Raw genomic sequence first — 72,089 nt, forward strand, 5'->3', positions numbered from 1 at the left:
AAAAGAGCCCGTGCCCTCCGCGATTTAGTGCAGGGCAAGGGAGCGCATCAGAGCATGAGATGCTCCGATGCTAGTCTCAGGGGGGCTGCCTGGGTGAAAATAAGGGTACAACCCCTTTAAGGGTTTTACATTATTTAGGAAAGACAAGGTCAATAGAAAAGGAGGTGGCATGTGCCTGTATGTGAGGAGCGATCTGAAGACAAGTGAGAAAGAGGCAATTGTAGGTGCGGACGGTGAGGATGTGGAAACCTTATGGGGGGAAGTTCAAAGGGATATAAACACAGAAAAAATAATGCAAAATACAAAATACAAATGTGATAGCACTCTGCAACCAGCACTCTGCCCTGCCTCTATGCTGGATGAGGCATTGGTGTACATTTTGGCCAAAGCGTAATAAGCCACTCACCGCCTCAAGGTCGCCTCTACAGAAAAAATAATACTTGGTGTAATTTATAGACCCCCTAACATCACAGAGGAGATATAAATGCAACTATATAACCAAATAGAGCGGGCTGCACTAGCTACAGGGCCGGCATCAGCACCCGGCTTACCCGGGCAAGTGCAGGGGCCTGCTGCTCCTGGGGGACCACTGCCACTTGCATACCTCCAATAGAGGCAGACCACAGAGTTTCTATGGGGCCCCTGGGGGAAGGAGGTCCGGCCGTGGATGCCCCCTAATTACACACATAAGCTCCTGTCACTTCCCAAGTCCTGCCTTGGGCTCAGTCCTTGCCTTTCAGCTCCCTGCCCTCCCCCTCCTCCTTACCCAGCACATCATTGTCTGGCTGCAGTGTCTCAGGTCCAGTCCAGCGCTCACTCTGTGTGTGTTGTCTCTCTGCTGGGCTGGCCAATCAGCATTTGCAGTGCTAGCAGAGCCTGCTGCCGATTGGCTGGCCTAGCCTGCACTAGCAGAGAAATGTCAGTGAGCAGTGCCGCGCAGGAGTCCCTCTGCCAGCAAGTAATGACTGAGGCTAGGCACTGCAGCCCCCAGTCTAAGGTACAGCCCAGCAGCTTACTGTGTAAGTAAAGTCAGCCCTGTTTACTACAGGTTAAAAATAAAAGTTCATGGAGGATGGGGTTGAGGCAGTGAATAAGGAGGGGGAGCACCATTCATGGGGAAGGGGGGTATGGCACACTATATAATAGGGAGAAACAGGCACAGATCTTGAGGAGGGGGGGGGGGGGGGGGGGGGGGGTTGGCGCACTATATAATGCCCAACAGCAGACACATATCATTGGGGAGCTAATGGCACACTATACATTATACAAATCAGGCACAATTTTAGGGGGGGTGTGATGTATGTCAGAAGAAAGAGTTTAGTCTCCAGAAGCGTCAAAATTTCTTTACTGTTAGAACGGTGAATCTGTGGAATAGACGTCCTCAGGACGTGGTCACAGCAGGGACAGTGGACAGTTTTAAAAAGGGTTTAGATGAATTCTTAAAATTAAATGACATTAATGCTTATGAAAAACGTGTAGAAATCTGAGTCTCACTTCCTTCTGGGATTCGCGTCCCCACCTATCCCTTGGTTGAACTTGATGGACTCATGTCTTATCTACTATCTATCTATCTATCTATCTATCTATCTATCTATCTATCTATCTATCTATTATCTATCTATCTAACTATTATCTATCTATTTCATATCTAGCTAATAAATCCACCACGGTGCGTGTGACGTGGTCTCCGTCATTGCGCCTCCGATCACGTTGGCAAGTGTTGTGAGCCGCGCCGCTCGCATCTGGGAGGATGGGGCAGAGTGTCGGGCTTCGCGCTTGCGCATTGCGCATACAGGGACGCGGAGTACATGCGGCCACACTGAACCACCAATGGTAAGCCGGTTTCGTTTTTGAAATATATTAGATTTAATACAGCTGCACCTTAATCAGCTGAGGATGCATTTCTAACCCTTTAGATACTATGCACTTGCACATCTATGCACTTTGTTTTATTTTTTATTATCCTGTGTTAGTCTTGGATACCATGTGATTAATTGTCTATTTGATGTATCTATCATGTGTCCAATTATTCACTTAGTATGTATCATGTGATTCACTCACACTTTGGAATTATGGGTATATATACTCACTTGTGACACTATTACTTTGCTTGACAAAGGCCTCATTGAGTGGGCCGAAACGTTGCCTGGGAAATAAATTGGTCATCACCTGCCTCGTTCTTTGAATTTATTATACAGTGAAAGAGATGCCTGCCTTCCCTGAGGATTTGCACCCTATTCACACCGTCTAACTGTGCTGCTGCTTTATCTGTGTTTGTGGTTATCTATCTCCTATCTATCTATCTATCTATCTATCTATCTATCTATCTATCTATTATCTATCTATCTATCTATCTATCTATCTATCTATCTATCTATCTCATAACTATCTATCTATCTATTATCTACTGTATCTGTCTTTCTATGTTATCTATCTATCTATCTATATTACTTTTGCATTTTCACAATTTTTTTTCCGGCTTCTGCGGTTTCCTCAAATACTTCAAAATATTAGGACATTAGATAGTGTTACCCATCGTGTACAAGGCATGATGTGAACAGTAGTCCTCTCTGTACAGTGCCGTGGAATACCTTGGAGCTGCAATGAGAAATGACTAACAGAATGATTCTTATTACAAAGGTGATAGATAATATTAGTGTAATAACAAATTCAAAAAGTTCCAAAAATGGCAAAAACCAAGGAAAATAATACAATGAAGCTGGGCCTGGAAAACAAAGTCAGATCTCCGAAAGCTGCACAGTTTAACTTGTCACAAACTTCCTGCAAGAATTCCCCTTCCTTCCCTGCTGGGAGCCATAACTATTCCCAGATAAACACATTTAGTGAGTCCAAAATTCCTGACCTGATAAACTCACCTATAAAGTTGACACAAGGAGCAGGAGATTAGAGAGCTAATACACAGTGAGATATATACAGTGAGATAAGGAGACCACAAGTCCTAAATCACTCCGGCTTGTGCTGTAAACTTTTTGGAATCCTACCGCCAGAGCCGACAACAGTGCGGCCGATAGATAATTCCTGTTTAGCTGATAGAGAGATTACTTACCATAAAGGCCAGAGATTTCTGCTCACGTGTGGGTGGGCCTGAAGTGGAGGACTAAAGCATAACTGAAGGATGTGACCTGGATTAACCCGACCTGTAGATAGACCTTTACTAAACAAGTTCTAAGGTTGCCCCTCACCACCTCCTAGGTGATACCATATCTGCACTATGGAGACTGAAGCTGGGAATTATTCCTTACACAATACATGTCATTGATTAACCTTGTGGTAAAGGACGGATTCTCTATGGAAATAAACCGCGGTTTCAGAACTTTAAAAAAAAAATTTGGTCGCAAAATATGGGACTTTTCCCCCGCTTACACCACTTTTCTAAAGTGGGGACAGAAGGGAGCATGGTGTCTGGCATGGACGGGGAAGTAGGCGGACGGGCTGGAAGGCCTGGGTCATTTATCCTTTTCCACCCTAGTTTTCAGTGTGGAAAATGGCTTAAATCTACACCAGCAAGAGGGTCGCTGTAGAGTTAAATCTGCCGGAGGAAGCTGCAAACTTATGTAGAGGCCTGCGCCACCACATAACTTTGGCGCTTCCTCCAGCAGCGCAGAGGGACTTAAGACCGGCATGGAGCACTATGGCAGGAAGCGGCAACGTCCCTGCAGCCACATGGTCGCTGGTGCCTGGGTGACTGCACGAGCTGCTGGGTCTTAGGCTACTTTTTACACGTTGTTATTTCCGGTATTGAGATCCGCCAGAGGATCTCAATACCGGAATTAAACGGATGCGTTTTGATTTTGCACATCAGGATGCTTCCGTTCTGCTAGGATGCAGTTGTGTGAAATCAAAACAGATCCGTCACTAAATACATTGAACGTCAATGGGTGACGGATCCGTTATTTTAAGCTCCATAAAAAACGTATCAGTCACCATTGACTTACATTGTTTCCAGTGCCGGATAATTTTTTTCCATTTTTATGACCAGACACAAAACAGCAGCTTTACAGCGGTTTTGTGTCCAGTCACAAAACGGAATGCTGCCGGAACGGAAGACATCCTGATGCATCCTGAACGGATCTCTTTCCATTCAGAATGCATGAGGATTAAACGGAAACATTTTTTTTTGCCGGATCTCAATGCCAGAAAATAAGAACGCAAGTGTGAAAGTAGCCCTAGCCTCTCTAAGGGCTGTATTCTTTCCATACCTGGGCCTAATAACCCATGGGTCCCAGTTACAGGAAAAATCAGCAATAAAAAAATATAGTTGTATATATTAAAGGGGTTGTCTGGGTTCAGAGCTGAACCCGGACATACCCATAATTTCACCCAGGCAGCACCCCTGATGTTAGCATTGGAGCAGTTCATGCTCCGATGCTCTCCCTTGCCCTGAGCTGGATCGCGCAGGGCAGGGGCTATTTTATTTACAATAACACACTGCTGGGTGGAGGCTTTGGTGACATCACCGTCTCTGATGGGCAGGCTTTAGCGCTGCCCTAGCCGTTTTACAGGCTAGGGCAGTGGTGGGCAACCTTTTTTTTCAACTGAGCCAAATCTCGCCAAAACCACGATTGAAATTTATTTTGAGAGCCACATTTTTAAAACCGAAAATACATAGGATGGTACACTGTTTTTAGTTTCAATAAGTTTTTATTGAGAATATTGTGCATGCAAGTATCCACATAGGTCGGGTACTGTGGGACTCTTTGCACCGGCCCTGTCACGTGGACGTGACCAGAGCCTGTGCAAGGATTTTTTGGCAACACAAGCGAAGCTACATCTCGGTGACCCCCTTCTCCCACCGCCCCGCCCGCAGCTCACCTGGTCCTGGTTCTGTCTGCAGCAGCTGGCTTCTCCTCTGTGTGGTCCTGATATCTTCGATCTGGTTTGAGGACTGTACTTTTCGCCCTATAAGATGCACATAGGTTTTAGAGGAGTATAATCAGAAACAATATTTTCCATTATACCTCAGGTCAGACCACCAATCAGACCCCCAATGTTAATCATACCTCAGATCAGCCCCTATATCAGCAGTCAGCACCCCATCCATCATGCCCATGTCAGCCCCCATCCATCATGCCCCCATGTCAGCCGTCATGCCCCTATGTCAGCCGTCAGCCCCCCATGTCAGCACCCCATCTATCATGCCCATGTCAGCCGTCAGCACCCCATCCATCATGCCCATGTCAGCCGTCAGCACCCCATCCATCATGCCCATGTCAGCCGTCAGCACCCCATCCATCATGCCCATGTCAGCCGTCAGCACCCCATCATGCCCATGTCAGCCCCCATCCATCATTACCCCCCATGTCAGCCATCAGCCCCCCATGTCAGCCATCATGCCCCCCATGTCAGCCGTCAGCACCCCATCCATCATGCCCATGTCAGCTGTCAGCCCCCATCCATCATGCCCCCCATGTCAGCCGTCATGCCCCTATGTCAGCCGTCAGCACCCCATGTCAGCCGTCAGCCATCAGCCCCCCATGTCAGCACTCCATCCATCATGTCCATGTCAGCCGTCAGCCCCCATCCATCATGCCCCCCATGTCAGCCATCATGACCTTATGTCAGCCGTCAGCACCCAATGTCAGCACCCCATCCATCATGCCCATGTCAGCCGTCAGCACCCCATCTATCATGCCCATGTCAGCCATCAGCACCCCATCATGCCCATGTCAGCCCCCATCCATCATTACCCCCCATGTCAGCCATCAGCCCCCCATGTCAGCCATCATGCCCCCCATGTCAGCCGTCAGCACCCCATCCATCATGCCCATGTCAGCTGTCAGCCCCCATCCATCATGCCCCCCATGTCAGCCGTCATGCCCCTATGTCAGCCGTCAGCACCCCATGTCAGCCGTCAGCCATCAGCCCCCCATGTCAGCACTCCATCCATCATGTCCATGTCAGCCGTCAGCCCCCATCCATCATGCCCCCCATGTCAGCCATCATGACCTTATGTCAGCCGTCAGCCCCCCATGTCAGCACCCCATCCATCATGCCCATGTCAGCCGTCAGCACCCCATCCATCATGCCCATGTCAGCCGTCAGCACCCATCCATCATTACTCCCATGTCAGCCATCATGCCCCCCATGACAGCCGTCAGCCCCCATCCATTATGCTCCCTAATGGGGGACAATGTTGGAGTCTGCACCATCGGGGGGGTGACATGATGAGGGACAATGTTGAAGTCGGTACCTGATATATCACTGGGGTCTGGCTGGAGTGGGGTCGGTCTGGTCCTGGCTCCAATCTCAGCTGGCTCTGCCTTAAGGTGTCTTCTCCAGAGTCCAGACTAGAGTCCAGCAGGGTCGGCCAAGTTCCAACAAGTCGTGCCTCAGTGTTACTCTGTGACTGTGTTCTTCTGCTGCCAGCCTGGAGGGGCAGCTTTTACAGGTCATAGCAGACAGAGCAGCTCCGCCTCCTCGCCTCCCTCCGCCGCGGCCCCACTGACAGTCAGTGACGCCTCCTTTGGCCTGAGCGCCGCACGGCACACATGTAGGCAGGACAGCCGCAGGCTGCCGCCCCCGAGAGGAGGGAGGGGAGCGGGCGCCGGGCACACAGAACAGTGCTCCAGACTAAAAAAAAATTCCAAGTAGCCATTGGCTCCTGAACTGAAAAATTTAGGAGCCAAATCAAATTTTTAGTTGCCAAATCGAAACTGAATCAAAATTTTGGTATCGTGACAACGCTACGCCGATCAGATCGGCGTAGGGTTGTTTTGAAACCAAAATTTTGATTCGCTTTCGTCACCATAAAAAAGTATTGTGATACTCAATACCGTGCAAAAAAAAAAAAACAACAAAAAAAGCTGTGTGCATTTCGCATTTTATGAAACATTCGGCCCATAATAGAACAGTCCTATGCTATTTTTTGGGGTGACAAGGTGACTAAAAAGGCTATGTAATATGTTTATTTATTTATTGTTTATATATTTTATATGTAAAATTGGGAAAGGGGGATTTAAACTTAATATTTTAAAGTACTTTCACATTAGCGTTTTTCATTTCCGGCACTGAGTTCCGTCACAGGGGCTCTATACCGGAAAATAACTGATCAGTTTTATCCCCATGCATTCTGAATGGAGAGTAATCCGTTCAGGATGCATCAGGATGTCTTCAGTTCAGTCATTTTGACTGATCAGGCAAAAGATAAAACCGTAGCATGCTACGGTTTTATCTCCGGCGAAAAAAAATGAAGATTTGCCTGAATGCCGGCTCCGGCATTTTTCCCCATAGGAATGTATTAGTGCTGGATCCGGCATTCAAAATACCGGAATGCACCCGCACTAAATCCGGACCCATTCACTTCTATGGGGCTGTGCACATGAGCGGTGATTTTCACACATCACTTGTGCGTTGCGTGAAAATCGCAGCATGCTCTGTTGTGCGTTTTTCGCGCAACGCAGGCCCCATAGAAGTTAATGGGGCTGTGTGAAAATCGCAAGCAAGTGCGATTTTCACGCATGGTTCCTAGGATGAAAGTCTATTCACTGTATTATTTTCCCTTATAACATGGTTATAAGGGAAAATAATAGCATTCTGAATACAGAATGCATAGTAGAAGGTCAATATAATAAACATTGGTGGCGCAGTGCGCCCCCCCATCACCCCAATATAATAAACATTGGTGGTGCAGTGCGCCCCCCTCAATATAATAAACATTGGTGGCGCAGTGCGCCCCCCCCATCACCCCAATATAATAAACATTGGTGGCGCAGTGCGCCCCCCCTCAATATAATAAACATTGGTGGCGCAGTGCGCCCCCCCATCACCCCAATATAATAAACATTGGTGGCGCAGTGCGCCCCCCCTCAATATAATAAACATTGGTGGCGCAGTGCGCCCCCCCCATCACCCCAGTATAATAAACATTGGTGGCGCAGTGCGCCCCCCCCATCACCCCAATATAATAACCATTGGTGGCGCAGTGCGCCCCCCCAACACCCCAGTATAATAAACATTGGTGGCGCAGTGCGCCCCCCCCATCACCCCAATATAATAAACATTGGTGGCGCAGTGCGCCCCCCCTCAATATAATAAACATTGGTGGCGCAGTGGGCAGTGCCAATGAGGGTTAAAAAATAAAAAAATAATTAACTCACCTCCTCCAATTGATCGTCTCCTGTTCTTACTTCTTTCTAGTTTCTTCAGGACGCAGGACCTGTGGTGACATCACTGTGCTCATCACATGATCCATCACCATGGTAATGGGCCATGTGATGAGCTCAGTGACGTCACCACAGGTCCTGAAGAAACTAGAAAGAAGTAAGAACAGGAGACCGGCAGCTACCTGATCAACTGGAGGAGGTGAGTTAATTTTCTTTTATTATTTTTAACCCTCATTGGCACTTCCCACTGTGCCACCAACGTTTATTATACTGGGGGGGGGGCGCACTGTGCCACCAACGTTTATTATACGGGGGGGGGGGCGCACTGTGCCACCAACGTTTATTATACTGGGGGGGGGGGTGGCGCACTGTGCCACCAACGTTTATTATACTGGGGGGGGGGGCACTGTGCCACCAACGTTTATTATACTGGGGGGGGGGGGGCACTGTGCCACCAACGTTTCTTATACAAATACAGGAGGCGGCAGTTAACCCCTCAGGTACCGCACCTGAAGGGTTAACTCAACTGCAGCGGATCGCAGCTCCCTGTCACAGAGGTCGGGTGCCGGCTATTTGATTCCGGCACCCGCCTCCTGTATTTGTATTAACAGGTCAGTTTTCTTCATTGGTGGCGCAGTGGCCACAGCCCCTCCCCTCCTCCTCCTGCCTCTTCTTATTGGCAGCGGCGGGGACAGCAGCAGCACAGGGGGGAGGGAGAGACTCCTCCTGCGCTGCTGAGAACGATCATCTCCTGTGCCCGCCGCTGTATTGAGCAGAGCTGCGGCGGCGGGTCTAGTCGCTAATGGCATCTGGAGCCCTGCAGAAGAGCCGCATTAAAGTGTGTAAAGAGCCGCATGTGGCTCGCGAGCCGCGGCTTGCCGACCACTGGGCTAGGGCAACACTAAAGCCCGCCCATCATGCCGGTGACGTCACCGTGCTCACTGCTGGGCGGAAGCCTCCGCCTGGCAGCCCCATGGAGACCTGGTTTGTCACCATAACTCCAGAAAATGCCTTTGCCCTGCGCGATTTAGTCCAGGGCAAAGGAGAGCATCGGAGCTTGAACTGGGTGAAAATGGTCAGGGGTGCTGCCTGGGTGAAAATGGAGGTATGTGCGGGTTCAGCTGTGAACCCGGACAACCCCTTTAACAAATGTCCCCCAAACGTCTTGTCTGAATTTAAAAAAGGGGGGGAATCAAAGTGTATAATAAAAAATAAAAAAGACAAAATGAAAAGATAAATAAACCCCCCGATGACCATAACCCATACATCCCGTATATCAAAACGACCATTATGGAAAGGGGGCATCATTGAAAAAAAATTAACAAGTTAAATTGCATGTTGTGGCTTTTAAAGACGCAATTTGAAAATGAGTTTGGTCAGGAAGGGGGATAAATGGTCCAGTTAAAGGGGTTATCCCACAAATTTCAAACAATTTTTGCTCACATAGCTGGAGGGCTTGCAGGCAACTGCATCTCCCAGAATGCATTGCACCTTCCTCCCCTGCCTAGAAAATAGTCCCTCACATACAGCCCCAGAGATACATTTGACGTGTAACGCCCCCACAATTCCCTTCTCCACTATCCAGAGAGAGATATAGATATGGTTCAGGTGTTCAGTCCCGAAAATGTGTCCATCACATGAAGCATTTTTTTTTCCCAGGTTGAACGCGCTCATGTAAAACGGGCCTTAAAGGGGCTGTCCCATCTTCAAATTTCCATGGCAAATTGGGGCTAAGGTGGCTGGGCTCACGGAAACTGCAAAGCGGGATGCTTCCAAAACTCCCATTGCACAGCGGGGTCGGAGCTTGGTCCCATCTTGCCATGAAAATGGTGAGGTGGGACAACCACTATAAAGCCTCCAGGCCACTTGGGGGGAGGGAGGTATACAACAGAAGGCAACAGGTTTCCCACTGTCTAGGGGAGCGTGCGACTGCGATAGAAAAGCTAGCCTGTTGCGAGCTGTAGTTTGTGTTTGTTTTGCAAGTGAATGACCAGGCATGAGGAGCGTGGGCCACAAATGCACCAACATTTACAAAATGATTATTTACTCGGCATGCATTGTTAACGGGTGTCCCCATTAACACAAAGGATGACGCCACCATTAACAATGCTAAATACAGAAGCACGCTGGAATTAGTTTGTGGAACAGTATGCTTACACCGTTGTCACCACATGACTCACAAGGACCCAAAGATCTCCCCATTCATTGCTTCAGTTGCTCTACTAGATTTATTTCAAGCTGGCATCTTCAGTGAGCGTCCTTTCTCTGGAAGCATGTCTTTTCTGCTGCAGCTCTCTCCATCTCACAGCCATGGACATATCATTTTTCGGGAGGGGGGGGGAGTTCTCTTGCAGCTCTCTTCCTTAGTTCAGTGGAGTTCTTTCTCACGGGGGCATTTCATTTCTGCTGTAGCTCTCTCCCTATCACAGTTCATGGGGTGTGTCCTTTCTGCTGTAGCTCTCTCCCTATCACAGTTCATGGGGTGTGTCCTTTCTGCTGCAGCTCTCTCCCTGTAACCGTCACAGGACTCACAGCTTCTAAGCTTCTAACAGCAGATACAGCTGGTGGCAATTAAAGGATGGAACTGGGCATGTGCGACTACCTTAGCAAGGTGGACAGGAAACTAAAGAAATGAGCAAACAGCAGGTGGCGCTATACAGATGCATTTTATTGAATAACTCAGGACTCCCTGTAAACAATTATAAGTAGAAGAGACAATCCAAGCCTTTATTTGGTAATTTAGATGGATCTGACTACCCTGTGAGGTCACAATACTGAGATGGTCTTATATGGCAGGGGGGCTGTTAGTACTCATCTGTCTCTAAAGCCTGGATACGACCACTACCTATACGACCTCTGTAGTTATGCCTATGGCAAAATACATTTAACTACAATTCTTCATAAGGAAACATTTAAGTCCCGCCACCTGGGAACAACCACATACCGCCTCTTCCCTTTTTCAAAATTGTCTTGGCAAAAACAGGACTCTACTAAGACATATCTATGTCCTAATATCACTTATTTAGTGATTTGGTCCACATAAGTTCTCCACCTGAAGCTGAAACAAGAATGGGACTAAGGCTGCAGCTAACGATTATTCTAGTAATCAAGTATTCTACAGAATAATCCAACGATTAATCAAGTACACTAATGAGAAAAAACTAATTCAAATTAAGTTTTCTATAAAAACTCATCATCCCCCCATGCCATCATCAGACCCCCCCCTGCCATCAGTCCCCTCCCCATGCCACCACTACTCAGCACCATCAGCCCCCCTCCATGCCATCAGTTCCTCCCCCTGTGCCATCAGTTCCTCCCCCAGTGCCACCAGCTCCACCTGGTGCCATGAACTCCCCCAGTGCCATCAGCTCCCAGTGCCATCAGTTCCTCCTCTAGTGCCATCAGTTCTTTCCCCAGTGTCATCAGTTACTCCCCCAGTGCCACCAGCTCCCCCCAGTGCTATGAACTCCCCCATGCCATCAGCTCCACCCAGTGCCATCAGCTCCCCATTTCATCTGCTCTCCCAGTGCCATCAGCTCCCCCCAGTTCCATCAGTTTCCCCCAGTGCCATCAGTTCCCCCCCAGTGCCATCAGTTCCCCCCAGTGCCATCAGTTCCTCCTCCAGTGCCATCAGTTCCTCCCCTAGTGCCCCCAGCTCCCTCCAGTGTCATCAGTTACTCCTCCAGTGCCACCAGCTCCCCCCAGTGCCACCAGCTTCCCAATGCCATCAGCTCCACCCAGTGCCATCAGCTCCCCCATTTCATCCGCTCTCCCAGTGCCATCAGCTCCCCCCAGTTCCATCAGTTTCCCCCAGTTCCATCAGTTTCCCCCGGTGCCATCAGTTCCCCCCCAGTGCCATCAGTTCCTCCTCAAGTGCCATCAGTTCCTCCCCTAGTGCCCCCAGCTCCCTCCAGTGCCATCAGCTCCCCACTCCTCGATGCCATCAGTGCCCAGCCACAGCACCAGTCAAATCAAATACTTACCTTTCCTGCTAGCGGAGCCACCAACACTCCGGAGATCTTCCAGCCTCTTCTTCGCACATTGCACTGGGACCTGACGTCACACAGAATCAGGTCATAGTGCGTGCTTACGTGCACTACATCCTGACAATGTGTGTACGTCAGGAGGACAGTGCAGCGTGGTGCTGGCTGTCGGGAGACCCTGGAGCGGTGAGTAATAGCAAGCGCTTCACTCATGCTCCCTGGTCACATGGTACAAATAACTCCTCAATGCAAAAAATTACCATCAAGGATTCTTTTGTGTTGAGTTACTCGATTGATTCGAGTAATCGTTTCAGCCCTAACTGGGACGTGTTTTCATCAGAATCTCTCAGTAGTGCAGCCTCAGGCTTCGGACCTGTAATTTCAAATGATCAAATCTCCGCATTGGAGTGAGATATTATAGAACAGTTTTCACATTTTTTTATGTAGACTGATGGACCTGTCTCCTTTAGAGAAGATTTTTCACCAAACACGTAGGGTACATCACGTTATCCTTTTACAGGGAGCGAGCTCCACCTCTTTGAATCGGAATCTGTCTATTCTGACCGCATTATCGAAGAGACATACAACCTGAGGGTCAGGGCCTCAAGCTGTGTCAGAGAATCTGTCTTTTGTGTCCTAATTGACTAAATTGCAAGACTTTACACCCGGACACGGCTTTTTAGAGGCCTCACAAGCTGAACGATACCTGGAGGCCTTTGGGGTTTGGAGCAAAATCTATAAAGGACTCCAACTCATCATTTATAGCACTGATCTCATATGGGACAGAGGGACCTTTTATTTTCCGTCATGCTCCAGGGTCTAGGTGCAACTATAATCTCTGCACCCCTTATGAAAACCATCTATAAGAGTGACAAAAAAGAGTTCTATGTGAATCCACAGATAACATCTCAATGCCGCTCTATCTGTAAGAGTCTCAGAGGGTTATCAGTGATCAGGTCACATTATCTGCCATTGTTTCGAATGACTACTAAGATTGATTGACTTCCATTGCCTGTGGCTTAGTGTGTGTCCTCTCCCTGGGGAGACTGGCCGAAATATCAGTTAGGCACAAAATAACCAACATAATCTGTCATAACACAACAGCCCCATGGAACAAGAGGTTTTGACCTATAAAACCCCCCTTCGAGCGGAACGGATGAAACTTCAATTGCTGTGATGTTCTGCGGAACAGGCAAGGCCGTTCCCCAAGTGACAAAGTTCTGCAACCGTCATTGGAAGTCATTGTATGTCTATAGAAGAGGGGGGGGGGTTGCTCGGCAGATGGAGGTCTGCATGTGGATAAACAGGTAGGTGACATCACGCGATGTGAGGAGACTTTCAAAATCGGACATTAGTTTGTATATTCTTTGTTGAATAATGTCCATTGCCTGATCAGCTAGACATCTGCTCACCAGCCATTGTGCTGTGCAACACTAGGGTTCACGGAGCATGACGTAACAATGGATGATAGGGCCATCTACAGGACGCCTGTGGAAATGCAATGGTTTTCAATTTTCTTTTTTTATTGTTCTAGTCTAACTTTTGGCCACCAAAAAGTGAGAAGTTACAATGCAGGACCTGGATGTCTGTCTAGAAATTTCTTTGCACTAGCCTTGCTTTACATTATCTCTATTGTCAAAAATTTTTCATTTTCATGCAAAATAGAATCAAAATATGTTTTTAATGTACTTGGAAAATGAATTTCTTGCATTTGTGGCTTATTCAGTTTAATGTGTGAGACAGCGAAAATCTGTCATGAGATGGCATCACCCTTTTTAATCGTGGCAACACCACGTCAGTTTTGTTGACTACACCACCATAAGCGGCGTCACCAGTTATTGAGTTACTGGGTGGGCATTTTACTGCAATCAACTGTTTGCCTGGTTCTCGCTGGTAACTGTAGCCATATAAAACTGAGGAAGAGGTGGAAAAAATATGTGCAGGGGGCCTCCTTCAGGACCGGTGCAAGGATATTTGCCAACACAAGCGAAGCTACATTTTGCCCCTTCCCTCGCAGCTCACCTGGCCCTGGTCCCGGTCTGCAGCAGCTGGCTTTCTCCTCTGTGTGGTCCTGGTTCAGACAATTGCTGGTTTGAGGACCGTATTTCTCGCCCTATAAGACGCACCTAGGTTTTAGAGGAGGATAATAAGAAAAAAATATTTTCCATTACATCTCAGGTCAGACCAGCAATCAGCTCACAGCCCCAATCAGACCCCCAATGTTAATCATACCTCAGATCAGATCCCCAATGCCTCAGATCAGCCCCCCATGTCAGCCATCAGCCCCCATGTCAGCCATCATGTTCCCCATGTCAGCCATCATGTCCCCCATGTCAGCCATCATGCCCCCCATTGTCAGCCACCATGCCCCCATTGTCAGCCATCATGCCCCCATTGTCAGCCATCATGCCCCCATTGTCAGCCATCATGCCCCCATTGTCAGCCATCATGCCCCCATTGTCAGCCACCATGCCCCATTGTCAGCCACCATGCCCCATTGTCAGCCACCATGCCCCATTGTCAGCCACCATGCCCCCATTGTCAGCCACCATGCCCCCATCAGCGCAAATAAAATAAAATAAAAATAACTTACTTCTCCTACTCCTGGACGCCGCCGCTCCTCACCACCAGCGCTCTCGCTTCTTCCTGGTTCTTGGCTGTCAGCTGTGAAGGCTGCGCACAGTGAGGTCACATGGTGCGCAGTCCTTTACAGCAGACAGCCGAGCGAAGGACCAGGAAGCGGTCCTCCGGTACTAATGAAGCTCTTAGGGCAGTCTCTGTGCCCTAAGGCAGCCGCTTGGTCTGCCTTATTATAGGGCCGGTCCTGGCCTCCTTCATGATTGTAATGTAAAAATGCTCTCCTAACGGGGGCCTGTTTTTATAGAAACAAATGTCTGTGATATTTGAGTCCACATAATACTGCCATATACAGCCCAAATGAAAGCACCCAGGGGCAGACTGGTCATAGACCCTACAGGGAAATTTCCCAGTGGGCCGATGTCCAGGGGGCTGCCTGGGCTCTCCTCACAGCTGCTGGCCAGGTACATGATCTGATGCTCTCAGTATACATTAAGTTGAATACTATGGTGAGGACAGCAGTATTGTGCTGCACGGTGGTATTTGGTTCTGCTGGGGTGGTATTTTGTGCTGCACTACAGTATTGCCTACTTCTGTTGAACCTGCCTACTTGTGTTAGCCCTGCCTACTTATGGTGCCCTGCTTTCTTTCAATTTGGATCCTCCTACAGAATGGGGCCACTTTTAGATTTTTTTTCCACGGCCACTTTAAATTCCCAGTCCGCCCCTGGAAGCACCATATAGTTCCTAAACAATGTGCAGCATCCAAATAAAACTCTCTTAAAGAGCCCTCATAATAATGCAATTAGATGCTGTACATACATTACTAAATAATACTGGGCGCTTGTCGCTTGCTCCTGTGTTCATGTCTTCGTAATAACTGAGGGCTCTCTGCAATTTTCCGGTTTGCAACTCCTACAAACTGCCCCTGCAACTTAGAGTTGTCCCTAGGCAGGGTGCTGAATAATCTTTAAGAGACCAGTCTTGCATGGGGACTTAATGGAAGTACCCCATGGTGTGGAGACTTATTGGAAATGCTCCATGGAAAACAAATATGCAAAGAGGTATCTCCCAAGAAAGAGAACTGTGCTGTCCCAGCATTTATTTCTTTCATTTAAGATAAATCGCTGTATTTGTGTTATCATATCATTACCATGTTATGTAATGCTGCCACCCTGTGGTCATTCTTGTTATAGGTTCTTGAATGTATTATGTAAATCCCATTTCCCTTTGCTCTGTCTACTCCTCCCTTTTGGTGACATCACATCCAGTTCTCTGTGGTCCTGTGTCTTTCTTTTCTGCAGCAGACTCAGAGCTGGTGAGAGCATTTTGTTTTGACCTCTAATGTCCTCTATATGTCTTTTCTCAAGGTAAACTCAATAAATTACCAAAGCATTTCCATTGTATCATCATATGGAAGCCATTCCGTATGTCATCCGTAATTTGCGGATCCATTGACTTGAATGGGGCTGCGGACCGATCTGTGCGGACAGTAGTAGTACAAGCTTCATATTTTTGCGGACTAGAAATGCGGAAACATGGATGCGGACAACATACTGAATGTTGTCCACACATTTTATTCACCCATAGGAATGAATAGATCCGCATCTATTCCGCAAAATGAAGAACGGATGCGGATCGGAAGCGGATAAAATTATACGGTCGTGTGAATGTACCCTTAATCGCATGTACCAACGCCACTTCTAAATCAGCAACAGGGTGAACCCACAGAGCACCAGATATCGTCACCCACCGATAACAAGGTAATTTCTAGTGTCGAGCCAGCTTATCCTCCAGAGACTAAACCACAGCTTAATCCTTATGCCACATAATTCTATCCTGATCAATCTCAGCCTTATATGCCAGAGCCTCTACATGCCCCGGAGACACCACAATGCAATCCAGCAACAAGGAATAGGAGATCAGACATGTCGGACTTTGCCAGATACATGATGCGCGGGAGTTGAAAACATTAGTCTTTCAAAGTATGATGACCATGCTGAAGACTACAACGCCTGGAAATCGACCTTGAAGCAGTAATCAGCGATCTTAACCTTACTGCCAAGGAAGAACTTGACTTGCTTGTCAACTGGTTAGGCCCAGAATCTGCAGAACGTGTAAAGACATTAATAGAAGTTCATGCAGCCCACTCAGATCTCGCTGCAGCATGGACATGAATATCTAGATAGTGAGATTCCTCCTATGGACATGAATGCTGACGTCCTACTCTTGCTCGAGAGAGACATTCTGAGAGTCCACAAGGTGCGGCAACAATGTAATGGTCCTGACAACGCCTCATATGCACAAAGACTCAACTTAGGCTGGGTGATTGTAGGCAATGTACGTATAAATATGAGCCATAAACCATCTCAAGTGAACTCCTTCAAAACTTTTGTGCTCAAAAATGGTCTCACAACGTACTTTGAGCCATGTGTTCATCATTACGAGATAAAGGAAAAGCTTTTTAACCTCCTTAAGGCACCACACATCATCCCTACCCTTTATGACAACTTAGGAAGATCAGTGTTTTGTACAACACCAGAGGACAACAGATTTACCTTGTCCATAGATAACAAAGAGTTTATTAAAATAATGGACAATTGATTCTTCAAAGATGCAGCTAACCACTGGGTCGCACCTTTACCTTTCTGTGCTGTAAGAGCAGATTCATCTCTTTGCAACGTACGTTAAAAAACAAACCCGAAATGAAAAATCATTTTGTGGCCTTCATGGAAAAGATATTTCACAACGACCATGCAGAGACGGCTCCACCTTTGCAAGAGCATGAAGAATGCTGGTACCTTTCCTCCTTTGGAGTATATCACACACAGAAACCAAATCAGATAAGAGTTTTATTCGACTCAAGTACCAAATGGCATATCTCTGAACGAAGTCCTGCCTCACCAGTCCAAACCTGACCAATAATCTGGTAGGAGTACTTCTGAGATTCAGAAAGGAGCCAGTTGCCATTACTGCAGACATTGAACAAATGTTCCACTGCTTATCATACGGAAAGACCACAGAAATTATCTCAGGTTTCTTTGGCACAGAGACAATGACACCAGCAAGGAAATGGTTGAATACCGCATGAAGGTGCACGTGTTCGGTAACAGTCCACCTACTGTTGCTACATATAGCCTACTTAGGGCTGCCTCTGATGGTGAGTCAGAGTTTGGGGAGGATGCCCAAAACTTTGTTGAAAGAGACTTCTACATGGATGACGCACTCAAATCCCTGCCCACAGCGGAGGAAGCCATAATTCTGTTCAAAAGGACACAAGGTATGCTTTCAAAATCTTGTCTGAGGTTACATAAAATCGTCTCGAACTGTGCTGAATGAAATGAATGAACGCCTTCCAGCCCAGTGATCATGCCACAGAATTCAGAGACTTGAATCTAGGGATAGACAATCCACCAGTACAGTAAAGTCTGGGTTTGAGGTGGGACTTATTAAATGACTCCCTTGGGTTTCAAGTTAGCTGTGCAGATAAACCATTTACTAAACGGGGAGTTCTCTAAGCGGTGAACAGCCTATATGATCCCCTGGGATTTGTAGCACCTTTGACTCCTCTACAAGGCAAATTCTTTTTAAGACAGCTTTCAGAGTCTATTTCGGACTGGGATGCTCCACTGGCAGTTTTTGAAGGAATTCCTGCATGCATTAGACAGGATTTACCTACCACGATGCTACACTCCAACGTCCCTTACAACAACTCGGATGAAAGAAATCCACATCTTCTCAGATGCGTCTACTGAAGCTATTGCAGCTGTTGCATATTTCAAGGTAATAGACTATTGCAATGAAGCTCAGGCTAAATTAGCTCCGAAACCTGAGCACACGATTCCTAGGCTCGAACTTTGTGGGACGGTACTAGCTGTAGAGATTGCAGACTTTATATGGCGTGAGCTAAATATTTATGTGGATGGCATTCAATTTTACACAGACAGTAAGGTTGTTCTGGGTTATATATACAATCAAAACGCTTCTACGTCTATGTCAGTAACTGCATTTTAAGGATTAGAAGGTCCTCTAAACCTGAACAGTGGCACTATGTTCCATCTCATCTCAATCCCACAGATTGCGCCACCAGACCAGCATGGTTAACAGGCCCGGAGTTTTTGCTGAACCAGAGTAAAGAAACTCCTACTCAAGACGTCTTCAGTCTCCAAGACCCTCATGAAGATCCAGAGATTCGCCCTGAAGTTAGTACCCTTGTCACCAAGTCTGAAAGGAGGTCTTGCTTGGGCGGTCATCGCTTTGAACGCTTCTCCAGATGGTCAAGGCTTGTTCACACCATTACAAGGTTAGTCCACATTGTACAGTGCTTTCGCGCTGAGAAACATAACGCTAAATGTTGCAATTGGCACGTTTGCCATAAACCTCACTGCAGAAGATATTGTCCTAAGTGAGTTGCTTGTGATACGTAACGTACAGCAGAGTGCCTTTCAAATGGAACTGAAATGTATACATGACAAGCAAGATATTCCAAAAAGCAGCCCCATTGTCAACTTGAAACCAGTAATTGATGATCACGGCATGCTGAGGGTTGGTGGTCGCCTAAACAAGGCTAAGTTAGAGATTTTAGAAAGGAATCCCCTCATTATTCCTGCCAATCACCATGTTACTACACTGCTGATATGGCATTATCATGAAAGACCAGAAGGTAGAAAGAAATTCCTGGCCCATGGGTCTCAACTCAAAAAACTTTGCCAGTGAAGATGGCAAGGTCTGTAAGGTGGGACCATCGCAAAACAAGGTGATCCAAGTCCTTCATCAGGCCTGCTCTGAGATTGTTCTCCTTTATCCGTTGAGAAATGATTTCTTCTACCTTGAGGAACTTTGTTCCAGTATTTTCATTGAACATCATATGGACATTCATGTTTAGTATATAGTGTAAAATCCTAGGATTTCAGACAGGGAGTGTGCTGTCACAGCATTTATTTCTTTCATTTAAGATAACTCGCTGTATTTGTGTGATCATTCATTACCATGTTATGTACGCTGCCACCCTGTGGTCATTCTTGTTATAGGGTTTCTTGAATGTAATATGTAAATCCCATTTGCCGTTGCTCTCTGTCTACTCCTCCCATTGTGACATCCACATCTTGTTCTCTCTGTTCATGTGTGCCTTCTTTTCTGCAGCAGACTAAGAGCTGGTGAGAGCATTTTCATTTTGACCTCTAATGTCCTCTATATGTCTTTGCTCAAGGTAAACACAATAAATTACTAAAGCATCTCCATTGTATTCTCCTCACTGGAGCTTTACATGCAACTGGTGACAACGACCTAGGGATATTATGGAGTTCAGCTGTCTACCATTGCTTGTACAGAGATTACCACTCACAACCAGTCAGAGACTTTTCTAACGCACATTTGTGGCAGAATAAGAATCATCTCACCCACGCTACCTCTTGGAAGTGGAAGCTTCCGCCCGGCAGTGTGTTATGATAAACAAAAGAGCCCTTGCCCTGCGCGATCTAGCCTCCTTGAGCTTTCCACATGCCTCATTAAAGCGAAGGTAGCCTCCTCTATGGTGAGTATATCACTGATTTAGCCTGATCTACCACCCTTCTACTCCATAGGTCCTACTACAATCAAAGAAGCCACCTCTACGGTAAGTAATCATTGAGTCCTCCTGTCCTACCACCCTACTACTCCATAGGTCCTACTACAATCAAAGAAGCCACCTCTATGGTAAGCATATCATTAAGTCAGCATAGCCTACTACCCAACTACTCCATAGGTCCTACTACATCAAAGAGCCACCTCTATGGTAAGTATATCATTGAGTCAGCGTGACTACCACCCCGACTACTCCATAGGTCCTACTACAATCAAAGCAGCCGCCTCCATGGTAAGTACAGTATATCATTAACCTAACCTGACTGCCCTCAAGGAAACTACCTCTATAGTAAGTATACTGTTGAGTCAAACTTACCTATCAGCCCACTACTCCATGGGCCTCTGCAATTGAAGAAATCACTTCTATGGTAACAATACAGTTGAGTCAACCTGACCTACCACTCTTTTGTCCTCCTGCTTTCAAAGAAACCTTCCTGTGGTAAGTTTACCATTGGGTCAAGATGGCCTCCTCAATGAGTTCTATTACGATGAAAGAAGCCACCCCTATACATTTAAGTTAAATTACTCTACCCCTTCGCCATTTTATTGCAGTTAAAGAAGCCACCTATATGGAAAGTGTACCATTGAGTCAACCTGAACTACCAGCCAACTACCCCACCGGTCCTACTGCATTCGAAGAAGCCACCTCTATGGCCAGTATACCATGGAAGAAGTGGTGAAGTCTTCTCAAGGTCCTTCCAGAGTTTCACCTAATACAGTAAGTTGAGGATTCTCTGTGGGCTCCATTAAGAAGAAATTAAACTCTCTAAACAAATATATTTGCCTGACGAATAAAAGATTCTGAGTAATCTATGAGTAAGCTCAGCAAATCAAATACATTTTAAATCAAAGTACAAAAATGTATTTTGAAAGTGAAGTATGGTCTGAATTAAAATGAAAGCCCTCGGATTACCGTTTCATCTATCAAGATACTTTCAAATACTAATTGACCTAAAACTTTGAAGGGATTTGTGGGTAAATACATTGTAATTCTCATCTCATTTATTTTCACGATGGAAGCCTTTTTCAAACTATGAACCAATCTTGAATCATATCCATTAGCACTTTGAGTGTGCAGCTGAAATTAAAGGCAGCTGTCTGGAGCCTCTGTTCATACAGTACAGATTGCCTTTATTGTAGGGACAACTTCATGGCCTGTTTGAAGCCAAGGCAATTATAGAATGAATGACTTCCTTCACGTCTTCACGCTCCTTAATATTTTACTTCAAAATCGATATATTGTGGTGGGAGCTAAATGACAAACCGGAGCTAACTTTTCAGAAATCACTGAGGGGTGGGGGGCTGGATAGTTACTCCAGATTTCTATATCCATACCTTTAAAAGTTATTACATTTTAAAGGGATTGTCCCATGGAAAATACTGTTGTATTTGCATGTAGTTAAACATTTACAGGGTTAAACATTTACGCCAGTCTTAATAAGCTCCTGCCCTGGCGGTGGATCCGCCAAAGGTACGTAGAGGCGCCAACCTCTACATAACTTTGGCATATCCAGAGCTGGTCAAAATGTTAGCCAGCTTCCGAGCTGTCTTATATTTAGACCATTTTCTACGCCTACAAAAGGAGTAGAAAATGATGAATGAGACGGGCCTACCGGCCCATCCCCTTTCTCACCATGCCCACTTTTTTAGACATGGCGTGAGCGGGAAAAAGTCGCAGACTGCGGCGCAAATAACCTTTGCGCCGCAATCTGTGCCAGAAATACGTCTTATATGTATAGTATATCCACTGATATCCAATAAAATATGTAGTATAGCTCCCCTGCTGTTTGTTCTTTTCCTTATTTCTCCATCCACCTCCATCACATCACTGAGGTGGACTCTCATGCTCAGTTCGGTAGTGCAATCTACTGTTAGTAACCGCTTCAGGACCAAGGCTATTTCAATGTACAGGACCAGGCACAGTGTTCACACATTTGTTGGGCTGGAAATACACTGCCTGTCCAAAAAAAAAAGTTGCCACCTGGATTTAACTAAGCAAATAATTATAAGCCTTCTATTGGATAATTACTGCATGGACGATTATTTTTCAGCTGGCAACAAGTTATTTAACCCCAACTGGTGCAATGAGTTGCTTCTCATTTCTTAAACAACCATGTCGAAAGACACATCTCGTGGTCGTGGAAAGATGTTAGTCTGTTTGAGAAGGGTCAAATCATTGGCATGCATCAAGCAGAGAAAACATCTAAGGAGATTGCTGAAATACTAAAATTGGGTTAAGAACTGTCCAACGCATTATTAAAAACTGGAAGGATAGTGGGGACCCATCGTATTCGAGGAAGAAATGTGGCAGGGAAAAAATCCTGAATGATCGTGATCACTTAAAAGTTTGGTAAAATCAAATTGAAGAAAACAACATAGAACTCAGGGCTATGTTTAATAGTGAAAGTAAGAGCATTTCCACACGCACAATGCAAAGGAAACTTAAGGAAGAATGTGTCCCTGCACAGTTTGACATTATCCAACCAGTGCTGCCAGTGTCAGTCTGTGCAGGGACACACCTCAAGCGGAAACACCCAGGTGGACCTTCATTGCTAACAATTAGAGTGAGCGAACACCTGGATGTTCGGGTTCGAGAAGTTCGGCCGAACTTCCCGAAAATGTTCGGGTTCGGGATCCGAACTCGACCCGAACTTCGCCCCAAACCCCATTGAAGTCAATGGGGACCCGAACTTTTTTTGGCACTAAAAAGGCTGCTAAATAGCCCAGGAAAGGGCTAGAGGGCTGCAAAAGGCAGCAAAATGTAGGTAAATCCCCTGCAAACAAATGTGGATAGGGAAATGAATTAAAATAAAAGAAAAGAAATAAAAATGAACCAATATCAATTGGAGAGAGGTCCCATAGTAGAGAATCAGGCTTTCATGTCACCCACCACTGGAACAGGCCACTGTCAGATATTTTTAGGCCCCGGCACCAGACAGAGGAGAGAGGTCCCATAGCAGAGATTCAGGCTTCATGTCATAGTAGAGAATCAGGGCTTCATGTCACCCACCACTGGAACAGGCCACTGTCAGATATTTTTAGGCCCCGGCACCCAGACAGAGGAGAGAGGTCCCATAGCAGAGATTCAGGCTTCATGTCATAGCAGAGAATCAGGCTTCATGTCACCCACCACTGGAACAGGCCACTGTCAGATATTTTTAGGCCCCGGCACCCAGACAGAGGAGAGGTTCATTCAACTTTGGGTTGCCCCGCAATATAATGGTAAAAATTAAAAAAAGAGGATTGAATGAAGAAGTGCCCTGGAGTACAAGAATATATGGTTAAGGGGAGCGCTATTTAAATGTCTAATTTGCACAAGGGATGGACGGGTCCCTGTGGATCCATGCCTGGTTCATTTTTATGAACGTCAGCTTGTCCACATTGGCTGTAGACAGGCGGCTGCGTTTGTCTGTAATGACGCCCCCTGCCGTGCTGAATACACGTTCAGACAAAGGCTGGCCGCCGGGCAGGCCAGCACCTCCAAGGCATAAAAGGCTAGCTCTGGCCACGTGGACAATTTGGAGACCCAGAAGTTGAATGGGGCCGAACCATCAGTCAGTACGTGGAGGGGTGTGCACAGGTACTGTTCCACCATGTTAGTGAAATGCTGCCTCCTGCTAACACGTTCCGTATCAGGTGGTGCAGTTAGCTGTGGCGTGGTGACAAAACTTTTCCACATCTCTGCCATGCTAACCCTGCCCTCAGAGGAGCTGGGCGTGACACAGCTGCGTTGGCGACCTCTTGCTCCTCCTCTGCCTTCGCCTTGGGCTTCCACTTGTTCCCCTGTGACATTTGGGAATGCTCTCAGTAGCGCGTCTACCAACGTGCGCTTGTACTCGCGCATCTTCGTATCACGCTCCAGTGCAGGAAGTAAGGTGGGCACATTGTCTTTGTACCGGGGATCCAGCAAGGTGGCAACCCAGTAGTCCGCACACGTTAAAATGTGGTCAACCAATATTAACCGGACAGAATGATATTAAAAAAACGGACCCCCAAGGAGTCATAATAATCACCAAAAAATGAAGCTGACTTTCGTGTATATGAAAATCCAAAAAGCTTTATTATAAATATATATGAACAGTACATACATGTATTATAAAACAGGCAGCACAAGGCGGGACACACAGATGAGGAGCAGGACCCAAGGAGAGGCCGGAAGATCAGTGCAAAAAAATACAGGGAAAAAGAATACTAGCTGAAAGAGCATACTCAGAGTCTCATAGCAGCAACGCCCCAAACACAATGCAAAAGAGGCGATTGTAGAGACTGAGGTTAAGATGGAAGGAACACAAAGGAACACAATTAAACATACCCTGAATGGTGCAAAGATCTCTCGGCCAACTCCTGACCCAACGCCGTTTCGCCAGTGGATCTGGCTTCTTCCGGGGATACGGAAACACATAAAAACATCTCCCCTATATAGTGCCCACACAGGTGTGTGGAAGATAATTAAGATTGCAGGACCTGAATGACGTCAGCACCAATGGAATTGGAGCCCCAGTACTTAAGAGCCAATCAATAGAACCAAAAGCATCTAATGGGGGCAGGACTAAGCTGACAGAGCGAGCATGTGAACAAGCACATGACCGCAGTGTCAGAGGTGCATCATAAGACACGCCCTGACCATGCCAGGAAAGCTAATCAGTGGCCCATGTAGTCATATGGAGGAGGAACCGGGGGCAGTGCAGTAGGTGCGGCCAAACGTCTGAGTGACAGCGGCACCAACAAAACATGAGGCCTCAAACTCCAAGGGGCGGAGGGATAGTGATGCGGCGATCACGTGACCCAGCACGTGACCGCGATGTCACGGGCGCCGCCAAGGCAATGCCCCCACTGCAAAACCACAAGCAGTGGTGAACGCCCCACCCCGGCAACGCAGGCAAGCCTTAGTGACAGAGCGGTCACGTGATGCAGCACACGACCGCGGCGGCACACTTAAGGCTACTTTCACACTTGCGTTCGGAGCGGATCCGTCTGGTGTCTGCACAGACGGATCCGCTCCTATAGTGCAGACGTTGGGATCCGTTCAGAACGGATCCATCTGCATTATAGTTCAGAAAAAATTCTGAGTGTGAAAGTACGTCAGACTGTTAATGGGGGACGGATCCGTTCGAAATCGCACCATGTTGTGTCAACTTCAAACGGATCCGTCCCCACCGACCCACACTGCAAGCCCGGACGGATCCGCCTGGCTCCGCACGGCCAGGCGGACACCCGAACGCTGCAAGCTGCGTTCGGGTGTCCGCCCACTGAGCGGAACGGAGGCCAAGTGGCGCCATCCTGATGCACTCCGAGCGGATCCGCATCCACTCAGAATGCACCAGGGCTCTACGGATCCGTTCGGGGCCGCCTGTGAGAGCCCTCAAACGGAACTCACAAGCGGAACCCCGAACGCTAGTGTGAAAGTAGCCTAATGCAGATACACATACCAGCCCACAGGCTCCTCTAAATATGGGCAGATGATCAGAATGCATGGAAACTTATTAAGTATAGGTCAGGGTAAAAGGTACCAGGCCAGTGGCTGGGAGCTGGACATGACGTAAGATGACATAGTATACGAAAGCACACAGTTAACCCCTCATTATCCTAATGGACGGCAGATAACTACATTGCGCTGTGGACAGGTGGATTACACCCCACCACACCGCGATGTTGTATTAAGAGACCATGTTCAGACTCATTATAATCACACCGTGTACAGTGTAAAGAATGTGCGTACCATATATTATGAGGAGGAATAATGGCAAAAATGTCAGTATTCCAAAACAACAGCTGACTTGGTTTGACATAAAGTGCTAATGCATAAACCAAATATAATATACACTGCTCAAAAAAATAAAGGGAACACTTAAACAACACAATGTAACTCCAAGTCAATCACACTTCTGTGAAATCAAACTGTCCACTTAGGAAGCAACACTGAGTGACAATCAATTTCACATGCTGTTGTGCAAATGGGATAGACAACAGGTGGAAATTATAGGCAATTAGCAAGACACCCCCAATAAAGGAGTGGTTCTGCAGGTAGTGACCACTTCTTAGTTCCTATGCTTCCTGGCTGATGTTTTGGTCACTTTTGAATGCTGCCGGTGCTTTCACTCTAGTGGTAGCATGAGACGGAGTCTACAACCCACACAAGTGGCTCAGGTAGTGCAGCTTATCCAGGATTGCACATCAATGCGAGCTGTGGCAAGAAGGTTTGCTGTGTCTGTCAGCGTAGTGTCCAGAGCATGGAGGCGCTACCAGGAGACAGGCCAGAACATCAGGAGACGTGGAGGAGGCCGTAGGAGGGCAACAACCCAGCAGCAGGACCGCTACCTCCGCCTTTGTGCAAGGAGGAACAGGAGGAGCACTGCCAGAGACCTCCAGCAGGCGACAAATGTGCATGTGTCTGCTCAAACGGTCAGAAACAGACTCCATGAGGGTGATATGAGGGCCCGACGTCCACAGGTGGGGGTTGTGCTTACAGCCCAACACCGTGCAGGACGTTTGGCATTTGCCAGAAAACACCAAGATTGGCAAATTCGCCACTGGCGCCCTGTGCTCTTCACAGATGAAAGCAGGTTCACACTGAGCACATGTGACAGACGTGACAGAGTCTGGAGACGCCGTGGAGAACGTTTTGCTGCCTGCAACATCCTCCAGCATGACCGGTTTGGCATTGGTCAGTAATGGTGTGGGGTGGCATTTCTTTGGAGGGCCACACAGCCCTCCATGTGCTCGCCAGAGGTAGCCTGACTGCCATTAGGTACCGAGATGAGATCCTCAGACACCTTGTGAGACCATATGCTGGTGCGGTTGGCCCTGGGTTCCTCCTAATGCAAGACAATGCTAGACCTCATGTGGCTGGAGTGTGTCAGCAGTTCCTGCAAGACGAAGGCATTGATGCTATGGACTGGCCCGCCCGTTCCCCAGACCTGAATCCAATTGAGCACATCTGGGACATCACTCTCGCTCTATCCACCAACGTCACGTTGCACCACAGACTGTCCAGGAGTTGGCAGATGCTTTAGTCCAGGTCTGGGAGGAGATCCCTCAGGAGACCGGTCCGCCACCTCAATCAGGAGCATGCACAGGCGTTGTAGGGAGGTCATACAGGCACGTGGAGGCCACACACACTACTGAGCCTCTTTTTGACTTGTTTTAAAGACATTACATCAAAGTTGGATCAGCCTGTAGTGTGTTTTCCACTTTAATTTTGAGGGTGACTCCAAATCCAGACCTCCATGGGGTTAAAAAATTTGATTTCCATTTTTTTTTTGTGGTGAATTTGTTGTCAGCACATTCAACTATGTAAAGAACAAAGTATTTCAGAAGAATATTTAATTAATTCAGATCTAGGATGTGTTATTTTTGTATTCCCTTTATTTTTTTGAGCAGTGTATATACATAAATATTGACTGGAGCAACCAACCTTAGGGGCTGAATTATTACAGTATTAGATCATACACAATGCTGGAAAGATAGGGTGCAAGTAGAGTACAAAATTCGAATATAATAAAACACACTCAAGGTAATTATATACTTAAAAAGGGAAAAAAGGCGCAGTGAAAAGCAGGGTGAAAAGAGTGCTCGGTGCGGTAATAGAGGGGAAAAGAAACATTAGAAAAATTATAAAATTGTACATCATGGTGAAAATATATGGTCGGAACATCTCGAAAAAAGGGGAGTTATTATGCAATTTGATGGAACAATCATAGTTGTATAACCAGCATATGACCCGGGAAAGTCCAGAATGTATCCAAAAGGCACCATGCACGAAGACATAACTCTGTATGGAACCATGACTCCACTGGTATGGTCCTCCACTGCCACAGACGTCATCGGTAGTGCTGAAGATAAATCAAGAAAGCACAGTACGTTAAAAAACAGGGAATGACAGAGAAATAATTAAAAACACGGGACCCGGGATGAGCAGAGGGACCCCAAGAGGACTCAAAAACAGAGAATGTTATTGAGGACATCCATCACGGGGCGTATCAGTTATAGAATAGGAGCAAAAGAAAGGTCCTCATTTAACACCCCCTAGGTGTCATGCTGTCTAATTCATGAATCCAGCGTACTTATTTTTTGCGCCAAGATCTTCCTCCAGTTACCACCACGTGGTGTCATGTACACCCTATCGATCCCACAGATTCTAAATTGTGAGCTATCACAATTGTGAAACAATTTAAAATGTTTGGGAATCGTTTTTAATGGGGTCACATCATTTTCATCTTTGGCAGCCTCAATGCCCAGGACGTGTTCTCGTATCCTCCTCTTGAACTCCCTGGATGTCAACCCAACATAAATGCGTTGGCATGGACACTTCCCCACATATATCACACCTGGAGTATTACAGGTGATAGTATGTGTGATAGTGTATTGTTTACTGTTGGTGAATGGATTGCTAAGGAAGTGGTCCTGTCGACATTGGGGCATGCCACGCACCGCCCGCATGGGGTACATCCCCACTTGGAACCTTTTGAGTCTGGATTCAATTTGGTCTAATGACCTGGATGGTAACTGTTTACCAGCAGATCCTTTAGATTTTGGTGCGTCTGTACTGATGGAAGGGCAGGTAGGTAAGATTTTTGCCAAAATGGGGTCTATTGTAGGACCTCCTAGTACTTGGCTAGTGTATCTCGGATCGATTTCCACTGCGGGTTAATGAGGTGATAAACCGTACTTGTCCACTGGATTGCGTCGTTGGCGGTTGTATGCCAAAAGAGGATCTCTCTGTACTTGTTTCGCTTTCTGGGTGACACTGTTTGAAGTTCGCCGATGAGTATCCACATCCGAGAATCTTTGTTGCAAGTCCTGAGACTGACTGTTAAATGCCTCTTTCCGTCGAGCAGATTCTCCTAGCCCTTAAGAACTGGCCATATGGGATGCTACGGATAAGGCTCTGCGGATGGCAAGACTGCGCTGTGTAGGACAGAATTGGTGGACGTTGCCTTGCGAAATAGGTCTGTCGATATCCTGCCGGACTGGTCTACACGGATCTGTACATCGAGAAAGTCGAGGTACGTCTTGTTGATCCTAGATGTTAATACAATATTACAGTTATTGCGATTGAGCAACCCTACCAACTCGGTGAATCCAGTTTGTGGGCCCTGCCACACGACGAAGAGATCGTCGATAGTAGCGGGGCCCACATCTGAACCCCGCCCGATGTCACCGTAGACCTCCGCAAGGGAAGACCTCCCTTTCCCACAGCCCCAGGAACAGGCAGGCGTAGGACGGCGCACAGGCCGCCCCCATAGCCGTTCCCTGGAGCTGCAGGTTAAAATGTAGGCAACTCTGCTGTCGTTGCGCAGGCACTGCAGCATGTAGTCGCTCATGTGTGCCAGGCTGCCCAGAGGTAAGGACAAGCTGTCCTCTGTGGGAGGCGTATCGTCATCGTCCTCCGTTTCCCCCCAGCCACGCACCAGTGATGGGCCCGAGCTGCATTGGGTGCCACCCCGCTTTGAACATGCTTCATCCTCATCCTCATCCTCCTCCACCTATCCCTCATCCTCGTCCTCCTCATCCTCCAGTAGTGGGCCCTGGCTAGACACATTTGTACCTGGCCTCTGCTGTTGCAAAAAACCTCCCTCTGAGTCACTTCTAAGAGACTGGACTGAAAGTGCTAAAAATGACCCCTCTTCCTTCTCCTCCTCCTCCTGGGCCACCTCCTCTACGCCCTAAGTGTTTTCTCAAGGAGACATAGAAGTGTAATGTAACACTGATAGCGCGTCATCGCCACTGGCCATGTTGGTGTAGTACTCGAAACAGCGCAACAGGGCACACAGGTCTCGCATGGAGGCCCAGTCATTGGTGGTGAAGTGGTGTTGTTCCGCAGTGCGACTGACCCGTGCGTGCTGCAGCTGAAACTCCACTATGGCCTGCTACCTGCTCGCACAGTCTGTCCAGCATGTGCAAGGGTGGAGTTCCACCTGGTGGGCACGTCGCATATGAGGCGGTGAGTGGGGAAGGCCGAAGTTACGCGGGTAGCGCAGACCGACGAGCAGCAGCAAGATGTGAACGCCGGAAGCGCGCTTTATGCAGCAGCTCTGACATGTGCGGGGTAGTTGTGAATGAACTTCTGCACCACCAAATCCAGAACATGTGCCAGGCAAGGGATGTGCGTCAAACCGGCTAGTCCCAGAGCTGCGACGAGATTTCGTCCATTATCGCACACCACCAGGCCGGGCTTGAGTCTTACCAGCAGCAACCACTCGTCGGTCTGTTGTTCAATACCCGCCACAACTCCTGCACGGTGTGGGGCCTGTCCCCCAAACATATGAGTTTCAGAATGGCCTGCTGACGTTTACCCCGGGCTGGTCTGAAGTTGGTGGTGAAGGTGTGTGGCTGGACTGATGAGTAGGTGGAAGAAGAGGAGGAGGAAGCCGAGTAGGAGGAGGAGGGCTACAGAGGCAAAGAATGTTGCCCCTGCGATCCTTGGCGGCGGAAGGACGTGCGACAAAAAGCTCTCGCCCTGGGGGCCGAGCCGCCACTACATTTACCCAGTGTGCAGTTAGGGAGATATAGCGTCCCTGCCGTGCTACTGGTCCACGAATCTGTGGTTAGGTGGACCCTGCCACAGATGGCGTTGCGCAGTGCACACTTGATTTTATCGGATACTTGGTTGTGCAGGGAGGGCACGGCTCTCTTGGAGAAGTAGTGCCGGCTGGGAACAACATACTGTGGGACAGCAAGCGACATGAGCTGTGGAAGCTGTCTGTGTCCACCAGCCTTAATGACAGCATTTCAAAGGCCAGTAGTTTTAGAAATGCTGGCATTCAGGGCCAGGGATGTAGGGTGGGCTAGGTGGGAATTTACGCTTTCTCTCAAATGTTTGTGAGATGGAGAGCTGAACGCTGCCGTGTGACATGGTGGAGATGCATGGTGACGGAGGTGGTGGTGTTGGTGGTACATCCTCTGTTTGCTGGGCAGCAGGTGCCAACGTTCCTCCAGAGGCAGAGGAAGAGGCCGAGGCAGCAGAAGAAGAGGTAGCAGGGGGAGCCTGAGTGAGTTCCTTGTTTTTAAGGTGTTTACTCCACTGCAGTTCATGCTTTGGCATTTGCAGTACGCAGCCCTGCCGGGTATTGCGATTTCTGAGGCCACGGTTACTTGGCAAACGAGGGTTGCTCTTGGTTACTCACAGTTTGTAGGTAGACCCTGGCAGGCGTACAGCAGTGATGGAGAGGCTGGCACAGGGGTCCTCTGGGGCACTCTCTGTATATAGGACCAGGCCGGTGGTAGGTGAGGTGCCCTGGATGTTGCAGGTTTAATGTGCCTGGGCAAGATCCCTTTAATGTTCGTGACGCCAGTGCCTGTAACGGTGGCACACCGATTGATGGAAGGAATAATTGAGGAACACGATGTTGTGGTGAACCAAAACTCCTTTACTGGAAACAGTTAACTTAATACAGTCTTTTGTAAAGTTCCATATGACAGCAGCAGTAATAAGCAGGCTTTATATATATATATATATATAGCATATATATATATATATATGCAGGGCACAATGTTCTTGCAAGATACTCAGAGGGTAAAAACACACTCACAGACCAGGCTGCACTTTTTTTTTTTAGAAATCCTGTGCACTATTTCCTCAGAACTCCTGGCTGTCTTTATCCCAAGGCCCGTATGCCCTAATGCGGCTTTATCCTTGGTAGCAAACTTCCTCAGGAATATATCCTTGCTTTAGGGTAAAATCCTTCTGCCTTCAGCTCTCTGTCTGGCTGGAATACTGCCTCTGCTCTGCTTATGGGAACTTGGTTTCTCAGGAGTCAACACTTCCCCTGGTGACAAATCTTCTGAGCTAACTCTGGCTCAATATCCTCAGGCAGGCTGGACTACTCCCCTAGCCTCCTGGTTGTGAATCAAAAACCTGGGCTGTCTAGTTGCATGGCAGAAGCTCGCTTTAGCTGTTGCCTAGCTAAAGTCGCACACTACTTCTGGACTCTACACACCTTTCCCTGAACAGACCTGACTATTTATATTAGGGGTTCCCTAGCTCCCTCTACTGTCTTGGAGGTAGTACTACACCCTAACAGGCCTGATACACATTTTAAACAGGGGAAAATGCACATCAATAACATGAATAAAATGGCATTATGCATAAAAACACAATGGCCCTGTTCCACAGGAGGTGAGAACAACGTGGCCCAATTGACCCTTAGTGTAGTGCCCACATTTACCTAGTGGGACACTACACATGCAGATGCCTGGTCATGCAGGTTGTGCTAAGGTTCAGAACATTAATGCCTCGCTTCATGCTCTGATGGCCACAGCGTGCAAACCACTCGGTCTTGTCGTCAGCACATTGTTTGAAGAACTGCCACGCCAGGGAACTCATGAAGCTGCCTTTATGTGTGCTCGGTCCCAGGTGGCGGTGGCCAGTAGCAGGCGAACTCTGCTTAGCGGCGGGGTGTTATGCTTTTGCCCCTGCTCCCTCTTTGCTACGCTGTTGGCTCGGTCTCACCACTGCTCTTCCTCTGAACTCCTGAAAGTCAGTGGCACGACCTTCATTCCATGTGGGGGTCTAGGACCTCATCGTCCCCTGCATTCGTCTTTCACCCAGTCTTCCTCCTGACCTCCTATTCAGTCTGCACACTGCAGAAAGACGCAGCAGTTGGCACCTGTGTTTTGTCATCAGCATAGACGTGCTGAGGTGGTATTCCCATGTCCTCATCATCAGGAAACATAAGTGGTTGTGCGTCAGTGCATTCTATGTCTTCCACCGCTGGGGAAGGGCTAGGTGGATGGCCCTTGGGAAACCCTGCCAGCAGAGTCTTCAAACAGCATAAGAGACTGCTGCATAACTTGAGTCTCAGACAGTTTCCCTGATATGCATGGGGGTGATTGTGACAGACTGATGGCTTAGTTTTCAGTCGCCATCTGTGCGCTTTCTGCAGAAGACTGGGTGGGAGATAATGTGAACGTGCTGGATCCACTGTCGGCCACGCAATTGACTAATGCCTGTACCTGCTCAGGGCCTTACCATCCTTAGAACGGCATTGGGCCCCACCAAATATCGCTGTAAATTCTGGTGGCTACTGGGACCTGAGGTATTGGTTTACTTAGAAAGTATGGCTGTGGCAGAACGACCATGTCCTCTCCCAGCACCAGAGGGTCCACTAACACCACCACGACCATGGTCCGCGTCCACGTCCCTTACTAGATGTTTTCCTCATTGTTACCGTTTCACCACAATAAGAAAAAAATTATTTGGCCAATGTATTGAATTCAAATTCAGGCCTTTTTTACAAGGCACCTAACACTATCTGGCTATCTATTTATGTACCGTATTAGACTAATACAGGCACAGCAGGTAACCACAGATTTAGGGAAATTTCAATTGTAGGCCTAGGTATTTAGGCCCTGGATGAAAGGTATCCTTTTACGGACAGAAATTACACTTGGAGATTCACAGTAGGTGTGAAAAAATATATAGGATTATGCTTTGAGCACTTGTATTTTAACACTTATTGTAATATACCCTTTAACGGAAAGAAATACACTTCGAGATGCACAGTAGCGTGTGAAGTATTGAGGACGACCCTATCAGCACTTGTATTTACACCTTGAGTGTAATAATCCCTTTTAACGGACAGAAATGCACTATGAGATGCACAATAGTGCGTGCAAATTTAAAGGCGTATGCTATCAGCAATGGTAATTTAACACTTTGTGTTATATACCCTTTACGTAAAAAAATACACTTGGAGATGCACGCTGAGTGTAATATCCCCTTTTACGGACAGATTTACACTTGGCCTGCAACAGCAGAAACCATGATTTAGGGTATTGCTATTTTGGCAATTGAATTTCAACCCAGAACAAAAACTATGCTTTGACGGACACTATAAAACTTGTCCTGCCACAGCTGGAACCACAGATTTAGCTGAATTAAAATTGTAGGCCTAGTATTTAGGCCCTGGATGAAAAGCATCCTTTTACAGACAGAATTACACTTGGAGATGCACGGTAGCGTGTGAAGTTATTGAGGATGACCCTATCAGCACTTGTATTTGGCACCTTGAGTGTAATATTACCCTGTTAACGGACAGAAATACACTATGAGATGCACAATAGTGCGTGGCAAATTTAAAGGCTTATGCTATTAGCAATTGTCATTTAACACTTGTGTAATATACCCTTTTACGTAAAAAAATACACTTGGAGATGCACGCTGGGAGTGTAATATCCCCTTTTACGGACAGATTTACACTTGGCCTGCAACAGCAGAAAACCACTGATTAGGGTATTGCTATTTTGGCAATTGAATTTCACCCCAGAAAAAAATATATCCTCTGCCAGACAGCAGACTGGATTACACTTGGCTAGCCCACGTGAAACACCAGATTTAGGGGATTGCTATTTTTGCAAGTGAATTTCCACCCCTCAATAAAATATAGAAAATTCTATTCTGAGTTTCTAGGGGTGACAATAAGCACAGCCAAGCCCCTGATGTAGGATATAGCAAAAAAAATATATATCTATTGATGGTTAAAATGGACTTGATGGCGGCTTGTGCTGGGCGCACCACAAGACAAAAAATGTCCCGCCGATCACCCCAGAAAAAAGTGACAGAAAAACGCTCTGGGCAGCCTAAAAACAGTGAGCAATTAACTAGCAGAAGTTGAATGATTCACAGCTGTAGATCGATCACTTCATTAAGTGTTTTTGCTGAGTTAATCCCTGCCTAATCTCGCCCTAACAGCAGCTGCATCCTCTCCCTACACTGATCAGAAGCAGAGTGACGTGCGGCGCTACGTGACTCCAGCTTAAATAGAGGCTGGGTCACACATGCTGCACTGGCCAATCACAGGCCATGCCAATAGTAGGCATTGGCTGTGATGCCTCTTGGGGGCAAGTAGTATGACGCTTTGTTGATTGGCTGCTTTGCAGGCATTCAAATGCGCCATAGAAATCGCCGAACAACGAAGCCAGAACCCGAACTTTTACGTAAATGTTCGTTGTTTGGGTCCATGTCACGAACACCTCCCAAAATTCGGTACGAACCCGAACTATACAGTTCGGGTTCGCTCATCCCTACTAGCAATGAATTCATAACTTGTAACAGGAATAATAAAGGAGAGCACAACAAAAATCCATAAGAATAGATGTAAGGGAATGTAAGGAGTTACTCAGACAGGAGAGATGACAGGTCCTGTATAAATGACTCTCAGGACAATTCCCTATCCCTTCCTTGATAACTATGAACTGACAATGAAGGGATTGTACTAAATTAGTGCACAGATCCTCTCCATAGTTAACCTCGATGGTGCCCTTGGCGGGCCAGCAATGCAGAAGACCTTAAATGTTGCCAGGTGTTGTTGCATTGATATGACAGTATACCATCTGGCAGCACACCACCTGTAACCATGTTGCTGACAAATGTGTAACAGTTTTATTGGAATTGTACATTTTAAAATTGTAATAATGATATTTTTTTTCCCATAAACAGAGTCGAATCACGTTCTTTCTGGTTTGGGCTGGTATTATAATATACCATTTAAAATTTGTTTTAAGCAAAATCACACGAGGCGCTTGTCAGTGACTCCGCAGTGCGAATCCTTCCATGTTGTAGGGAAGCTGACAATGACAACTGGCGGTGCAGGAATCACAGCATTAAAATGGGAGCCTGCACACAAATATAACAGCGCAGGCATTTGTTCCCTGCAGTTTTCTGTTTTATTGTGCAGAAACACATGACAGCAACAGTTGAGCCTCTGACAGAACAGCTATCACCGGCATAGAGGAAGAAAGGAAGAACATAAAGAAGAAAGATCAGCCACCATTCTGCGTGTCTGCAGGAGGAAGGTTACCTCCGTTGAAATTACACCAAACATCTAGTTCTTGCTAATTCTCACCCATAGTGCGATGAGACACATCCACAAGTAATAATAAAGGGCCCAGGGTGGGTTTAGCCTTCTTAGGCTACTTTTACATCAGCGTTTTTTCCTTTCTGGTATTAAGATCCATCATAGGGTCTCAATACTGGAGGAAAATGCTTCCGTTAATACAACCGGATTGGTTCATAACGGAGGCATCCGGTTGTAGTATATCAAATATGGAAGCGTTTTTTGCTGATCCATGCCGGAAGTCGGGCAAAAATGCAAATGTAAAAGTAACCTTAGGTGTCCAAGGTATCAGAACTGACCTCCCATGATACCTGTTAAATAGGCCATCAGCTACCAGCTCCACCTACCATGGTGTCAAGTATAGCAGAGAGCATTTGGGCCCACCCAGGTTCCTGTGTGTGATTGCTACATCTGCACCCCCATATCTACCCCGTACACTCAGACACACTGTTAAAATAGCTGTTGAAAGACATTTCAAGGTATTTGCACCCTTTCCTACATCCCAAGTTGTCCAATTTTCTAACATCCCAAGTTGTCCAATTTTCTACATCCCAAGTTGAAAATCTTTCAGCAGAATGAATCTATTTTCTTCACCTAATGCACCTCACTAAAACGGCATTTCACAACTTCTAGGTCAGGGCCCTCCCAACATTTTCTTCCATGGCCTCACCAGCAGTTAACACCTCATAGAGGAACATGCACAGTACGAAAGTGTCCTCAACAGCAGCCACAAAATCTTCTGTAACAGCCACAGTGCCCCCAGTCATCACAAGACTTTCCTTCTCAAAGTTCCCACCTCTTCTGCTGCCAGAAGGAAATTGACTTGTTACTTCCTGTTCCTGTGTCAGTCTGCACAGAAAAATGTCTTCCAGGAGGAAGCCACCTGCTATAGATGGGACACGTTCTAGCACATTGGAACTGTCTTAATGAGTTTACGATATATAGGAGGCATGCTGCCCATTGACAAGAATTGGGTGGAACCTCAGAGTTTGACAACTGCTTTAGGGCAGTGTTCCTCAACTTTAGTCCTCAGGGCCCACCTATCGGTCGTGATTTCAGAATATCCCACAGAATGAATACCTGTAGTAAGTCCTCATGCTTGGACACTAATAATATCACCCGCTCAATACAAAGGAAATCCTGAAAACATGACCGGCAGGTGGTTCCTGAGGACTGGAGTTGAGGAACACTGGTCTAGTGCATCCTGGGGATTTTCTGGTAGATCCATTCCCAAACCTAACCCAAACCCAAGATTTAAATACATATGTATTCTATTGCTAATTCTAATTATAGTAAAAAATAATAATAGTTATTTTTTATTATTATACAGCCAATTTCTTAAGATTTGATTCAAATAGACCAATTCGGTTTATTCGACCCGAAATGAAAGTGCCTAGAAAAGTTATGGATGACTCTCTGAGGTTTCCTAGGAGTCGCAAAAAGGGATGATTATTGGCCTTCGGGCCGCAGTATTTCAGAACCTCTGCAGTGTGAACTGTTCTCTGCTGCTGTGGTGAAAGTGTCTGGTGAGTGGACAAATGGCTCCATTGTGAATAAGTGACGTGGAAACTGTGAAGCACCACGTGTCATTGATGTGAGAGGTGAATATCAGGTATAAAGGTGTGCGAGGGCGGATGGACAAACTGCAGTAGAGCAGCATACCGTCAAAAAAAATAAGGGGCTACCAGAAGTGTCTAGCACAACAGTTCAGAGAACCCTACTGTGTATGGGGCTCCGGAGCAGATGGATGGTCACTGCTCCTCTGCTAATGAAGTTGTATCAGCAGAAAAGGCTTCAATTTTCACGGCAGTATCAGAATTAGACCTCTGCTGATTGGCAAAGGGTTGTCTTCTCCGATGAGTCATCTTTTTTGCTTCATGGAACGGATGGACGTTGGTGTCTCAGGAGAGAAACATCTGAGAACAAAAACCCTGCAACCATTGATGGAAAAACACAAGTTGGTGGTGGCAGCGTTATAGTCTGGGGAATATTTTCATGGCATTCTATGGGCCCTCTCATCCACGTGGAAGGAAATCTTAGCCAATTTGAGTAAGAATTAGTGTTGATCGAGCACCAAAGTGATCGGGTGCTCGAGTAGAACACCTCGGGATGCTCGGGTGCTCTTCCAAGCACCCGAGTATAATGGAAGTCAATGGGAGAACCCAAGCATTAAACCAGGCACCCCCTGCTCTGAAAAGAGGAGGGTGTCTGGTTCACATGAAAAGGTCAGAAATTGATGAAAACACCACTGAAATGGTTTGGGAACAGCATGGGGAGGATGTCTGGATGCATCTTGGATAGAGATGTCGCGAACATAAAATTTTCCGTTCGTGAACGGCGAACACGAACTTCCGCGAATGTTCGCGAACGGGCGAACCAGGCGAACCACCATAGACTTCAATAGACAGGCGAATTTTAAAACCCACAGGGACTCTTTTGTGGCCACAATAGTGATGGAAAAGTTGTTTCAAGAGGACTAACACCTGGACTGTAGCATGCCGGAGGGGGATCCATGGCAAAACTCCCATGGAAAATTACGTAGTTGACACAGAGTGTGGTAAGTTGAATTCGCAATGCGATTAATATAACCTGCATTAATCGCATTGCGAATTCAACTTAGAGCTAAGTTCCTAATGGTTGTATTGCTAGAATTGACGAATATAACGAATATAGCACTATATTCTCAATCTTCATTATATTCTAGCAATACAACCATTAGGAACCCAGCTCTAAGTTGAATTTGCAATGCCATTAATATAACCTGTATTAATCGCATTGCGATTACAACTTAGATCTGAGTTCCTAATGGTTGTATTGCTAGAATTGACGAATATAACGAATATAGCACTATATTCTCAATCTTCGTTATATTCTAGCAATACAACCATTAGGAACCCAGCTCGAAGTTGAATTCGCAATGCGATTAATATAACCTGCATTAAACGCATTGCGATTACAACTTAGTCAAATTTGTGACACTGCAGCTTCAGAATGAATCTAAGATGGATGCTGTCCTTGCTTTTTGATAGGAGGTGGGAGGGTCTGGGAGGGAGGGTATGCTGATTGGCTGGAATGTGTCTGCTGACTGTGAGGTACAGGGTCAAAGTTTGCTCAATGATGATGTATAGGGGGCGGACCGAACATCGCATATGTTCGTCCGCCGCGGCGAACGCGAACAAGCTATGTTCGCCGGGAACTGTTCGCCGCCGAATAGTTCGGGACATCTCTAATCTTGGACTCCCAGGTCACTGCTGGGAACGATGTTGTCCGTGTAGTATGGCAATTTTACAGACTGACAATAATACTCACAAAACTGAAGATAAAATTGCTTTTAGAGGAACATTCTTTCCTGTATATTTGTATCAAAAGTGCAATTGCTGCCAAACATTACAAGGAATAGGCGCAAAGATACAACCTGTATATCACATAAAGGAGGGCCTCATTCACATTGTGGTACAATTGTTCAGGTAGTGGGACTCCTACACTCATAAAGCCTATGCACTAATTGAAAGGGCTGCTAAAAACTACAAGGAACCGGCACTCCAATACACCCTTTATTACACATAAAGGAGGGCATCATACACACCCTTGATAAATTATGATTGATGGCCTGCTGGTGACCCTCAAAAACATTAGGAGCAAGGGCCTGCTGGTGACCATCTAAAACATTAGGGGCGAGGGCCTGCTGCTGATCTGACCATCTAAAATATTAGTGGTGATGGTCTGCTGGTGAGCTGACTCTCTAAAACATTAGGGGTGAGGGCCTGCTGCTGATCTCACCATGTAAAAAATTATGGGCGAGGGCCTGCTGCTGAGCTGACCATCGAAAAAATTATGGTTGAGGCTCTGCTGCTGAGCTGAGTCTCTAAAACATTAGGGGTGAGTGCCTGCTGCTGATCTGACCATAGAAAAAAATTATGGTTGAGGGCCTGCCGCTGATCTGACCATGGAAAAAATTATGGTTGAGGGTCTGCTGCTGAGCTGACCATTGAAAAAATTATGGTTGAGGGCCTGCTGCTGAGCTGACCATCGAAAAAATTATGGTTGAGGGCCTGCTGCTGAGCTGACCATCGAAAAAATTATGGTTGAGGGTCTGCTGCTGAGCTCACCCTCTAAAACATTAGGAGCCTAATAAGCATGTTGCTATGATGGAGGAGGAGGACGAGAAAAGGAAGACTGAACCATATACCCTTTTTTGTGGAGGAAGGGGTGCATGGGAATACAGTCTATTCAATATACTATAAAAGCCACATTTAAAGTGCCTTTATGTTCAGCCGCTTTCCTCTGGTGGAGTAGAGAAGTCAGGGGAAATCAGTGCTTGTTCATTTTGATAAGAGTCAACCTGTCAGCATTTTCAGTTGACATGCGGATGCGTTTATCAGTTATTATGCCCCCAGCAGCACTAAATACCCACTCTGACAAAACGCTGGCGGCACCGTGTCCAGCTTGGATACCCAATAGTTGTAAGGCACAGAGGGTTCATTGAGGATGCTGACACGGTCTGCTACGTACTCCTTCACCATCTTCCAAAACTTTTATCTCCTTGTGACACTAGGCCGTGCATCACGGTGAGGATGCTGGCGGGGTGTCATGAAACTGTCCCAGACCTTGGAGAGTGTTGCCCTACCTCAGTTGGAACTGCTATTTGTTCCCCTTGTCTCCACTCCTCGGTTGCCCAAGAAACTACGTACTCTGCTGCCAGCTTTTTCAGCTGGAAATGTTTGGAGCAATTTTTCCACAAGGATCTTCTGGTATTGCACAATTTTGCTAGTCCTCTCCACCACATGAATAAGAGATGAGATGTTCTCTTTGTAGCGGGAGTTGAGAAGGGTGAACAACCAGTAATCAGTGTTGGCCAAAATGCGTGTAACGCGAGGGTCACGGAAAAGGCAGCCTAACATAAAGTCAGCCATGAGTCCCAACAGACAATACTTTGCTGTGCTCATCTGGAGGATGACTCTCAATCTTCTCATCCTCTTCCTCCTCTTCGGCCCATGTACACTGAACAGATGGATAAACCTGCTGTGGGTACTACCCTCTGTAGCGGAGGCAACCGTCTCCTGCTCCTCCTCATCATCATCCAATTTGCGCTGAGAAGACGAACTGAGGGTGGTCTGGCTATTACTCTGTGTAATGTCTTCCCCCATTTCCACCTCTTCCACATGCAAAGCGTCCACTTTCATTGTGAGCAGTGAGCGTTTCAGTAGACAAAGATGTGGGATGGTTATGCTGATAATAGCGTTATCGCCACTCACCATCTGTGTGTATTCATCAAAGTTGCGTAAAACCTCACAGAGGTCAGACATCCATGCCCACTCGTCGCTTGTGAAAAGCGGAAGCTGACTGGAAAGGTGACAATCATGTTGCAGCTGGTATTCCACTACTGCCCTCTGATGCTCACAAAGCCTTGCCAACATGTGGAACGTGGAGTTCCAGCGCGTGCTCATGTCACAAAACAGTCGGTGAGCTGGCAATTGCAAGCGCTGCTGCAGCGTTGCCAAACCGGCGGCAGCTGTAGATGACTTTCGGAAATGGGCACACAAGCGGCGTTCCTTCACCAGTAGCTCAGGCAAATTGGGGTAGGTTTTGAGAAACCGCTGAACCACTAAGTTGAAGACGTGGGCTAGGCATGGTATGTGTGTGAGCTTGCCGAGCTCCAAAGCCGCCACCAAGTTACGGCAATTATCAGACACAACCATACCTCGTCGTAGTGTGCGTGGCGAGAGCCATAGCTCGGGTGTGTCTAGACAGGAAGTTAGTTAGTTGGGGTCTGAGTTAGTTGAAGTTGGAGTGTGAGAGAAGGAGAAGCAAGTTCATGGAGGAGAGGAACAGGCATCGTCCAACATGTAGTCTGCTATTTCTACCCCTTGGTCATGGCCAGGCTAAGGGAGTACACCTAACATTTATCTACAGCAGCAAAGCACAAGACAGTAAGTCTATGTCTGGAAATGGGGAGAGACTAATGAGAGTAACAGCTAAACTCAGCTTATGGACCTCATTAGCACAAGTGCCTGAGAGCAGCTTTCCGAGTACCAGGACACAAATGGAAAGTTAGTGCGCAGAAATGTCCTTATCCACTACACAAGCCTTCCGGGTCATAGTGGAAAAATCTAAACCTATTTAAAAGAGTATCCTGCAAATGATGTGGTAGAAGTGTTTTCCTGCCGCGAGGGGAACACCCTTATTGGATAACTCAAAATATAAAGTAAGCAAATATCATATCCAGTACCAGAGTGCTAGAGTTGGAACTTAAAGTAAATCTTCAGTTTGCCTGTAGAGTATCAGCATTAGAAGAAGCCTTTCATTGACAACTGCCACTACCTGATAATAGGATTACCATTGAACTTATTATTATTTGTGCCATACAAAAAGCTTTCCATTGACGAACTGTACCAACTGTCCAGAGACTATTGATTCTTCAGTAAATGTTCAACTGGTTTACAACAACCGACTCCCCATTCTTACTACTACTCTCAATATTTGCAGCTTGCGGTGGTGGCGTCACGAACCAGGGGGCCAGCCACAAAAGCACCTAACACCAATTACCATCAAGGGCACCTCAACCAACATCTGGCTGGTGTTCCCTGCAACCGATAGTGCCCCGGAGGATTTCGTGCTGTTTTCCCATCCACTGTACGCCAGCCCAGGGAGGCATCTGCTAACCTTGAGTGCATGAACTATTGCACCCATCGGCCCATCGTCAGCCTCACATGTTTTCTCCTGAGGTTTGGTATGCTGCAAAAGAATTGGCGTCATAAACAGGATTAAATCCTTTGCGCCTTATGCAAACTATAACTGTGTGCCATTGCCTTATGAGAATAAGCCCCACTTGTTTACCTGAGAGACTGTCAATGTGCTTTAATACAGTGCAAGCTTTAAATGCTTTTATTGGGCTGCAGAACTGTTTAAATTGCTTAAAATTGCATGGACATGTAGTGCTAGTCACCTGTGCCAAACCTACTGTGCCACCCCTTATGCAAAGTAATTCAAAATGTGCCTCCCACCTTTGTTGTATTGTGCCAAAGATGCCGACGCCTCCCCTATACAAATGGAACCCAGTGGGAGGGTCGCTCATCTTGCGTGACGTGCATACGCAAGCTGGGCACATCAGATGACGCTGAGCACACAACAAAGAAAGACACGCAAGAGACCAGCAGCATGGCCAAGAAAGACACTGAGCGAGTACCGGAGGCAGCGCAAGCACCGGAGCAGGGGCGGACTGAACGGTCGGGCACTTCGGGCATGGTCCGAGGGCCCGGGCGGGATGGGGACCCGCCGCAGAATAATATTATTTATTATCAGCAGCGCAGTGGAAGAGTCTCTCCCTCCCCCTGTGCTGCTGCTGCCGCGGCCAATAAGAAGAGGGACAGGGGGAGGGGCTGTGGCCAATGAAGATAACTGAGCTGTTAATACAAATACAGGAGGCGGGTGCCGGACCTCTATGACAGGGAGCTGCACCGGAGGGGTTAACTGCCGCTGATCGCAGCTCCCTGTCATAGAGGTCGGGTGCCGGCTATTTGATTCCGGCACCCGCCTCCTGCATTTGTATTAACAGCTCAGTTATCTTCATTGGTGGCGCCCCCCCCCCCCCTCCAGTATAATAAACATTGTGTGCGGCGTCCCCCCCAGTATAATCAACATTGAGTGCGGCGTCCCCCCCCCCCAGTATAATCAACATTGAGTGGGCCCCCCCCCCCCAGTATAATCAACATTGAGTGCGGCGCCTCCCCCCCCCCAGTATAATCAACATTGAGTGCGGCGCCTCCCCCCCCCCCCCAGTATAATTAACATTGGTGGCGCAGTGGGAAGTGCCAATGAGGGTTAAAATAAATAAATAAAAATTAACTCACCTCCTCCAATTGATCGCGTAGCTGCTGCCGGTCTCATGTTCTTTCTTCAGGACCTGTGGTGACGTCACTGAGCTCCATCACATGGCCCATTACCATGGTGATGGATCATGTGATGAGCACAGTGATGTCACCACAGGTCCTGCGTCCTGAAGAAAGTACAGAAGACCGGCTGCTACGCGATCAATTGGTGGAGGTGAGTTAATTTTTATTTATTTTTTTAACCCTCATTGGCACTGCCCACTGCGCCACCAATGTTTATATATTTATTATACTAGGGAGGGGGGGGCGCACTGCCCACCAATGTTTATATATTTATTATACTGGGGGGGGGGGGGGGCGCACCGCCCACCAATGTTTATATTTTTTTTATAATAGGGAGGGGGGGGGCGCACTGCCCACCAATGTTTATATATTTATTATACTAGGGAGGGGGGGGGGGCGCACTGCCCACCAATGTTTATATATTTATTATACTGGGGAGGGGGGGGGCGCACTGCCCACCAATGTTTATATATTTATTATACTAGGGAGGGGGGGGGGCGCACTGCCCACCAATGTTTATATATTTATTATACTAGGGAGGGGGGGGGCGCACTGCCCACCAATGTTTATATGTTTATTATACTGGGGTGTTGGGGGGGGCGCACTGCGCCACCAATGTTTATATGTTTATTATACTAGGGAGGGGGGCGCACTGCGCCACCAATGTGTATTATGTTGGGGGGGGCGCACTGCGCCACCAATGTTTATATGTTTATTATACTAGGGAGGGGGGGGCGCACTGCCCACCAATGTTTATATATTTATTATACTAGGGAGGGGGGGGCGCACTGCCCACCAATGTTTATATGTTTATTATACTGGGGTGTTGGGGGGGGCGCACTGCGCCACCAATGTTTATATGTTTATTATACTAGGGAGGGGGGGGCGCACTGCGCCACCAATGTTTATATGTTTATTATACTAGGGAGGGGGGGGGCGCACTGCGCCACCAATGTGTATTATGTTGGGGGGGGCGCACTGCGCCACCAATGTTTATATGTTTATTATACTAGGGAGGGGGGGCGCACTGCGCCACCAATGTTTATTATATTGACCTTCTACTACGCATTCTGCATTAAAGAATGCTATTATTTTCCCTTATAACCATGTTGTTATAAGGGAAAGTAATAAAGTGAATAGACTTTCATCCTAGCAACCATGCGTGAAAATCGCACGGTTCAACCGGAAGGATGGATCCGGCATTCAGGCAAATCTTCAGTTTTTTTCGCCAGAGATAAAACCGTAGAATGCTGCGGTTTTATCTTTTGCCTGATCAGTCAAAAAGACTGACCTGAAGACATCTTTTCCGGTATAGAGCCCCTGTGACGGAACTCTATGCCGGAAATGAAAAACGCTAATGTGAAAGTACCCTAAAATATTAAGTTTAAATCCCCCCCTTTCCCAATTTTACATATAAAATATATAAACAATAAATAAACATATTACATAGCGCTGCGTCCGAAAAGTCCAAACTATTAAATTATTAAAAAATATCTCCTATGCGGTGAGCATTCGCCATTCTTAGTCACCTTGTCACCCCAAAAAATAGGATAGGACTGTTCTATTATGGGCCGAACGTTTCATAAAATGCGAAATGCACACAGCTTTTTTTGGTGTTTTTTTTTTTGCACGGTATTGAGTATCGCAATACTTTTTTATGGTGACGAAAGCGAATCAAAACTTTGGTATCGAAACAACCCTACGCCATTCTGATCGGTGTAGCGTTGTCACGATACCAAAATTTTGATTCAGTTTTGATTTGGCGACTAAAAATGTAATTTGGCTCCTAAATTTTTCAGTTCAGGAGCCAATGGCTACTAGGTATTTTTTTTAGTCTGGAGCACTGTGCCCAGCACCCCGATTCCGAATGTTATGCTGGCCTGGTAATGGCAGCGGGGCCCGGTGCAGTCACTGTATTCTATTACACCGGGCCCCGCTCACTGTAATACTAATATTCATATGTGAACAACTTGAAATCCTCTGTGATCCTCTCCCTCTCTGTACTCACAACTCAGTAGCAGGCCGGGCGGCAGCGCAACTCACTGACGTCACGCGCCTGCTCCTCCCACTCTATGAATGAAGCAGGCGGAGCCGGCGCCTGACGTCAGTGAGTTGCGCTGCCGCCCGGCCTGCTACTGAGTTTGTGAGTACAGAGAGCTCAGAGGGAGAGGATCGCAGAGGATTTCAAGTTGTTCACATATGAATATTAGTATTACAGTGAGCGGGGCCCGGTGTAATAGAATACAGTGACTGCACTGGGCCCCGCTGCCATTACAGCACCAGATGCTGGCCCCCAGACCCTGTATTGGGGATCATTCACTCACAGGGACACTGTTATGGGGGGATCTGTGGATGACACATATATAGCATAAGGTGCTATATATGTGTCACCCACAGATCCCCCCCCACAACAGTGCCACCCACAGAGCCCCCACAACAGTGCCACCCACAGAGCCCCCACAACAGTGCCATCCACTGAGCCCCCATAACACACTGTACCCATAACCACAATCAATGAGCTGAAAGGGTCTGGGTGCCTTTTGTGTCGCTTTAACTTTGAAATCTTATTAAAGATTGTGTAGGGTGTGGCCTGGAGGCGGGACAAGGGTGGGCTTGCAGCAGAACATGGGTGGGGCCTGTAAGGTGGGGCCCTTGATTTATTTTGCCCGGGGGCCCTGAGGGTTCTCAGTCCGCCCCTGCACCGGAGGCAAGCAACAGGCCATTACGCTGGAAGGCTGCGCTCAGGGAAAGCGGAGACAGAGACCCTCACATGCTCCCGCCGTGGGTTGTCTCGCCGACTTCTACTGCAACGTATGAGGAGCACAAGCTACAGGCCCATAACCGAAAAGTGTGGGAATCGTATTGGGAGAGAGAGAGGAGAAGACCCCCCCCATGCGAACCACCAAATTATACCACAGGTCAGTCCGCCTTGCAATGGCTTCCTCTGCAATACTACCATCAATTGCTGAATGATCGGATCTAAATCAGACTGTACCCACGTCTATAATGGCCAAATTTGCCCCATACTAAGCTCTGGGCTAGGTTTTATCAGCGAAATCAAAGCTCCACGTATTCCTAGGACACATGAGTGTAAAAAGTATAACGAGGGGATTACAAGAAAGCTATTGGAGGCCGCTGTGGAAGACTTCCCAGTTACAATTAGAAAACAGGGGCCGAGTTCTCTCATTCTGTAAATTGAGAGGCTTGGATTTCTCAGAGATCTGGAACATGGCCGTGATTATTACGTGAACCGCCGGCCAGTTCAAGCGAAAAGACTTGCCCAGACATTTGCATAGTTTGGTACGTGGATGAGATAGTCGAATTCACTCCGCAGAGGGCACTCAAGGCTCCTATGCTACCTGCATCACGCGGCCCCAAGCCAGAAGCCGAATCAAGCTGGGAGGCCTACGGAAGACTCAGAACTAGAGGAAGATGAGGAGCAAGTACTCCCTGCTGCCTCCAAGCGGCCGAAGGCAAAATATGTGCCACCAGTTCTTCCTAGCCAGAACCAGTATGCTACTGGGTTCGCGGGCGCTAATATTTTGTGGCAGCCCGCTATTGCTAGGCGAGACCCAGATGACTGCTCCAAGGCTAAACAGAGCCCACTCCAGGTCAGGCCAAAGCCCACACCTACTCCTACTGCTATTCGTTACAGCCAGACCATCCTGGTTCAACCTCAAGAGTAAGACCATCTGCACATCTTCCTACAGAGGTCACCCTTAGTGCTACTTCAAAACCTACAGCTGCGGTTGAGCAAGCACCAGTTAAAAAACCCAGTATCCTTCAGCAGGAGAAAGAGAGATCTGTATTTTAAGAGATGAGAAGACATTTAAAGCTTCCACTTATTCCTACAAAACCCTTGACCGAAGCAATACCTGAAGATTCTTTCCCAGATGAATGGGACTCTGGAGCCCTATACATAACCGATGTACCCAGCTCTCCAGACCCCTATGACTAAGTAGGCCGTTGGGGCCAATACAATTGAGCCTGAGCCAGTGGTTTTAGTGGAGAGACTCCTTGTTGTGTCGTTCAGTGGTAGTTTGCCCATACCTCTCCAGAGCTCATTACCCTTAAAGGACTCTACTATGTACTCCACCACTCAGACAAATCCCAAGTTGCGCCATTTTATCCCTTTTAAACCCCTTCTCAGGTTATCTGGAACTTTTTAAAATAACCAATGTATGCAACGTTCAAGAAATGTACCAAGAAATACTTTTCTGTGTCTTATCCTATGCAACGCACAGCCTCTTATAAATCAAAAACATTGCACTTTAAATACCCTTTTGGATTACAAATTTTTTATACCCCAAATCAGGGATGGACTTTGTCTCAGGACTATGTCATGGACTGCATTGCCCAAATGTGAGATCACCGCCCATTTTGTCCCCATCAAGTAAAGAAGAAGAACAAAGCCCATTATTCCTTTTTGCTAACTTTTGCAATAACATGCAATACCTTAATGTGAAATATGCAAAATGTGTATGTGATAAATTGAATAGAATGTTTGTTGGCAAAAAACCCTTTATTAAAGGAGGTTATTGAAGGGTCATGATAGTACATTGCAATATTTATATCCATGTTTGTATTTTTGTGCGTGGTATTTGGTGTATTTCAGAGATGGGCATAGAGATCCACAGCTTCAATCACTGCAAACGTCAAGGACGACTTACCTTTTAGAAGGGGGTATGCAGGGTGGTGGCAGAAATCCTGATGGAAGTAGGACCCGCAATCCTTGCATCAGTAGCACCTGTGCCCATATCAAGGTACGACTCTCTCCCCCCCTCCACAACGGTCACCCAGGTGTGCCGTCAGGGGAAATGTAGCGTCCCTGGCCACACAGTCTTGTCCATGTGTCAGTCGTTAAATGGACCTTCCCAATAACTGCGTTGGTCAGGGAACGGGTGGATGTTACAGACACATGCTGGTGTAAGGTGGGTAAAAATAGTGGCGGCTGGGGGACTGAGTAACGATGTGACCGTTGCCGCCATCAGCTGCGAAAAGCCTCAGTGTCCACAAGCCTAAATGGCAACATTTCCAGGGCCAGGCAATTTGGAAAGGTGCACATTTAGTGCTATGGCCTGTGGGTGGATGGCTGGGGTATTTGCTCTTTCATCCTAAGGCCTGGTATGGTCATCTGTACGTTGCGCTGGGACACAGAAGTGGATGTGCTAGCTGATGGTGCTTGCAAAGGTCCAGGTGCAGGGCGGGAGGCATCTGGGCCTACGCATTGGACATGGTATTGGCCAACATGTAACACAGGGGTGAATTGGAGGCAGTGGTGTGACCCGCAGACACTGATTGTGGACCCAGGCATTCGGCCCACCTATTAGGGTGCTTTGATGCCAATGGTGGATCATGCTGGTGAGGTTGTTAGTGTTTACGCCCCTGCTCATTTTGGTACCGCACAGGTTGCAAATGACCATTCTTTTATATCGTCCCCCACTTTTCCTCAAAAAAGTGCCAGACTGCGGAACACCTACCCCTTGGCAAAGTAGATTGCCACAATGGGGGTGCTCCGGAGAACAGTTGCGGGCTCGTTTGGTGTGGCCCGCCTTCTCCTTTTGCCACCCCACTGCCCTCTTCCAGCCTGTTGTGGTGGCTGCGGATCCCTCCCCCTCTGTACTGCCTGTCCTCGCTCAGCTTGCCACCATCCCAGGTTGGGTAAGTGATGATTTCATCGTCCACCACCTCCTCTTACACTTCCTCACTCTGGTCATCCTCCTGACTTGTTGACCTAACAACAAACCTCACTTATTGACAACTGTTCTTATCCTCATCATCACATCTAGAGACACTAATTGCTATTGACTTATTGTCAACTGTGTCTCATCATTATCATCCCCCTCGTGAAACACTAATTGCCGTGCCCCACCAATCATCTTCTTGTGACTGTGGATGCTCAAGAGTTTGGGCATCGGTGCACACGATCTCCTCATGTCCCTCTGCAAGCGGGCTTGGCGAGAGGCCAAAATCAAGGAATGGCGATTAAAGAGCTCCTCGAATATCCAAGTGTAGGATCACTTGTTTGGCAAGACTCTCTCCATGGTGGGAGGAAGGAGGATCAGGGTGAGGATTGTGTTGACCAGACTTTTGGCTACTGAGACTGGACTTTGTGGAAGACAGAGTGGTTGCTTAAACCGACTGAAGCATTATCTGCTGCAATCCAAATGACCACCTGGTCGAACTGGTCTGACTTCGAAATAATGTTCCTACACTGCCCTGCAAACTGGGGACATGAAGCTAGGTATCATGGATGAGTGTGTATCTTGTGCTCCTGCATCAGTCACAGTTTCACCATCACGGCCTCATGCCTTCACCATCAGCAGCACGACCACTTTCCCGTCCCATAACTGCTCACCTTCTGCATATTAAATGGATATATGCTTGAAAGTATGTCACACCTACAGTAGCGCAGGTTTTGTAATTGTAAGCACAACTAAATTAAACTGAATATCACTGACTAATGTCACTCCACCAGCAGGCGAAAAAAATTAGACTGAATGTCACTGATATTTAGAATGCGCAAACGTTATATAGGAGATGTAGCGCAGGTAATGTCGCTGTCACCAGCGGCGAAAAAAATAAACTGGATGTCACTGATATTTATGATACTCAAAGGCTATACAGGCGATGTAGCGCAGGTAATGTCGCTGCTGTCACCAGCAACTAATAAAAAACTACAGGGAATGTCACTGATATTTATGATGCGCAAAAGTTATACAGGAGATGTAGTGCAGGTAATGTTGCTGCTGTCACAAGTGGCTAATAAAAAATTACAGGGAATGTCACAGTTATTTGGGATGTGCAAATGTTATACAGGAGATGTAGCGCAGGTAATGTCGCTGCTGTCACCAGCGGCTAATAAAAAATTACAGGGAATTTCACTGCTATTTATGATGCGCAAACGTTATATAGAAGATGTAGCGCAGGTAATGTCGCTGTCACTAGCGGCGAAGAAATTAAACTGAATGTTACTGCTATTTATGATGCGCAAACGTTATATAGAAGATGTAGCGCAGGTAATGTCGCTGTCACTAGCGGCGAAGAAATTAAACTGAATGTCACTGATATTTATGATGCGCAAACGTTATACAGGAGATGTAGCGCAGGTAATGTCGCTGCCACCAGCGGCTAATAAAAAATGACAGGAAATATCACTGATATTTATGATGCACAAATGTTATACAGGAGATGTAGTGTGGGTAATGTCGCTGTCACCAGCGGCTAATAAAAAAATTACAGGGAAAATCACAGCTATTTGGGATGTGCAAACCTAATACAGGAGATGTAGTGCAGGTAATGTAACTGTCTGCAGCGGACACCGTCTACGGAAAAAGTACACTGGATGTCACAGATATTTTTAGGATGCACACACGTTAAACAGAAGATGTAGCGCATATAATGTCGCTGTCCGCAGCGTCAACGGAAAAATGAAATTGGATGTCACAGATATTTTTGTTGCGCACACGTTTCACAGGAGATGTAGCACATATAATGTCACTGTCTGCAGCGGCCAAACAATTGCTTTATAGCACCCGATGACACGTTCTGGCCAGCGAATCACTGTAATGCCAGTAACCAACACGGCTACAGCATTACAGTAAGTGGCAGTACTTACCTGCGCCTTTATTGGCTGCGTAGCAGCCAGCAAACATGCGGGGATGAGACTCGAGCATCGCGCTCGAGCACACGCGGTATTCGGCCGAACACCATGCTCAATCAATACTAACAGTGATGTCACAGGACAGAAATAATAATAAACACAGTGATGTCACAGCACAGGCATCTGGCACACAGTGATGCCACAGCTCAGGCGCAAGGAAAACTGTGATGTCATAGCATAGGCATAAGACACAGTCCACAGCACAGGGGTTATAAGCACACAGTGATGTTGAATCAATCCAGTTGCGCCTTATTTCTGTGTAAAATTGGTTCAACTTAGTATGCTCTGAGCCATATATGTTATCTCTGCTATCGTGCTGGTTACACTCATGCTGAAGTAGCTCGTTCTGTAAACCCTCCACGTGGACTTTACTAAGAGCCTGTGGCTGGGGAGCTGCGAGCATCTTCTGCCCTTGGGCCATCCTGTTCTGCCTAAATGGTCCGTTTTGCCCCAGTTTTTTGGAAACTGAAGCTTCTCAACGAGCAGCAGAACACCGTCACAGGCTATAATTTATTTATCTATCTCACAACAACCCTGACTTAGCTGCCAGAAGACTGACAAAACCAAATCTGAGCAGAATTATTACCACGGAGCTGAATAATTGAATCAGGCAATGCTGAGCAGGTCCCTCTGTCGTAGGAAAAGCAATACATGGCTGCTACATTAAATAATTTGATATAGCTAATAACAGCAATTAACCTAACCCACCCTGCGTTCCCTATTTCAATTATTCAGATCTAATTGCTTTGTAACTGTGAGCTGTACTTTGGGAAATATTTTATGAAATACATCCCAGATAGAGACCACCAGGGAGGTCCTGGACTCCTACAGTAAATGCCACTAAATTTAGAAATTAAATATTTAATTTAAACTTGAGCTCTTGTTCAATCTCCTCTAACGTTGTGTGAGTAATGTCTGGAGACAAAGTGTGTATTTTATTCTAAAAACCACAGATAAAGTCATGAAAATATACTATTTATTATAATTGTTGTTTTGTTCTTATTATAATTATCATTTACTGTCGAGTCACATTATTCTGACCCCTAGCTAATATCCAGAGGAACCTCCATGTGCAGCACCGACAGCAGCTAGACAGTCTGGAAGTGACTCAATAAGGTCCTAGTAGGTGGTCACCAAGTATCATGGAGCCATGGTGGAGGGTGCATGGGGGAGGATCCATAGACGGTCGAGGTGGTCCCACAGATGCTCAATTAGGTTCAAATCCAGGGAATTAGGGGCAGGGTAGCACTTGGAAGTCTTGACCATGTTCTTTCAAACCAATGTTCGACATTTCTAGCCGTCTGACATTTAATTGTCTTGCTGGAAGATCCCATCTGCCCCAGGAAGACAATCAGCATGTATGGGTGTATGTGATCTGCAGGATGGTTTCTTACTAGTGTTGATCAAACATGCTCAGACCGAAACACCAGTTTCAGCTCGAGCATCGCAATGCTCGGCACATCGTGGTGTTCGGCCAAGTACCACGTGTGCTCGAGCGCCCTGCTCGAGTCTCCTCCCCTCACGTTTGTTGGCTGCTACGCAGCCAATAAACGTGCAAGGTAAGTACCTGCCACTCACTGTAATGCCATTGCCCATGTTGGTTAACTGGCATTAAAGTGATTGGCGGTCCGGAACGCGTCATTGGGTGTTATAAAGCACCCGATGACACGTGGTTCGGCCAGTCTTAGTCAGGGAGAGCTGTGCTGTAGAAGGGACAGAAGGGTAGGACTTTAATTTTATTTTTTTGTTAGGCAGGGTTGGTTTAGAGACCCAAAAGTCTTTTAAGGACTATTGTTGTGTCTCGCAGCATATATATTTCTTAGCGCAACCTGCACTAAATATCTTGCAATTGTTTGCTGCTGCAGACAGCGACATTATCTGCACTACATCTCCTGAATAACGTGTGCCCAGCCTAAAAATATTTTGTGACATCCAGTGTATTTTTTCCATAGACAGTGTCTGCTAGCGGACAGTTACATTACCTGCGCTACATCTCCTGTATAACATTTGCGCATCTTAAAAATATCTGTGACATCCAGTGTACTTTTTCCGTAGATGCTGCGGACAGCGACATTATTTGCGCTACATCTCCTGTTTAACGCTGCGCATACTAAAAATATCTGTGACAATCATTTACTATTTCCGTATACGTGTCCGCTGTGGTAATGACCTTACCTGCGCTACATGTCCTGTATAACTTTGCGCATCATAATAAATATCATTGATATTCCCTGTAATTGTTTCGCCGCTGGTGACAGCGACTTACCATGCGCTAACATCTCTATATAACGTTTGCACATCCTAAATATCAGTGACTTTCAGTTTAATTTATTTGTGCATGCACTTACAAAACCTGCGCTAGTGTATGTGTGACATACTTGCAAGCATATAATACCATTTAATATGCAGAAGGTGAGCAGTAAGCGACTCGGAAGTGGCCGTGCTGCTGATGGTGCACGCAGAGGCCGTAACCTGGGTGCGGTGAAATTGTGCCTGCTGCCAGAGCACAAGAACACACTCATCCACGATACTAGCTTCATGTCCCAGTTTGCAGGGCGGCGCCAGGACACCACTCTCGAAGTCAGACCAGTGCAACCATGTGGTCGGTTGGATTGCAGCAGATAATGCTTCCAGTCGGTTAAGCACCACCCTGTCTTCCACAAAGTCCAGTCTCAGTAGCCAAGAGTCTGGTCAACAGAATCCTCAGCCTGATCCTCCTGCCTCCCACTATGGAGAGTCTTACCAACCAAGTGATCCCACACTTGGATATTCCGAGGAGCTTTTTTCATCGCCATTCCTTCAATTGGGCCTCTCGCCAAGCCCGCTTGAAGAGGGACATGAGGAGATTCATGTGCACTGATGCCCAAACTCTTGAGCATCCACAGTCACAAGAAGGGTGGGGAACGGCAATTAGTGTTTCACGAAGTGGATGATGATGATGAGACACAGTTGCCAATAATGAGGTTGTTGTTAGGTCAACAAGTCAGGAGGATTACCAGAGTGAGGAAGTGTAAGAGGAGGTGGTGGACGATGAAATCACTTACCCAACCTGGGAAGGTGGCAATCCGACGCGAGGACAGCAGTACAGAGGGGGAGGATCCGCAGCACCGCAACAGGCTGGGAGAGGTAGTGGGGTGGCAAAAAGGGAGAAGGCGGGCCACATCAAACAGGCCTGCAAATGGTCCCTGGAGCACCCCCTTGCAGCAATCTCCATTGCCAAGGGGTAGGTGTTCCGCAGTCTGGCGCTTTTTAAAGAAAGTGCGGACGATAAAAGAATTGTTATTTGCTACCTGTGCGTACCAAAATGAGCAGAGGTGTGGAACACTGGCAACCTCACCACCACCAGCATGATTTCGCCACATGGCAACAAAGCACCCTAATAGGTGGGGGGGCCGAACGCCTGGGTCCACAATCATTGTCTGCGGGTCACACCACTGCCTCCTCTTCCCCTGTGTTACGTGTTGGCCAATACCCTGTCCAAGACGCAGGCCCGGATTGCCTCCTGCCCTGCACCTGGACCTTTGCAAGCACCATCAGCTAGCACATCACTTCTGTGTCCTAGCAAAGCATAGAGATGTCCATACCCCAGGCCTTAGAACGAAAGCGCAAATACCCAGCCACCCACCCACCCCACCAGGCTATAGCACTAAATGCGTACCTTTCCAAATTGCTGGCCCTGGAAATGTTGCCATTTAGGCTTGTGGAACACTGAGCTTTCCGCTGCCTGATGGCGGCAGCGGTCCCTCGTTACTCAGTCCCCAGCCGCCACTATTTTCCCGTTGTGCTTCTCCGCCTTAACACCAGCATGTGTCCCGTAACATCACCCGTTCCCTGATCAACAAAGTTATTGGGAAGGTCCACTTAATGACTGACAACGTGCATAAGTGCTTGTGGCAGGGATGCTAGATGTCCCTGACGGCACACTGGTTGAACGTTGTGGAGGCCGGGAGCAAGTAGTACCCGGGGATGGCAAAAGCTGCTACCGACACCAAGGATTGGCCCTACTTTCATCAGGATTTCCGCCACCACCTACATTAGTGGCTGCAACCCCCCTCTCCTCCTTCACTTCCTGCTCCTCTTCCACCTCTGAATTCTCATCTTGCAGCACCAGTCAGCATCAGTCAGTAGCTGGAAGCAGTGTAGCACTGCAGTGGGGAAGCGGCAACAGGCTGTGCTGAAACCGCAGAGGCTGTGGCAGGGGATAAGGGACCAGACTGAGCTGTGGCTCTCGCCACTCACCTACAGCCAGGCATGGTTGTGTCTGATAATGGCCGTAACTTAGTAGCGACTTTAGTGCTTGGCAAGCTCACACACATACCATGACTAGCTCACGTGGTTAACTTAGTGGTTCCGCGGTTTCTCAAAACCTACCCCCAATTTACCTGAGCTACTGGTGAAGGTGTGCCGCGTGTGTGCCCATGTGCCCATATCAGAAAGTCATCTACAGCTGCCGCCTGTCTGGCAATGCTGCAGCAGTGCTTGCAATTGCCAGCTCACCAACTGTTGTGCGACGTGAGCACGCGCTGGAACCCACGCTCCAGTAGTGCAATACCAGCCTGCAACATGGCCGTCGCCTTTCCAGTAGGCTTCCGCTCTTTATAAGCGACAAGTGGGCATGGGATGGCTGACCTCTGTGAGGTTTTACGCAACTTTGAGGAATCAACACAGATGGTGAGCGGCGATGCCGCTATTATCAGCATAACCATCCCACTTCTGTGTCTACTGAAACGCCCGCTGCTCACAATCAAGGCGGACACTTTGCATGTGGAAGAGGTGGAAATGGAGGAAGACAGTACACAGGGTGATAGCCAAACCACCCTCAGTTCGTCTTCTCAGCGCAAATTTGGATGATGATGAGGAGAAAGAGGAGCAGGAGATGGTTGCCTCCGCTACAGACGGTAGTACCCACAGAAAGGTTCATTTCATCTGTTCAGCCTGGATGGGCCAAAGAGGAGAAAGGGGGCCTGAGGAGATTGAGAGTCATCCTCCTGATGAGGACAGCGAAGTCCTTGTCTGTTGGGACTCTGAAACACATGGCTGACTTTATGTTATGCTGCCTTTTCCCGTGACCCTCGCGTTATGCGCAATTTGGCCAACACCGATTACTGTTTGTGTGTTCACCCTTCTTGACCCCGCTACAAAGAAAACTTCTCATCTCTTCATTTCTGTGATGGAGACTAGAGAGGACTAGCAAAATGGTGCAATACCAGAAGGAAAAATTGCTCCAAGAATTTTCCATCTGACAACGCTGGCAGCAAGAGTACGTACTTCCTTGGGCAACGAGGAGGGAGACGAACGGAACACACAGCCTGTTCCAACAGAAGCAGGGCAACACTCTCCAAGGCCTGGACAGTTTTCATGACACCCCACCAGCAACCTCACCCTGATGCGCGGCGCCTAGTGTCACAAGGAGAGAAAAGTTTCTGGAAGATGGTGAAGGAGTACGTAGCAGACCGTATGGACCATTTTCATCTGAAACCAAACACCCTCCCCTTTTCAGAGCAGGGGCTGCCTGGTTTAATGTTTGGGTTTTCCCATTGACTTCCATTGTTTTCGGTGCTCTGTAGAGTACCCAAGCATCCTAAGGTATTCTACTTGAGCACCAGAGCACCCGGCACTTTGGTGCTCGATTAACACTAATCACTGTGTTTATTAATCTCTGTTCTGTGACATCACTGTGGTTATTATCTCTGTACTGTGACATCACTATGTGCTTTATGCCTGTGCTGTGACTTCACTGTGTGCATTATACCGTAACATAGTGTGTTATGTTCATATACATAATTTTGTGCATTATTTCTATGCATTACAGAAGGACACATGGAGCCATGTATAGACAAACTTCAATAATATGATTAATGTTCTCAAATCACTTATGAAGGTGGCCATGGTGGAGTGTGGCCCAATTCCAAGCTTTCCTGTGGTGTACTTGGTTACTCGTTATACCCTCTCCTTCACTAGTAGAGGGCAGATATCTGAATAAAGTTCTATTATTTTGGAAATGGTTCCGTACATTTGCAGCAGCAGGAGAAACTATTGATGGGGTCCATGCTGTTATTTAATTGCATTGTAATTCAGAAATATAGCTAATTCTGTTTAGTGAAATTCAATTGCAGACATATTACATCTAGCAGCACATTACATAATGATGGCTTCGGCTCATTAAGCGTCTGTCACTAAACAAGAGAGTTCTAGATGACTTACTGTACATAATCTCCAAAATCTCCTTAGACATTGCCCATTTGATCTAATTAACCCACTTTAAAACATGTCGCCAGCTGACATGCATAATCTGTTCATTATCTATCTATCTATCTATCTATCTATCTATCTATCTATCTATCTATCTATCTATCTATCTATCTATCTATCTATCATATCTATCATTATCTATCTATCTATCATTATCTATCTATCTATCTATCTATCTATCTATCTATCTATCTATCTATCTCTCATATCTATCTATCTATCTATCATCTATCTATCTATCTATCTATCTACTATATAAGTGCATAAAATAAAAATTTAAATAAATACTATATCTATCTATCTATCTATCTATTTATTAATCAATTAATCATTATCTATCTCTCATATCTATCTATCTATCTATCTATATTTCTATCTATCTATTATCTATCTATCTATCTATCTATCTATCTATCTATCTCATATCTATCTATCTCCTAACTATTTAGCTATCTATCTCTCATATCAATGTATCTACTATCTACAATATCTATCTATATCACATATCTATCTATATCTCATATCTATCTATCTATCTATCTATCTATCTATCTATCTATCAATCAATCAATAAAGCTTTACTGGCAGGTCTAAAAGTATGATTTAGTATTACCAAAGCATGTGGGAAATAGGGGGTTGAGAAATGGAGACACACCCGGGGTCGGTGTATAGGAGTCCGTGGCATATCATGACAGGAGGGGGAAGGGGTGCGGACACACCCCGGTTCAGGGTATCGGAGTCCATGGCATATCACGCTCCTCTCAGTCTGTGGCAGGCACTGATATATTGTGCTGCTATGTCCACAGTGTTCTGTTCCTCTCCCAGCAGGATGGGCAGCTTCTCTTTCCCCTCCATGGAGCTGAAGTCTGGGAGTAGATCAGAGAGTCTCCTAAAATGGATGCCCCTCACTGCTGAGTATTTGGGACAGTATATCAGGAAGTGGGCCTCATCCTCCACTGCCTCCAGGTGGCACTCTGGCACAGTCTGCTTTCTCTAGGCATGTAGCTCTCTCGATGCCGTCCGGATTCGACGGCCAGGCTGTGGGCGCTCAGTCTGTAGCGGCTCAGGATTTTCCGGTCTCTGGGGTTCCCTAGTTTCTCCAGATATAGGGCCAGTTTTGTAGTCTCTCTGCAGGCTCTGGTACACTGTCAGCTTCTGGGATGCTCTCACTTCCTTCCTCCATTCACTGGCGTATTCCTCTTGTCTCTTGTTTACTGTGTTTCTGATCCCGGCTTTTGTGAGGTGGTGTGGGGTGATTATCTGGTCAGGCTGGGTTTCAGTAAGTTGATTTGGGGGCTTTGCCTTGCCTGGGATCCCTTGGTGTAGCAAGGCTTTATGGTGATGGGAGCCTTCACTACTACCATGTATCATACCATGTACCATGCACCCCAGAATGATAGCGTCCTCTTCTGGATTGTAAAGTGTAGAGGGAACCTGCCCAGCTCCCCTCGACAGGCACTGTTAGAGGTGCTCCGATAGACCTGGATGAGATGCTTACAGAATTCCAGGTGGAATATTTCTGTTGGGCTGGAATCCCATCTTGACCAGTCGGGGTACATGTGAGGGCCCCAGACTTCACTGCCATACAGGAAGATTGGTGCAATGATGGAGTCAAGATTTTAAGCCAGACTCTCACTGGTGCTTTGAGGTGGTACAGTCGTCTTCTGATGTTGTAGAAGGTCTTGAATGCTTTGTCTTTCAGCTCCTCAATGGCTGATTTGAAGATCCCAGTTTGGTCAATTATCAGGCCCAGGTAGGTGTACCTGTTGGTGGCTGTAAGAGGGTGGTTGTGTAGCGTGAAGTTGGGGGCCTGGCTGACTTTGTTTTTCTTTCTCTGGAACACTATAGTGTTGGTCTTTTTTAAATTGGCCCATGTGGTGCTGAATTCCTCCAGAATGACTAGTTGGTCTTGGAGACCTTTCTCAGTTGGTGATAGTAGGAGAAGGTCATCCGCATACAGTAGAAATTTCAGCTCACTGTCATGGAGGATGAGACCTGGTGTTGAGGAAGACTCCAGAGCTGCTGCCAGCTCATTGATGTAAATGTCTGTCTCCTCGGCTCTGCTGGAAGTAAGCCGTTCTTTTCCCATTTACCTTCACGCTGCATCGGTTCTCGGTGTAGGAGCTTTTGATGACGTTGTATGTCTTTCCTCCTATTCCGCTCTCCAATAGCTTCAGGAGCAATCCTGGGTGCTACACCGAGTCAAAGGCCTTTTTGAAGTCCACTAAACAAGCGTATATCTTTCCCTGCTTTATGTTGTGGACATGGCTTTGGATGAGGCTGTGCAGGATGTAGACGTGGTCTGTGGTATGGTGGTTTGGCATGAACCCTGCTTGGCTTTTACTGAGTACATTGTGCTGGGTGAGAAAGCTGAGGACTCTCTGGTTAGAATACTGTTAAATAGTTTCCCCAGATTGCTGCTGACACATTTCCCTCGGCATTTCCCCCTGTCCCCCGCTCTTGTATATTGGGGTTATGACACCTTGGCTCCAGGCTGGGGGAAGTAGCCAGCGCTTAGCACAATGTTGTACAGTTTTGCTATGGCTGCCTGTATTGCTGGTGGGCTGTACTTAATCATTTCGGGTGGGATGCCATCTGTGCCGCTGCTGCCTTACCTCTTATGGTTGATATTCTCTCTGATATCTCCTGCAGTGTTATGGGTGAGTCTAGCGGGTTTTGGAAATCTTTAAGTATCTCTTCCATGCTCTTCAGTTTTAACCTCATTTGTTCATGGTCTGGGTTACGTTCTTCTTTTGGATGCCTCTGTAGAGGTTTCTGAAATACTGGAGCAAGATGTTGCCGTTCTGAATATGGAGGTTGTTTTTCTTCTCATTTGTTCCCAGGTGGTTCCATAGTTTCCCAGAAGGAGTTATCTTGGAGGGCATCTTGAAGCTGTATAAGTTTGGTTGAGGTATATTCTTGCTTTTTCCTTCTGAGGAGGATTTTGTATTACCTCTACGTTGTGTTGTAGAATTCCCGTAGGTTGGTGTTGTTGGGATCTCTATGCTTTTATTTGAGGCCGATCTTAAGGTTTTCCGTACAGCTCTGCACTCCTCATCAAACCAAGTGTTGGGGTTATCTTCTTTTTGCTTCAGGTGGCTATACTTTTTCAGGTCAGCCATTTCTGCCATGGTGTAAAATATATTATTAAGATCTCTTACAGCTTGATTGACTCCTTCTGGGTTTATATCAAACACCTTGTTGAAGTAGTAGAGCATCCCTTGGATTTCTGGTTTATTTCATATCTATCTATATATATATCTATCTATATCATATCTATCTATCTGTCTGTCTGATATCTATCTATCTATCTGTCTATCTATCTATCTATCTATATGATTTTGAAAGTGATTGCTTAATTCTGAACACAGCTACATCGCCAGTTATAAGAGGGTGTGCACACTTATGCAACCACATTATTTTAGTTTTTTTTGTTTTATTCCCTCCACCTAAAAGATTTCAGTTTGTTTTTCAATTGAGTTGTACAGTTTATAGGTCACATTAAAGGGGGAAAAAGTTCTGAAATGATTTATCTTTGTCTTATTTTTTTTTACAGCACAGAAACCTGACATTTTAACAGGGGTGTGTAGACTATTTATATCCACTGTATATCTATTATATTTCTAGCTATCTTTCTATCTCCTATCTAGCTATCTCCTATCTATCTACAGTACAGACCAAAAGTTTGGACACACCTTCTCATTCAAAGAGTTTTCTTTATTTTCATGACTATGAAGGCATCAAAACTATGAATTAACACATGTGGAATTATATACATAACAAACAAGTGTGAAACAACTGAAAATATGTCATATTCTAGGTTCTTCAAAGTAGCCACCTTTTGCTTTGATTACTGCTTTGCACACTCTTGCATTCTCTTGATGAGCTTCAAGAGGTAGTCCCCTGAAATGGTCTTCCAACAGTCTTGAAGGAGTTCCCAGAGATGCTTAGCACTTGTTGGCCCTTTTGCCTTCACTCTGCGGTCCAGCTCACCCCAAACCATCTCGATTGGGTTCAGGTCTGGTGACTGTGGAGGCCAGGTCATCTGGCACAGCACCCCATCACTCTGCTTCATGGTGAAATAGCCCTTACTTTTAACGTTTTCCCAATTTTTCGGCTGACTGACTGACCTTCATTTCTTAAAGTAATAATGGCCACTCGTTTTTCTTTACTTAGCTGCTTTTTTCTTGCCATAATACAAATTCTAACAGTCTATTCAGTAGGACTATCAGCTGTGTATCCACCTGACTTCTCCTCAACGCAACTGATGGTCCCAACCCCATTTATAAGGCAAGAAATCCCACTTATTAAACCTGACAGGGCATACCTGTGAAGTGAAAACCATTTCAGGGGACTACCTCTTGAAGCTCATCAAGAGAATGCCAAGAGTGTGCAAAGCAGTAATCAAAGCAAAAGGTGGCTACTTTGAAGAACCTAGAATATGACATATTTTCAGTTGTTTCACACTTGTTTGTTATGTATATAATTCCACATGTGTGGATGCCATAGTTTTGATGCCTTCAGTGTGAATCTACAATTTTCATAGTCATGAAAATAAAGAAAACTCTTTGAATGAGAAGGTGTGTCCAAACTTTTGGTCTCTATTGTACCTATCTATATATCTATATTTAATTTTTTTATTTAATCTCTATATAGATGGTTATGCAAATCTGTTCTACAATGAATTACCTCCTTGGAAGCTATAAGACAGCAGGACCGTATTGGCATTTATGGATATGTGGAAAAATATTTCTCATAATTTATCTTTAGTGTTTACTGATACATGCATGTAATTACATTGGGACATATGATGACACAGACAAGATGTGACCCTGCATTATACATTTTAAAATATTTTTCCCAATATTATGGGACCTTTGGCACAATGTAAATGGCCGTTGTTCAGGCCATGTATTTGTCTACACTGGTTCCCTTGGATATTATACAGTCTGTATGTGATTGGATGGCCTTCTCATGATGGGGACCGGGATGCAGAGTCGCTTCATGGTGACGGCTGCGTCTGTGGCTCCTATCTGGGCGTGCTGCCTCTGAGTGGGTGACCCCCGGCGGAGACGCCACTTGAGATAAAGTGTGACTGCCTATGATAGACGGACCATTAGGTATATAACCATTGACATATGAGGATGTGGAAGTATGTGAATAAGGGTGATAGTGGCGGGATGCCATCAGCCCATTTTGCATTGTTTGACTCCCTTGTTTTGAGTTATTATTAAAGAAATGTTGTAGTACGATCGGTCCGCTGGCATGAATGGCGGTCATGTGACTTCGTCACATGCGTTGTGTGTGTCAGACTGTCTCTACCCTGTTTCGGGAATGAGCATGCTCAGTTTTTGTCTGGTGCTGGGTCGCCATCTTGGATGTGGGCGCCTATGTGCTCTATGTGATAGATAGTCTCGCGGAATGAGGAGTTTCTCACACCTGCGCACTACTCAATTCGGGACGCCGACTGAGTCCTGCCGTCTCAAGGTACATGTGAGAATTCTCTATTAGATTAATTATTTGTTTTTAATCAGCACGATCATGTACACCTGATTTGTAAAATTGATTAATGATGTCATGCACTGTAACCAGATGAATTTATGGATAGAATTTTTGGCACATAGCACTTTATGACATATTGTCTGTTTTTAGCGAGATATAATTATGCACACTTGATATACACTCACCTAAAGAATTATTAGGAACACCTGTTCTATTTTTCATTAATGCAATTATCTAGTCAACCAATCACATGGCAGTTGCTTCAATGCATTTAGGGGTGTGGTCCTTGTCAAGACAATCTCCTGAACTCCAAACTGAATGTCAGAATGGGAAAGAAAGGTGATTTAAGCAATTTTGAGCGTGGCATGGTTGTTGGTGCCAGACGGGCCGGTCTGAGTATTTTTACAATCTGCTCAGTTACTGGGATTTTCATGCACAACCATTTCTAGGGTTTACAAAGAATGGTGTGAAAAGGGAAAAACATCCAGTATGCGGCAGTCCTGTGGGCAAAAAAATGCCTTGTGGATGCTAGAGGTCAGAGGAGAATGGGCCAACTGATTCAAGCTGATAGAAGAGCAATGTTGACTGAAATAACCACTCGTTACAACCGAGGTATGCAGAAAAGCATTTGTGAAGCCACAACACGCACAACCTTGAGGCGGATGGGCTACAACAGCAGAAGACCCCACCGGGTACCACTCATCTCCACAAATAGGAAAAAGAGGCTACAATTTGCACGAGCTCACCAAAATTGGACTGTTGAAGACTGGAAAAATGTTGCCTGGTCTGATGAGTCTCGATTTCTGTTGAGACATTCAAATGGTAGAGTCCGAATTTGGCGTAAACAGAAAGAGAACATGTATCTATCATGCCTTGTTACCACTGTGCAGGCGGGTGGTGGTGGTGTAATGGTGTGGGGGATGTTTTCTGGGCACACTTTAGGCCCCTTAGTGCCAATTGGGCATCGTTTAAATGCCTCGGGCTACCTGAGCATTGTTTCTGACCATGTCCATCCCTTCATGACCACCATGTACCCATCCTCTGATGGCTACTTCCAGCAGGATAATGCACCATGTCACAAAGCTCGAATCATTTCAAATTGGTTTCTTGAACATGACAATGAGTTCACTGTTCTAAAATGGCCCCCACAGTCACCAGATCTCAGCCCAATAGAGCATCTTTGGGATGTGGTGGAACGGGAGCTTCGTGCCCTGGATGTGCATCCCTCAAATCTCCATCAACGGCAAGATGCTATCCTATCAATATGGGCCAACATTTCTAAAGAATGCTATCAGCACCTTGTGGAATCAATGCCACGTAGAATTAAGGCAGTTCTGAAGGCAAAAGGGGGTCCAACACCGTATTAGTATGGTGTTCCTAATAATTCTTTAGGTGAGTGTATATTGTTTTTAATATTGTTTTTGTAAAAATGTATGTATAATCATGTATTCACTTTGCTAATTATGTATGCTATATAAGCACTTGATTTTGCACTATGTATTATGGCTTGACAAAGGTTCCATGGAGTGAGCTGAAACGTTGCTGTTACCACATGGGTGATTAAAATACCCTTTTTTCACGGATACTTGAGTGTTGCCTTGGCCTTTTTTTTACACATATCTATCTATCTATCTATCTATCTATCTATCTATCTATCTATTGATGTGGGAATTAAAGGGGGTGGATGTTGGGTTAAAGGGGCAGTATGGGGGTATAATAGTCCATGGTGTCTCATCTTCCTCTCAGTTGGTGACAGGTTGAGACATATTGGGCAGCGATCTCCACAGTGGACTCCTCTTTCCCCAGTAGGATGTGGAGTTTCCTCTGCTCATCTATGTTGGTGAAATCCGGGATGTGAGCGGAGAATCACTGGAAGTAAGTAGCCCTCACAGGTGAGTATTTGCTGCAGTGTAGCAGAAAGTGGGCCTCATCCTCCAGGGCCCCCTGCACACAGTGCTGGCACAGTCTGCTCTCCCACGGCTTGTATGTTTGCCTGTGCTGCCCCGTCTCTATCTCCAGGCTGTGGGCGCTCAGTCTTTACAGGCTCAGGGTCTTTCTGTGTTTGGGGTTCTATCTATCTATCTATCTATCTATCTATCTATCTATCTATCTATCTATCTATCTATCTATCTATTTTGACACAGTGAGAGTTTTGGCATGTGCTGCTTGGCTGATTTACATCCAGGTGAGGTCAAATACCGGACCGGATTATAAATGCCGGTCTGGGTTTTGGCAGCACCTGGCTGTCCTTAAATAGGCAGCTGGCCTCAGAAGCGATGTCTCTGTGTTGGGATCTGGGAGCCTTGTGTCTGGATGAAGGCTTTCTACCTGTTTGGTGTAAAATCAGGTTGGTGCTGCTATCAGCAAAGACTCTTTGAGGCAGAATTGCCACATGGTGTGAATTACCACCAACACTGCAAGGTGACTTTTTGTTTTATTATGACTGCTTGTTTTGTCACTTGCCTAAAGTGTGAATAAAACACTGAACTGTTTGATCCAAAGAACTTGTTGTTGCCTCTATACTATGTCTGCTAATCCTGTCTACCAGAGCGAGTCCCCACAATTGGTGGAGGATGCAGGCAAGAGCAGTGAGGCTGGCGTGAACGCCAATATTTTTGGTTTCTGCATTCTTCAGGCATGGTTGTATGTCGTACATGAAACCAGCTGTATTGCATCCAGTGCCCCACGACAAAATGGAGGCTGTTTTGAAGGTCCTTATGGAGGCTAATCTGCAGCAGCCAGAGACAAACCTGCAGCAACGCGAGGCTAATAAGCAGCAGCAGAAGACTAACCAGTTGCTGCTACAACACGTGATGGCTTTGCAGACAGCAGGAGCAACCCCGAGCATCCACGATGCCCGGCAAGCAGTCCGTGACGCGATTCCTAAGATGACCCCCACAGACGACATTGAAACCTACCCGGCAATGTACGAGAAAGTGGCCATCAGGGAAAAGCTACCCCGTGACCAGTGGGCCGAGGTCGTCGCTCCATTTCTGGCATCTGATTCCCAGTGGGTGTATTTCGACTTGCCGGAGGATCAAGCAGCCAACTATCAAAAAGTAAAGGGTGAGATTTTGGCAAGACTGGGGGTGAATGTGTTGGTCCAGGCCCAGCGTGTACATCAGTGGGGGTTCAACCCAGCTGAGCCTGCAAGGACCTAGTATCATGACTTACTCCACCTCTTGCAAAAGTGGCTACAGCCTGATGTGCCGGCTTTGCAGGATAGACTATTAGCTGATATGTTCTGGAGGGCTTTGCCATACCCTCTCCAGCACTGGATCGGTCAGGTGTCTCCTGGCAATGCCCTTGAAATGGTGGACCTGGTGGAACGCTATTAAGTGCCAGGAATCTAAAGCAGGGTTCTGTCAGGAGGGGGGTCAGCAAACCCCGGAAATCTCTACCCCAGGCCCGGAGATTTGACCAGATAAAACCCGCCCGGGATGTACCCACAGCGGACCTGGCTCCGATAGTCTGCTGGCGGTGTCAGGAGCCTGGCCATGTAAGGGCTGACTGTCTCCATCGGGTTGAGCCCATGGACACTAACTATGGCTACCGTCAGTCGCTATATGCCAGGAAGCTGTGTGCAACAGGTACCCCAGAATCTCTAGATCACTTGTGCCAGGTGGAAATGGGAGACACTCCGGCGGAGGCTCTGCTGGACTCAGGGAGTCTGGTGACCCTAGTAAGGGCTACCCTGGTGCAGTCCACTGAGTATTCTGGCTGGAAAGTCAGGATGATGTGCATCCATGAAGACTTAAAAGACTACCCCACCGCGCTGGTGTCTCTAACCACGATGGCCGGTAGATAGACCCACGAGGTGGCTGTCGCCACAAATCTACATTATGAACTCATAATAGGGAGAGACTTCCCGGGCTTCCCAGAACTGTGGCCTGCTATGAGAGTGACTGATACCCATGAGACAGGGGTAACCCTAGCAGAGTGGCCTGGCTCAGGGGGGAGACCAGAACCCTGGGAACCTGAGACCAAAGGGCCAGCGTTAGGGGTTACCGCCACTTCAGTGGAAGAGGGGGAGACAACCCTGCTAAGTGTGATGGTGGGAGATGTGGAGGACTTGCCGCCGGGTCCTGAATTGGCAGACCTCAATGTCTCCGGGGATAATTTTGGTACCGCCCAACGTCGGGACCCAACCCTATCCCGCGCCTGGCAAAATGTGTTAATAGTAGATGGTGAACCACAACAACCTGGGGCAGAGTCACTGTTTCCCCGTTTTGTGGTTCATCAGGATATGTTGTATTGGGTAAAGCAACTACGGGGTGAGCCTATTGAACAGTTGGTGGTCCCCAAGGCTTATTGCAAGCTTGTGTTAGATCTAGCCCACCAACATGTTCTCGGCGGTCACATGGGGCTGCAGAATACTCAGGATCGTATTCTACAGCGGTTTTACTGGCCCAGCATATTCAAAGAAGTGGAAGAGATTTGAAAGTCTTTCCTGGCCTGCCAGATAACTAGCCCCCAGCCACATTTCCGTAGTCCCCTAGTACTTCTCCCGAATATCGAAGTACCGTTTGACCGAATAGCTATGGACCTCATAGGCCCAGTACCGAAGTCCGCCAGAGGGCATCAACACATCTTAGTCATTCTAGACTACGCCACTTGGTACCCGGAGGCGGTGCCACTGCAACATTCCTTGGCCAAACTCATAGCTAAGGAGTTAATGGAGATGTTTTCCTGAGTACGACTACCTAAAGAGGTTCTGACCGACCAAGGGACCCCTTTTATGTCCAAGGTGATGAGGGAACTCTGTAAGTTGGTGCACATAAAACAACTACGGACGTCCGTTCACCATCTGCAAACGGACGGTCTGGTAGAACGGTTTAACCAAACAAACATTAAAAAATATGTTCAAAAAGGTAGTGTCTAAAGATGGGAAGAACTGGCACCTCCTTCTGCCCTATCTCATGTTCGCAGTGTGAGAGGTACCCCAGGCCTCTACTGGGTTCTCACCCTTCGAACTGCTATATGGCAGACACCCTCGCGGACTTTTGGACGTAGCCAAAGAAGTGTGGGAACAACAACTCACTCCACATAAAAGTGTCATTGAGTACATTACTCAAGATCGGATAGAGACAGTGTTGCCTCTTGTTAGGGAGCATATGGAGGCAGCTCAGTGAGCCTAGAGTCGGGTCTATAATCGGCAGGCTCGTGCCCGGATATTTAACCTGGGTGATCGGGTTCAGTGATGTTTCGCGAATATTTCGAGAATTCGTGATCTCCAGTCATTATTTTCTTGATTGCGAAAACCGGCAATTGCAAAATTCGTGATACAAAAATTTGCGATCAATACTACTCCTAAAGTCAAAGATATTGCAGCCTTCTCATTGGCCCACAAGCAAGAAGCAGTGAGGGATCATGGGTACTGATGAAAAAAAATCTAGAATATTCGCAATTACAAAGATATAGCACTATATTCTAGATATTCGCAAATATCGAAGTGCCAATATTTGCGATTAAAATATTCACGATCAACACTAATTGGGTTTTGGTTCTGGTGACGACCGTGGACAGTAGGTTCCTGGCTAGGTGGTAGGGGTCCTACAAGGTACTCGAGAAAATTGGAGATGTAAACTACAAGGTACACCAGCCAGGGCGGCGAAAGCCGGAGCAGGTTTACCATGTGAATTTACTCAAACCGTGGAAAGATAGGGAAACCTATACAGAAGACAGCCCGCGGCTGGGTTTTCTAGGAGAAGAGGTACAGGCCCCTCTGTCTGATGCAAGAGAGGCGGCTGCCACAGTAAAAATTTCTGACAGCTTCTCCTCTAAACAGACTCAGGAGGCTTTAGTCGGAACACGGATGTGTTCTCGGACCTCCCTGGATGCACTTCCCTAATCCAGCATGACATTGTCACTAAGCCTCAGGCAAAAGTCTGATTAAAACCATACTGGGTGCCTGAGGCTCGGCGACAAGCCATATCGGAGGGGGTGCAGCTAATGTTGCAGCTAGACGTCATTGATTAGTCAAAAAGTCGGCCAGTCCTATAGTATTGATACCCAAGCTGGATGGGACGTTGCGGTTTTGTAACGACTTTCGAAAACTTAACGAGGTTTCCGAATTCAATGCGTATCCCATGCCCCGAGTGGATGAGCTCATCGAGAGGTTAGGACAAGCCCGGTATTTTTCTGTTTTGGACCTCACGAAAGGGTACTGGCAGGTGCCCTTAATGGAGGCTGCCAAAGAGAAAACTGCCTTTATATCGCCTGAGGGGCTGTATCAATATAAGGTCTTACCCTTTGGTCTGCTTGGCGCCCCTGCCACTTTTCAGCGACTAATGGACCTTATGCTTCATCCACATTGTCGGTACGCTTCGGCTCACCTGAACGATATTGTCATCCACAGTACCAACTGGGAAAGTCACCTACCCAAAGTGCTGGCTGTAGTGGACTCCCTTTGGAAAGCTGGACTAACCGCTTACCCGAAAAAATGTGCGATAGGGTTAGAAGAGACTAAGTACCTGGGGTATATCATTGGGCGCCATCAAACCCCAAGTGAACAAAATAGAGGCGATACGGAATTGGCCCTGACCTGTCACCACTAGGCAAATAAAGTCATTCCTGGGAATGGTGGGCTATTACATGAGATTTGTTCCCCACTTTGATACTCTAGCCACGCCATTGAAGGGCTCTTGAAGGGACACAAGTCAATGATGGTTCGCTGGGATGATCGGGCGGAAGAGGCTTTCTCCGGTTTGAAGTCGGCCCTGTGCGGGTCCCCGGTTTTGGTGATGCCCGACTTTAAAAGGGAGTTTATAGTACAGACCGATGCCTCCGAAGTAGGCATCGGTGCTGTACTGTCTCAGGAAGTCAACGGGGAGGAGCATCCTGTTGTCTTCCTCAGCCGTAAGCTCACCCCAACCGAGGCCCGGTATAGTATAGTGGAGAGAGAGTGCCTGGCTATCAAGTGGGCACTCGAGTCTCTCCGCTATTATTTATTGTGGAGAAAATTCTGCCTGGTGACTGACCTCTCCCCTCTCAAGTGGATGAGCCAGGCCAAGGACTGAAATGCCCGGGTCACCAATGGTTTCTCTCCCTACAAAACTTAAAGTTCTCGGTGGAACACAGGGAAGGCCCGTTACAGAGAAACATGGATGCCATGTCCCGGGTACACTGTCTGCCGTGTGTTCACTCCCTCAGGGTTGAACAAAGGAGGGGGGGTATTTTCCTCCCAGCATGTGCTGCTGGGCTGATTTACAGCCAGGTGAGGTCAAATACCAGACCGGATTTTAAATGCCGTTCCAGGTTTTGGCAGCACCTGGCTGATCTTAAAAAGGCAGCTGGGCTCAGAAGCCATGTCTCTGTGTTGGGATCTGGGAGCCTTGTGCCTGGATGAAAGCTTGCTACCTGTTTGGCGTAAAAACAGGTTGGTGCTGCTATCATTGCCGCATGGTGTGAATTACCTCCAACACTGCAAGCTGACTTTTTGCTTGTTTATGACTGCTTGTTTTGTCACTTGCCTAAAGTGTGAATAAAACACTGAACTGTTTGATCCAAAGAACTTGTTGTTGCCTCTATACTGTGTCCGCTAATCCTGTCTACCAGAGCGAGTCCCCACACTATCTATCTATCTTATATCTATCTATCTATCTATCTATCTATCTATCTATCTATCTATCTATCTATCTATCTCTCAAATCTATCTACTTATCTAATCTATCTATCTATCTATCTATCTATCTATCTATCTCATATCTATTTATCTATCTATTTCTCACATCTATCTACTTATCTACTATATCTATCTATCCATCTATCTATTAGTCTGTCTATCTATCTGTATCTATTTATCTCTTTCAAATCTATATACAGTACAGACCAAAAGTTTGGACACACCTTCTCATTCAAAGAGTTTTCTTTATTTTCATGACTATGAAGGCATCAAAACTATGAATTAACACATGTGGAATTACATTCATAACAAACAAGTGTGAAACAACTGAAAATATGTCATATTCTAGGTTCTTCGAAGTAGCCACCTTTTGCTTTGATTACTGCTTTGCACACTCTTGGCATTCTCTTGATGAGCTTCAAGAGGTAGTCCCCTGAAATGGTCTTCCAACAGTCTTGAAGGAGTTCCCAGAGATGCTTAGCACTTGTTGGCCCTTTTGCCTTCACTCTGCGGTCCAGCTCACCCCAAACCATCTCGATTGGGTTCAGGTCCGGTGACTGTGGAGGCCAGGTCATCTGGCGCAGCACCCTATCACTCTCCTTCATGGGTCAAATAGCCCTTACTTTCAAAGTTTTCCCAATTTTTCGGCTGACTGACTGACCTTCATTTCTTAAAGTAATGATGGCCACTCGTTTTTCTTTACTTAGCTGCTTTTTTCTTGCCATAATACAAATTCTAACAGTCTATTCAGTAGGACTATCAGCTGTGTATCCACCTGACTTCTCCTCAACGCAACTGATGGTCCCAACACTATTTATAAGGCAAGAAATCCCACTTATTAAACCTGACAGGGCACACCTGTGAAGTGAAAACCATTTCAAGGGACTACCTCTTGAAGCTCATCAAGAGAATGCCAAGAGTGTGCAAAGCAGTAATCAAAGCAAAAGGTGGCTACTTTGAAGAACCTAGAATATGACATATTTTCAGTTGTTTCACACTTGTTTGTTATGTATATA

Source organism: Bufo bufo, chromosome 4 (genome assembly GCF_905171765.1).
Source record: "Bufo bufo chromosome 4, aBufBuf1.1, whole genome shotgun sequence".
NCBI lineage: Eukaryota > Metazoa > Chordata > Amphibia > Anura > Bufonidae > Bufo > Bufo bufo.